Consider the following 70046-nt stretch of genomic DNA (forward strand, 5'->3'; position numbering starts at 1 on the left):
TGGATGTGTGAGGAAAGTTTATGGGAGTTTGTAAGTGATGTGATGGTTATGAGGGAATTTTAATTTTTTTTAAAGGTGTGAAATGTTACTTTACAGATTAACCCTTGCCTATTAAAAAAATTAATAATAAAATGAGTTGTTTTTGTTTAAAAATGAAAAACTTTCACACATTTCGTAGATTTAAAAATTATAATTAAAAAAATATATGTTAAATGTAAATATGTATAATATAAAAACTATAATTAGAAAAAAAATATGTATTCAACAAATTAAATAAAAACAGAACTTCAAGTAATAAAATTGAAAAATAAATCAAACATTATATAAATATAAAGATATTATTTTTTAATATTAAAAACCCTCTAGAAATGAAAAATAAAAAAATAGTAGAACAACAAAAATATAACGTAATTAACAATAGAACAAAATTTCATAAAAAATTATAATAAAATAAATTATAACTCATAAACATAATAACTATATATAGAAATATTTTAATATAAACATAACAAAAATAAAATTAAAAACAGAATTTCAAATAATTTCTTTAAATATTAAACATATACTATAAAATTAAAAAAATAAATCACATCTTATATAAATAAAAAATTACTATTTTTTAATATTAAAAAACCTCACAATAAAACAATCTAAAAAATACAACAGTAACAAAAATATAACTTAATTAACCATAGTAAAGGATTCCATAAAAAATTATAATAAAAAATAAGGATAAAAACGTATTAGTAGTATAATCCGATATAGTTCAATAATTAATTATTATTATTTTGTTTTATTAAATATTTGTGTTAGTTAAATTTATTTAATAACTACTAATAGGTCAAGAAAAGACATAAAAAACAATATTTTATCACCATGGGTATGCCTTTTCAAAGAATATGCTTTTGCATGCATGGGTCTTTTAAAAAGTACTGTTTCTAATGAATAATTTAAGTTAGAATAAAATTATTTCAAGTGATAAATTGTTTTTAGGGATTTTTTTGTATTAAATAAATTAAATATTTAGTATAAAATAAAATGAAAAATGTTTAGTATAACCTTTTGGTGATGACCATGATCCAACCGAGGTAATATTTTCAATTTTAATTAGATATAGTATATTATTTTCTTTTAAAAAAACTAAATCCAACCACATTTAATAAAATATCTAATTAGAACTTGAAAAATAGGTATCATTTGATTTACTCTAATAACTAATATATAAATGGAATATTTTATTTAACTATATTTTATTACACTGATTTATAATATTTTATAAAATAATAAACAAACTTAAAACTTCATTAAAATTTATTATGATTTGTTTCTTCATTTTAAATATTATATATATATATATATATATATATATATATTAAACATTGTACAATAATTTTTTTAAAATACTAATACATTCAAATGAAGCATTGTGATACATTCAAATGAGGGTAAATTTGGAAATAAGGGATGCTGACATGACTTTCCCTCTACATCTCGGGGGAAGATATTTACTGTTCTCAAGTATATCCTCTCATTCACTTCCCTGCCCATCCCTGGATCCAAACCTTGGATATCCACCCACATCCTTCCTCTTGAACAGTACATTCATGGAAGCAAACAGGGAGTTAATGTTCAAAGCTTGGAAGGTAAATAAATTTTAGAATTTTAACTATTATATTTTATATATTTCATTTAAAGAAAGAAGACAAATAATAATAAAAAATTATTATTAACTTATATTATAGAGTACTACATTTATATATATGACATATAAAAAGATAAAAGATAGAAATAATTATAACTATATAACAATTATAATGGATACAATAATTTATAACTGATAAAATAGTTGTAACTAATAACTGAAAATATAAAATATTATATGAGATTATATTTATCATCTAATAATTATTTTATATTTTACAATTTTTTTTGTGTGGTTTGTTTTTTATTTTTAAGAAAAAACAGTTTTGTGTATTTATTTGCCTATTAATCCAAGACATATTTGTTTCACGTGTTATATTTTTTTAATGTGTATGTGGTGCGTGCGTTAGTATTTATTTATTTTTTAATTTAAGAAAAGTTATATACATGGGAGTGCTATTTATTTTTAATCTTCAGAAATATTATTTTAAAATAATATATATATATATATATATATATATATATATATATATATATATCATAAAAGGCTAAACATCTCTCTCTTGAAATATTAAATAACCCTAGTCCTTACCTCTCTTCCATTCAAATAAAAAATCGTATATTATTCTTTTCAATATTTTATATTTACTGAAATGTTTCAATAATTTGTAAATTTAATAAAAAAGGAAAAGAAAAAACGGTGCATCTAGCATTTAGGAGAGCCATGTTTAAGAATTAATCTTGTGATTGGTAATGAGCCTATCTCTCGACTGAGCCCAACAGGATCCAAAAATTTTCCCTTTCATCCTTGTTATTCTCACCCCCAATTTATACTATTTCCACCGTCGCTTTTTAATTTGTGGAACACGTATCTACCCTCACATCCTAACTATATACACACACACGTTAAGATTAAGAAAAAAAGAGAGAATGATATATAAATAAATTATTATATATAAAGTGATATTTAAAAGCGAAAGAAAAAGGAGGTAGGAAAACCCTTGGAGTGGAAGGAATGGCGAAGAGGGACAAGAAGCAGAGAACAGATACCGAGGTGGAAGCAGAGCTCAACGGCAACAATGGCGAGAACGATGATTCTCGCAGTAAGAAAAAGCTTAGGAAGAAGAATAAGAGGAAGGAAATACCCACAGTTAGCATGGCCGTGCCTGCTTCCATCATTGATAACGTTCCAACACTCGAGCTCGCTACGCGGGTAGGATACCCTTCAATTCAAAACTCCGTTATTCCATTTTCTCATTCCATCTTCATTCTCAGTATTCCTTTTTTCTTTTAATATTATTTTCCCTTTTCAGTTGGCTGGTCAAATCGCTCGTGCCGCAACCATTTTCCGAATCAACGAGGTTCCTAAACCTTCGTTCCGTGCTTTCTACATTTTCCTATATTTCTTTTTCTTATGTGCTTTAATTAATCTTTTAACCCTTTACCTGCACCAACTTTCGTATGATACCTGAATCTCTACGTTTTAGTCATGTGCATTTTTTGTTCGTTTTAATCCTTCTGCTCCATTTAGTGCCATTTTTACTCTCATAAAACTAACAATAGGGACTAAAACGTTAAAAATTTGCTTGTTTAGGAACTAAATCATCGTTCTTTTAGGCATACAGACTAAAAAATGGTTGCCACAGACTAAATGATTTATTAATCTTTATTGTTGTTGTCATTGGTATTGGGGATTTTTTTGCTGATATAGATAATTTGCTATTTGTACACGTAGGTGATTGTGTTTGACAATAAAGGTAACCCAGATAATGGTTCCGTGCTGGATAATTTGGATGATGAAAGTGGTGCTGCTTTTCTGATGCGAATCCTGCAGTACCTTGAGACACCTCAGTATTTGAGGAAGGCTCTCTTTCCAATGCATAACAGCTTGAGATTTGTGGTTGGAACAATTCACTAACTTCCTTCTTTCCTTACATTTATGAAGTTTGTTAGTCTTTTTGACTGTTAGTCCATCCCTGACTTCAAATGTTTGTATTGCACTTTGTGTGCAGGGCTTGTTGCCACCCCTTGATGCTCCACACCATTTGCGCAAGCACGAGTGGGGTCCGTATCGAGAAGGTAGGTTTTCACATTCTAAAGTGTACTTCTATTTTTTCCATATATAAATATAGATTGTTACTCATCACCTGTGCATTGGTAACGTTTGGTCAGATGGGCAATGCTAATATAGAACCTTTATGGGGACAAAGTATTTCCATACGGTCCTGTTGTCACACTTTTTATATATTTTCATATACTGCTCCTATCTATTCCTGAAAATACGCTTTTCATGAGAGATATCAACTTAGCTGCAATAGCTAAAAAAACTAGGGGAATATTAAAAATTGATACTGGCTATCAAGGTAGAAGTAAAATCTAATTATAATTGGATAACAACACTGGCTGTACCTAATATATTGCAGTTAACTGTTGTCTTTTCATGAGAGTAATCAGTAAATATGTAAAAAGATTTGAAATAATGTTTTTTTCTGGGATTGGTTGAGCTTCTTTAATTTGAGGGACATGTAGCATTTAAGCTGGTTGTAATTTGTGATTGCAGATTTCTTATTAAACTTGTAGGGTATTTCTACCAATCAACTTTTAGACTAGAAATATTCTACAGCAGTGAATGTTGGGCAATGAATCACTAGGTAGCAAAAATAAGTGTGGTAGAGACAAGAATGCTGAGGTAAATTGAAGATTAAGAAAAAAGATAAAGTAGGAATGGAATTTATTTGGTAGATAGTTGTAGTAGCATGCCTGATAAGGGGAATACAAAAGGAGTTCATCTAAGGTGGTATGCTCATGTGAGAAGTGAGGCTTTGGTGAGAACGGGCCTATACAACAACCTGAGCAAGCAGACCTCTGCAGAGTCTTCAATTATTGATGACTTTCAGATTTTAAAAGCTCACAAATTTGCACTAGCCTTTTTTTTTTAAAAGTATACCTTTATTTTTAATTATTAGGGGCGAAGGGTCCTGATTTTCATGTCATGATTGGAATAATAGGGCCTCAAAATTTTTTAAGACACCCTCGGTAAGAAATTTCAGTTAGAAATGGTATATTACGAAGTGGACTTTAAGTCTAACTCAACCCCATAAAACCGGCTCATGAGGTTAGAAATGGTATATTACGAAGTGGACTTTAAGTCTAACTCAACCCCATAAAACCGGCTCATGAGGTGAGGTTTGCACCCACTTATATACAATGAATTGTCCTCATTTCTAGTCAATGTGAACACCCCCTTCATGTCGAGAGTGACAGCTTGTACGTGGAATAACATATTATGGGTGGTCCGATAACGGCCCGATAGCGGATGATCTGATAAGCCCAACAAACACTCGTTAGGATAGGTTCGAAATGGTTCTTATACCATATTACGAAGCAGACTTTAAGCCTAACTTAACCCCATAAAATCGGCTTGAAATGAGGTGAGGTTTGAGGAAAAGCTAAGGAAAATTTAGGAGAAACCATTAAAAAGGACTTACTCTTGGAGCAAATTTGGTCTGTGATGGAGTCCAATGGTATTAATTAATATATTATTCTATCTCACTTTCTTGGATGATACCTGGTGTAGCTGGTTGGTGATGTTTATTGTATTGGCGCCCTCTGAATACTTTAAATGGACATTTTATCCTCTTTATTTTTCTGTTCTTTTACTCACCGAAACCTGTTAAAGTAGAAACATTTTCAGCATTGGCATTGCTGTCACATGTTTGTTATTTTCTCCATGGTTACTATGGCCAGGTTTTGATATATTGCTATAATAATTTCATAGGTGTCACAGTAAAAGAAAGAGACTCAAACTCTGGGGCAACGCTGGTTGATGTTGGGCTAGTGAAGGTATGGGCATACATATTGTAGATTACTTCACCCGAACCTTAACACTTCTGTTATTAGTCAGGGGAGGGGAGGGAACATTATTCCCTTTTGATTCTTTTCTTTCTTATTTCCTTCATTTTTCATATGGCATTCTCTCTCAAGACATATTCTTTTATCTGCATTTTCATTCATGTTTGGCACGAAGTTTGGATTTTGGCATCTGACCACAAGTTCAACAATGATGTCTAGAAGTACCATCATGGAATTTCCTTTTTTCTCTCACTTTCATTTCCTTATCTTCCCTTTTAATTTGCAAGTTGTAACAATTGTGGATTGTTAATTTTATTTTGTAGATTAAATAACTTTGGTCAGTTTCTACTCTTTTATATGGCTATTAAGTAGGCTTCAGTTTATTTTGTATGATCTGATTCAGTACACATCATATGCAGAGTGTTATTGTAGACCAAATATTTGAACCAGGAAGAAGAGTGACTGTTGCCATGGGTACTGATCGCAATTTGGATTCTGGTAATGAATTAATCTTTGTTTTTTTACTTCTGCTTTAGATGTTTGATGATATTTTCTTGATGAAAGTCGTACCGTACAACATTAGCTATAATTGATAAAACAGTGCTATACTCTTCTGATTGTGCTAACTTGACTGTTTTCCTGGTTATCAGTGTCTTACTGTAGCTCCCGCAAAGCATTTTCCTCTCATCTTGCTCAAAATAAATATCATTTTCTTCTTCATTGAAAAAATGATTTTTATTTGAGTAACTTCATTCCTATTTTTTTTATTGCGGGATTGATTTTCCACCCATACATTTCTGCATATCCTCAACAATATTATCTTGAAGTTCTTTTGTGTCTCTTGTGCTGAAACCCATGGTCATTTAGGCTTTTTGTTTTAAAGATATTTTTTATATTAAAATCCATTACACAATTTCTCCATTTTTTTTTTATTTCAAGTTTGTCAAGCACATGTTATGCCCATATTTTTGCTAGAGGAATTACATATATCTGTGCGATATATTTCAATATGGAAAGTTACCATATTCATTCAGTCAAATATCTCATGTTCATGTCAAATCATTGCTTCTCATTGTTGATGCATAAGTTCTATAATTCTGGACCTAAAAGGAAACACTGCACCTTGATTACATATTAAACTATTAATCAAGAAATTAATTTACGAGTGCCAAATGTATTTAACATTTTCAGTATATGCTAAGCTGATATACAATGAACTTCATCTAGATTTACCACGCCAGGTTGTCTCATCATCTAAGCCCAGCGAAGAAGGGGCGTATTGGGGATATCAAGTACGATATGCACATAATCTTAGCTCAGTATTTAAGGATTGTGCGTACAAGGTATTCTCTTCTACACAGACAAATATGCTTGTAATAATATCCTTAGTCTAATATTTGTTGTTCCACCCTAACTCTACTCACAAGCCCTTCCATTGACTTGTTATTGTGGCAGGGTGGTTATGATTTTATAGTTGGTACCTCTGAGCACGGTGTTGTTATTAAATCATCTGATCTTGAATTACCTTCTTTCAGGTATTGTGTTATAGAATCTGCTGCGTAATAATTAATGTTAGATTGCTTAGATGTTGATTTTAGCTTTTCTTTATGTTGCTGTTTTAAGTGAAAAGGCTTATAATTCTAAGATATGGTGTTTTGCAAGCCCTTCCCTACAAATTTGTTTTCTTTTCGATAACATATATTTGTAAAATGAAAAATTTCCAAATGGGTGCGGATTGCAAATTATGTCTTGCTCCTAAGACACATGACAATGAAGTTATTCTAACTCAACGATTCAATAATAACCATCAAGCACTTTGTTTCTTTTATACATTTTATTGAAACAGGAATCTGGAGTCTGGATCGATATGATCAAGAATTGCTATTTGGGCTGTGTGGGGAATGGATTCTTTGATGTGTTGTGAAATTGATTTCTTGTTATAATAATATTGACTTTTGCAATTATAAATTTGGCTGATGAATGAAAAGGTTTCGTTATCTGTGTAACTTCCTACTTATAGCGAGGTTCTCTAAATTGACTAAATTTGAATATAAAGTTTAAAAGAATTATGTCTGTTGGTGCAAGTTTTTTTACCTGAATTGATTAGTAAGTTGCTTGTTTCTCTGAATTGCTAGACATTTGTTGATTGCCTTTGGTGGATTGTCTGGGTTGGAAGAAAGTATTGAAGAAGATGATAACTTGAAGGTATTACATAGTTTCTTTTAGTTATCTATACATGGTTGTAATTGTGAGACTGCTGCCAATCAGAGATTCCATAAATTGCCAGAATCGCTTAGTGCATCCCTTTTTCTGATGTTACACTTCTATTTGATTTACTAGAAGTGGAAAACCTTATAGGTCATAATTCTGAATATCATCAAGAGTTGAGAGTTTCCTTGCACTTTTTCAGGCTCCTCTTTCAATGAGATTCTTGTCTTTCTTAGGTTCTCATGCAATGATTTATGTGTTAATTTCATTATAAAGCAGTATGAAGAGTAACATTGGATGTTCTCATAATTTATGTACTCTTTATAGAGTTTACACATGAAAAAAGAACTACCATAAAATCTCATAATTTATGTACTCATTATAAATTCTCTTGCTGCTCTACTCCATAGAATATGCAGGCACATGATACAGAGCATATATTCAATTTATACTTAAATACATGTCCAAATCAGGGGAGCCGAACAATTCGAACAGAGGTACCGTCTGATTAATTGTTTTCCTACTCAAATTGTTAAACTTATTGGCTACCCAGTTTTAAGTCATTTTTCATCGTTTTGAACAGGAAGCTATTTTTATCTCTCTTCAGTACTTCCAAGAACCAATCAACCGAGTATTGCAGGGTTGAAGATTGTTGAAGTCTAAATTTCACATGGCTAAGGCATTGATTATCCATATTATGGCTGAAACTAAGACACAGGCAATAGTTGAAACCCTAAATTATAAATTGTCCGTCTGCCTTATCCCAAACTGGCCCTTATGTGGCTGGAATTTTCTTACCTAATATTTTGGAAGTTGTAACACTATCTGATGTTTACCAATGTTGTAAAACTTAAAAATACTGTGTTGCATCTATAAGTGTAACTGAGAAATAGGAGGTGTTATTGAATCTATTGGATAATTACAATACAAAGGAAGTTAACGATTGATTTGAAGAAATTCAATAAGCGTTGACATCATTGCCACAGTAGAGAAAAATGCAAGTTTTATAATCATAGATGGCATATCTGCTGTCAGTTTATTCATTAAAAAAATAATGTGTCTTTTAATTATGTTAGACTGTTTGAAAATGTATCTACAATAAAGTTATGTTTAATTTGGATCTCATAATGTAGATTTGATTTTCATTCTCTGAATTAAATCATTCTTGTTTTTTAAAATTTACAAGTACATTTTAAATATTTGTTTTACAAAATATATTTCCAATTTTTAAAATATTTTAAAATACTTTATATAGAATATAAACAAATATTTTTTTAAATATACTACCTCAGGTCCATATAAGAAACATTTTTTAAATATAATATATATAACCACAGTCAAATGCATAATTAATTCCTTATAAAGTATATTAATGAGACATTTTTATCCTACACTTAATGTCCATTAGCAATACAATTCATTCTTGGTTGAACAATAATCCTTTGAATTATGAGTCATGCCATTAAATACCACAAAAATACTTACAATATCTAATTCTATGCTATTTTTAAAATCAAAATACATATTTGTGCATTTATTAATTAAAACTAACCAATTTATCTATTTTTATTAGTTAAACATTTGTTTGTTATACACATAATATTATTGCAGAAAATGAATTGGGTATAATTATCATGAAAAAATTGTTAATCGATATATTATGATTTAGGAATATTCGGATTCCAGGTAAAAATATTAATCTGTGTTTTTTTCTTTACCTAGCGTCCTTGATATCTTTTCTACGGTGAATTAGATATACATGAAAATACCTTTGATAAATTATTTTCATTTTAAATAAATTTGAAAATAGCTATAAGTATAACAGAATTGTCGTGAGTGAAGTATACTTGGTTTTAAACAAACAAAAATTATAAGCACCTTTTAAAATAAAATTATCCTTTGCAATTATAACTAGACAGAAGTTAATTAGTACATACTGATAAAAATAAATAAAATTTTCATTTAATTAAATTTATTATCTAAATCAAACTTAAACGAGTGGCCAATATTGCAAGTTTTGATTTGTTTTAACAACAAAATATGTTTTAAAAGGGACTTTTATTAAACATAAGGAGAGGGCAAAAAAGTCTTTGCGGACAAATATAGAGGCGCGTTTGGAGTTAGAGAAAAAAGGAGTGCCGCGTTGGTAGCATACAACTTAATTCGTCCCCAAATTCGTTCATACCCAAAGAAGGCGAAGGGAGGGTTTTTTGTCTAGCGGAGTAAACACAAGACAAGGCGTGATAGAGTGCGTTTTTGTCTGTGTAGTGAGTGAGAGTCACAGAGTAATTGGGAATTTCAAATATTGGTTAACAAAAAAAAAGAATAAGGGACCGTTGTGTGACTCGACTCGCTCGCGCCATGGAGAAGCAGAATGAGCGACATCACGCCAAGACACTCATCTGTGCCCTCAACCTTCTCTCGCGCGACCTCCCTCTCCCTCCTCACATCCTCAATTCCGTCTCTTCCATCTACCGCAATCATGTAACCTTTTCTTTTTCTCTCTTTCTCTCTCCTTTAGTTTCTCGCCGATTTCGTTTAATCTCGCGTCTGGCTTCGCCGTTTCTTTTGTCCTTTGCGCTCGCTTGTTTTGTTCCTATGTGTGTATGCGATTTGAATTTCGTGCACTCGCTAGCTTCGTCGCAACTTTACTCCATGTGCAAAGTGTTGATTTCCTTTTCGGTTCCGTCGTGTGTTCAACGCCATTTTGTGTTGCAGTTTCCCTATCCGTGCACTTCTGGTGTTGTTTGCTTCTAGATTATTCTGTAACTCAGTTATGTTGTATTGTACCGCTACATTTTTTCTTTGCTTGTAATTTTGTAGTAATTATTGAAATTGTAGGATGATGGAGGCAATTCTGGAGAGGATTTGATGACGGATCTTGAAGATGCACTGTCGAAGCAGCGTCCAAACTGCGAGTCTGGTTTTAAACTGGAGAAAGCAAGGGAAAATCGGTATCGGAGTCAGATTCAGCATCGGTTAGATGAGCTTCAAGGTTAATGATTCTAGTGAAAATGTTTTTGCTTGTTTCCGTGTTGACTTGGTGCCAAATTTAGATTTAATTTGTACATAGTTTCTGGGTGCTTGTTTTGTCTACCCTTGGTGGGGCCAACACTCACACCATGTGCAAAGTCATTAATGATAGTATATGAGGATTTGGTCTTAAAACTGAACTAAGTGACATCATGTGATTCATGTAGCTAACCTCTCATACCAGGATAATGCTGATGTTGTCTAGCTCCTTCACTTTTGTTACCAGTGATTGATGTGATTGCATAATGTTGTTATACTACTAATTATCTTTAGTGGTATGGCTTTTGCAATCCCCATTTACTGAACTAACTATAATTATTACATATATTTCAAAGGTTTATGTGGTTAGGATGATTGCTTTGTCAGGAGGAGAAAAGCCCTCAAACCATTCAGTCTTATTACTTTGTGACCATTATACAACAATTCATTACAATCATAAAATATATTGAGAAATAATCATTCACTTCCTATCAATCATTACTTTCAATTGCCTGGTTGTATTTGGTACCAAAGATCTTACAAATTCTTATGCTTTAGTATGTTTCTCTTCTTGCTGTGAGTCTGCCATGAAGTTATAAATAAATTAAATCAGTGTGTATTAACTATAGTGTATAGTTTAAAAACATGTATATGACTTGAAATTCAAGTCTTATGTTGCTAAACCATATATAGCGTAGCAAACAATATTTGGTTCAGATACCTTTAGATTATAAACTTGTTGCCTATTTAGTGTTTTAAGAGAAGATAATTGAGTCAACTCACCAGATTTGGATGATGTAGTAGTGTCAGTTGCTTCATCATATCAGCTGCATCAAGGAGGATAATCTGTTTCACTTTTCCATCAAACACCTCACTACACCTCAGCACCTAGAAAGACACGTCAATCACCTCATAGAAACACTGACATTTCCCCATATATTTTGATAAGTTTGTTAGTGAGGGTGAATAAAGTATCCTTCTGTCTTTGAAACTTCATTGAAGTGTTTTGAAGTGGCAAGTTATCTCTGACAATGTCTCTTCTAGGACCATATCCATTAAGCAGTAGTTGTCTCTAAGTAAGAGCTCTGACAATTTTACTGAAGAACTGTGTTACTGTGTTGATCCAGAATTGCCTTCAAGCAGGGGAGAGGACCTGCAGACCAAATGCTTGCTTGAACTTTATGGACTAAAGGTAAAATTGATTCTGAAAATTTTCTACAATGCTTAGCTATTGTGAGTCATGTCTAATGATTTGCAAGTCTTACCAAACTTTCACAAATTGAATGCTAATTTTTTTTATAGTAGTTGTCCTGCTTTTTCTTTTAATGCACCTGAAGTGCGACCTAGTTTGACTGGTATAATAAGGCAAAAGTATATAACACCTTTGTAGCTTACTATTTAATGTAATGGAGGTTGAAAAGAATTTATAGTGAGGAAACTTAGTTGATTTTTTACATTTTTTATCAACTGCAACCGAGAAATGACAAAGAATTTTGTCCTTGTTGGCAAGGACTTCTTTTCTGACAGCTTGCAGAGCTTCAGATGAAGGTTCGAACTGATGTGAGTTCTGAATACTGGCTCAATACTAAGTGTGCATTTCCGGACAGGCAACTGTTTGATTGGGGCATGATGAGGCTGCGTCGTCCATTATATGGGGTTGGAGATCCATTTGCCATGGATGCTGATGATCAATTAAGGAAGAAACGGGAAGCTGAGGTAATTTTGTTTTTCAGTGATAAGTATTTTCCCCTCTTACCTTTTGTGTGTTTGAACCTGGTTTCCTACCATGGATATCATGGATTATAGCTGCATATGCAGTTTCTAAGGTTTCATTAATGCAATGAGTTTATATTCACTTATTATCTGACTGTAAATAAAAATATCACAAACATTTTTCACCTGGGATAGGCAAAGAAGGGACACAACTTTCTTTCTTTTATTAAAAACTTTGTAATTTGTAATATCAATTCTTTCTCCAAATGAACAATAACAGTATGATTGACAATTTGAGAAAACAGACTAACGCATCCACACATGCAAGCTTGTGGAGGGACTTGGAAATAAAAAATTATCTGGAATTTCAATTGTTATAGATCATCAGTCATACTTGTACTAGTTAAATACAGAAGACATAGTGTAGTGATTCAGTTTCTATTTCCTGATGTACGCATGGTTTTCCGGTGTCTGAATATGAAATGAAACTACTCTATACAGCTTATCTCATATATAGTTCCTCAAATGCAGAGACTGTCAAGATTAGAAGAAAAGGAGAAAAATCATATAGAGACTAGAACAAGGAAATTTTTTGCAGAAATACTCAACACTGTCCGTGAGTTCCAATTACAAATTCAAGCTTCTTTGAAGAGGAGAAAACAGAGGAATGATGGTGTCCAGGTACAGTTCTTCCCCTTATTTTTCATTTATTATATAAATCATGTATACATATGCGGAAATAGATTTCAAACTTTAGGTATAATGTAACTTTTGGTGTGTCAGAATCAGAAGTTCTTGAGTTATGTGATATTGTACATGGTCAGTTGTGAGAGTCAAAGTCTGCTATGATACATATAGGTTAGTCAAGGTGGCTTACTAGATAAGACTCACTGTTATATAAGTATTACACATTAATAGTTTTTTGATTACTCTCTTCTCTCTAATTCATTAAACATAAACCTGAAACACTTACCATCTTTAAATAATAAGTTATGGTCGAACTTCAATTAAACAAAATAATTAATCTTTAACAAATGATTTTTTTGGTGTGGGGGGTGGGTGTTGAGTTTCAATGCTTCACTCAACTTCTCACTCACTACTTTTGGAATCTCTTGTATTATTTGCCCTCACAACCATCATACCAAAAAGGTGTTGTTGAACATAAACATATAGTTTGAATGGGCTGTCTTTCCGCATATCAATAATCTAATTGATAGACTTACTCTAATTATCAGTGCCCTTCTACTCTGTTGCATACCCTTTATTTCTTTGCAAAACTCCTGTCTATATACTTTTGCGTGGAATATTCATTTGGTTGTCCCTGCTTTCCTTTTCGTCATCCATATAACACTAATAAACTTCAATACTGTTCTTCTGAATGTATTTTTCTCAGTTACTCTTTTTGCGACAAAAGGGTACGAACACGAACGTGTGACTTTCAATAGTGGAGTATTCATCTAATATGATGTTATATTCAATGAATTAATTTAAAATGCAGTTCTTAGTATTCCTATGAATAAAAAGACGACTTTTGCTTGGATATATCATGCTATACCAAGACAATGGAGCCAAGCAAACATCATCTTTTATTCAATGGGTATACTGCCCTGAGAACTACATTTTGAGGTAAAGATTAGTTGACAATAACAAATCTGTTTTGTAAAAAATTAATGATAGGACTTGATAATGTTATATGTGGGATGAAGTGATGGTGAATTTTACTTGTATAGGACAATAAAAAATTCTTCTATATGGTGTAAATCAACTTTGTTTTGGGTTTTGCATTCTGGTCTATATATTGGACTTGTTTCTAGATGGACATAGGTTAGTTGTTATATGCTATTTACAGGCAATGCTGTTAAATAGTAAATACCTGTCTTGTATCCTGATGTCTTTGCTTTTTTGTTTGTATCCTTTATACCAACATCAGGATATATCTCTTGCTGATAAAAAAATCTCCTTTTCCTCCTAAAAATGTGCATCCTATTCAAACTTAGCAGTGGAGTAATAGTGGACAGATCATGGAAGATGTTAGTTATGCTTTGGTACCAAGTTGGAATTAAGGGCTCAAACTGTGTTTGGGAACAAAGGAGAATAGTGCCCAACTAATCAGTGAAAAGACAAGCTAGAATAGAGTAATTGTTAAAATCCAATTCCAAGGTATGGGACTTGAATCCCATGGGATCCGAGTGGAGGTATATAAGGCCTTGGACTCTTAAACTAAAACAACTAGCTTTTGTGGATTGGTCCTCCCAAGCAATGTTGTTAAAATCGCGAGTTTACTCGCAAACACGTATGATTCAACGAGTTTGGAGGAGAAGGCGAGGAGACACGGGCATTGGATTGTGACCTGTGTGGTCGGAGCCAATAGGTGTGCTGCTCAGTGAATTGGAGGATTGTTGGAGTGTCTCGATCCTCCTACTTGTCTCCTTTTTTGCTAGGGTTAGTAAGCAAATTAGAAAGAACCCAAAAAACCAACTCCCAAAACGAACCCGTGACCACGCTTGCCACCGCCCGCTTCGCCGCCATCGCACTCGCCACCGTCGTACTTGACATTGTTCACATTTGCAATTGCTTGTGTTCATTGCTGCTTGTTGCCGCTTGCACTCATCGCTTGCTGCGGCTCACTCTCATTGCTGCTATTCCTCTATGTTCTTCTCTGTTTTTCTCTGTTTGGTGCCTTGTATTATAGTAACATGAAGCTGCCTTGTTTTATAATGGCATGAATCCGTGAAGGTTTAATAATAGGAAGGATTACCTCGAATAGTATAGTAGTTGTTTAATGCATTTTTATGAATTTTCAACCTATGTGTAAGTATTGAATATTATTTTTAATATACCAATAACTCTTATGAGTAGAGTTACGAGTTTTTATCTTCTTTTTTATCCTCTTTTGATCCTTGAGTTTAACAGCATTGCTCCCAAGGTTCTTATGAATAATAAGGAAATATGAATGACAATTCTAGGAGATAATTAAAATATTAAGGGACATAGAACTTGTTAAGAAAAGACTAGTTGTATATGCTCTCAGTGAAATATTATTATTGAGAGAAGATTAGTTGTACCTGTTGTCAGAAAAAAGTACTAAAGCTTAATAAAATTTGTTTTTATGTAGTCTGAAAAGTGGATATATAGGTACAGGTTCTTCTTGATTAAAATTGTGCTATCATCCTTCTAATGTACTCTTTTTGTTAATATACACACACATACATATTGTTGCTGAGTGAAATTACCCCCTCAAGCATTTTCAAAAACTAAAGATCTTCAAGTTGGTATCAGAGTAGGTTTGATCCCGCTTTGTCACTCCAGTCATGTTTCGTCCTTGTTTTCCATTGACAACCATCATTCATTCTCGTCCACGGCTAGTAGTCATTGCCCTCCATCGCCCACGATTGTCGATGACTTTTTGGCAATTTTCTAGTGACTGTTTCGGTGACTATCCAATGAATTCTCTGACGACTTTTCCAATAGCACAATCTGGCAACTATCTTGATGAATATTAAATCTGGTTCAACTTTTCAAGTCTCACCTTGATCTTTACCTCCTATTTGGGTAGCTAGTGTAAGAGTTGTCTCTCTTCTTGAAGACTATCCTCTGCTTTCTACAAATGGCTTTTATAGGTCCAATTTTTCAATTTTTGGAAAACCCATCATCACTACAACAAAACAAAATGGGAAGAATTAGTTGTCATGGTCTGCCTCTATAGGAATGTGGTTCCTAGGTCAAAGATATTATGAATATCTTGAAGTTGAATTTAATGAAGTATCAAACATGATTTCCAACAATGTGCAATGTTGTAGGAGTCAACGGAAGCAAATATGTTGGAGACTCTCAGAACATTCAAAACATGATTCTTATTTTAGAAGAAAACTCAAAGCTAGTTTACTAATGACATTCAACACTTGTATGATCAATTTGAAAGTATCTCAAACAAATTGATCATTATATGATATTATATTTTTCCCTGTTGAGGAGTTCAAGATGTTTATGGGAATTAACTCGTTAGAAGACTTACATGGTGTTGGTTCTTTAGGGTTTTGGATCTAGGTTTTTGAACATGCTTATGATTAGATTCTTACTAGTAAGAGCTTCACTCAATGGGAAATTTAGTAACAAAGACTTCTTCGCATTGCTACTCTTAAGAAGATTGGAGGTACTCCTGATTCTACTTAATCATCTACTATGGTCACCATTCATGCAAATCGTGGAGGGCACAATGGTATAGGTGGTAGTCTTTCTCAATGTTCTTATCGTAAGAGAGAATGGGCCTTGTTTAGGAAACTTGCTACTCCTTGCACGATTTTCCTGAAAAAGCAGTGAATGTTTCGAAGATGGAACATTTGGGGAAAAAGTTCTCTAAAAAGGAATATCAAGAGTATCTTTGCTTAAAGTCCAACAACCTAGCCCGAATTTCTTCAACACCTATGGTTTCAACAACCTATGTTTCTTAATCTATGGATAGTCAAGTTCCATGGATAATTGACTCAAGCGCTTTTGTTTTGATCACTTGTATTGATTCTCTATTTTCTTCCTTGTCTTCTCCTAAACTTTTGTATCTTATTACCTTAGCAAATAGATCTAAGGTTGCTTCCAAAGGAATTGGTCAGGTCTCTCTTTCTTCTCTAAATTTGAATTTTGTTATCTTTTTCCTAAATTTTGACCTTTTGATCTTGTTTCTCTAAGTCAATTGACCAAATTCTTTAACGTTTTGTAGCATTTGATGCTTATTCTTGTTATATACTTGCTATATAGGAATGTAATTGGCGTAGAACATGAATCTCAAGGCATCTACTATCTAGAAACAACTCCTTATGTGTCTTTTTTTGTTGCTCTATCTCTAAAACTTGTTCATGACTGAATAGGACATCCAAACTTATCAAAGTTGAAAATGGCTCGTAGTCTCAACAAATTATGTGTATTAGATTGTGAATCATATCAATTAGGCGAACAGATTTGGTCTTCTTTACCTAAACTATATGAAACAAGATGTAAATATGCTTTTTCCACCATTTATTTAGACATTTCCCTTGTGTTTGGATAAGGAATTTCATAATTTCTAAAATGTTTAAATATATTGAATTTGAATTGATCTCATTTCAAATTGTTTCATTTTTTTTGGATAAGGCAATTCAAATTTATTAAATTTGAATTTTGTTTGTTTGGATAAAATAGAGGAAATAATCGGTTTAGTAATACAACAAGTATTGACATATTTAGTTCTTAATATAATAAGGAAAAAAAGAATAGTTTAAATACAAAAACTTTAATTCAATTAATTTTGTTTGAACTCCATTAATGGTTGAGGTAATTGAGTAAGTGTTTTGTTTTTGGTAATTTTCACATTTTTGTTTATTAAAGAAAAAAATTAACATTAGTATGCAATTAATCTCAAAGGAGACACTAAGGTTTTTAAAGATTTTAAATTTACAAAGCAAAAAAGGAAAGAAGGTAAAGACCTCCTTCAAGGTTAATTGTACATTAACGTTAATTTTCTCTTTATTAAATACAATTGTCAATTATTAAAGACTAAATATGTGTTCAATTACCTTAATCATTAAAGGAGTTCAAATAATTACTTTGTTGTATTGAACCAATTATTACCCGATAAGATATTTCAATTACTACCAAATGCAAAAAATTATTTAAATATCAAGCCATTTTTAGTAATTCAAGAATATCAATATTGATGATTTTTTTTTGGTTGATGTTATTTTTCGATTAAAGTTCATCAAGATGTTTTTAATTGGTATTTATAAAGCTTTTTCTCGATTACTATTATTTAGATTGACATCAATAAGTGTTAATTTTCGTTGGAGCTTTTTATTGACTTTTCAATTGATGTCAACTAAATAATCCCCCCAATTGACATTGGTAAAAAACGATCATTGTTAATGTTTGCTTTCCAGTTAGCATTTGAAAAACAAATCCTATCAAACTATTGGCAAAGAAAAGCATTGATGTTGATAATAAAAATATAATCATTGCATATATCTATGAAAGAATAACTACTCAATGTATTAACAGAAAAAATCTAGTTCACATCGGCTAAAAGTAGTCTTCCCAACATCCAAAAAAAATCTTGACTAATATCGAGCAAGAAATAACAATTATCTACAACAACCAGTACAACAAAAATATTCAACAATTTAAATAAAAAAATAACTTTTATCAACATGAATAAAAAAAAAATCCTAGTCGGCATCAACAAAAATGTGGTCATCCTAACAATGTCTCAATTTTAGTCTAAGTTGACCACCTTTTAACCAAAATTGAGTTAATGAGAGAATACTAAGAAAAAACACATGAATTTAAAATTATCTAATATTAAGTAATCCAATTACTAATAAAATTTTAATTTCTTGTAAAAAAAATTATCCAAACAACATATTTTTGTTATAAAACATTTCAAAGTCTCTATAAAATGAATTACCCTTGTAAAGTTATCTATTTAAAGACACTAGTATTAGGGTATAAGTCGTGTCACGTCTTTTGGGTTTAGATATTTTTTTACTTTTAGAGATGAATATTCTTGATGTACTTTAGGTATATTTAATGAAAGATTGATCTCAACTTTTGTCTATTTTTGTGTCCTTTAATGAGATAAAAAATGAATTGAAAAAATTTAAGTGAATGAATTGAAAAATAATTAAAAAAATTTAAGTGACAATGCTAAAGAATACATTTCTTATACACTCTCTCTTTATCCTTACAAGGAATCTTTCATTAGTTCACACGACCACACACACCACAAAAAAAATGGAACAAGAAGAAAAAATAGGCATCTAGTTGAAATTGCATGAACCTTGTTAGTCAATGCTAATATCCCTATTCATCATTCGAATGATGCAATTCTCACTACCTTCTTCCTAATAAATAGGATGCCTTCTTCGTCTCTTCAAAATAAAATCCCTCATTCAATCATTTTTTGTGATGAGTCATTTTTTATTATACTTGCATTGTTCATGATTTGTTTTGAGGCACATACAACCTTTCTGCAAGGACCATCAAAAGTATTTTTCTTGGATACTCACGTCTTCTAAAGATGGTTATTGATACTGCATTTCAGTTGTGTCACATTCTTTGAAGAAACCCCATTATTTTCTTCTTCCTTGGAAGATTCCAATTCTCTTCAACAAATCTTACCCATTCCGTCCTTCAACCCACCTATGTTTGTCTTGAGTCTTCTAATCAAGAAATCCAAAATAATTCTCCAATTGACAATTTAATAGGACCATCTCCTCTAAATACTTACGAATATAGGACACAAGATTGATTCTCAATTTTATGTTCTTCTCAATTAGTCACCATACAATGGATCCCAAGGATTCAAATTTTGGTTGGCCAATAGATCTACTTGGAATCACCATCCTATTTCTAACTTTCTTATTTATCATCGCTTGGCTTCTTATCTCTCCTTTATATTGTTTGACCAATATATTCTATTTGTCTCCATTACCATTCCCTAAAATATTTGTGAAGCACTTCATATTTCTGGATGTCAACAAGTTATGTAGAGAATTGAATGCAATGGTACTTTGGAGTTGTTGTAAAGCTAGATCAGTGCCAAAAGATTATCCTCAAATCTATGACCTTGATTGCTGTGACATTTTTTCTCCTCTGGCCAAAATCATCACAACTCGTCTCATTCTTGCTATGGTTGCTTTCAAACACTAGCATCTTCATCATCTTGATATTAAAAATGCATTTCTTCATAGTGAACCTTAAGAAGAAATTTATATGGAGCAATCTTATGGTTTTGTTGCTTAAGAGGAGTCTGGTTTGGTTTGCAAGCTTTGTCAATCTCGCTATGGTTTGAAGCTATTCTCACAGGCATGTTTTGGGAAATTGATTCAGATATTGCAAAGTGTTGTTCTTCATAGTGAAGCAAATTATTCAATTTGGTAGGTGAAGCTATTTATGTAGTAGTTTATGTTGGTATTATCATCGAAAATTATCTTGCTAATATTTCTTTTTTGTAACATCTTTTATTCAATCACTTTCTACTAAAGATCTTGGTAATCTAGAATACTACATTGGAATTACTCCAATCTAGAGAAGTATTGGAGGTTAGGTGGTAAACTCTGTTGGATTGAGCGTTTGCTGCTAGTCCAAAAGTTATAACTAGTAGTCAAAGCGTAGAGCATAGCAATTCAAGCGTCATGATTTGATTGTGAGTTGGCCCACATGATTTCCACCGTGTCACCTGCAACAATCTTTTCCTTAACAATTGTCATACTGGGAATCGAACTTGTGACTTTGGCTCTGATACTAGTTGTTGGATTGAGTGTTTACCACTTGGCCAGAAGCTATAGCTAATAGTCAGTGCACAACTCCTACTTAAAAGCGTAACTGTCAAGCGCTATGATTCAAATGTGACTTGGTCCACCTAACCTCCACCATAGGACAATTGATGTCACTTGCAACAACCTTACTATAACTAGACCCAATTTTTCTTTGCAGTTTTGAAAATTAGTCAGTTTAAGCAAGCTCCTCATATTGATGATTGAAATGCAATGGGTCTTTAGTTAGGGGTTCTTGTATGAAGATAAAGGAGATACTTAGGTAAATGGGTATTGTGATGCAAATTGGGTAAGATCCATTGGGAGGAAGTGTTGTTTCTTGAAGAAGAGAGAAACAAGGTGTAATTGCTCAATCTAGTTCTAAAGCAAAATATTGGGTTATGGCCTTGGCTACTATTGCACTTGTCTAGATTAAGCAACTTCTTCAAGAGTTAAAGTTTTGTGAAGTCTGGCAAATTAGGCTATATTCTAATGATCGAGTAGTTCTTCACGTTGTCCCTTACCCAATGTTTCAAGAGAGGACTAAACATATGGAAATTGATAGTCATTTTGTTCATAATAAAGTGTTGTCCAAGGAGATTGTTACTTAATTAGTTAGTTTGAATGATCAACATTCAGACATCCTAACAAAATCTTTAAGAGGTCCAATAATTCAATTTATTTGTTCCAAGCTTGGTGCATTCAATTTGTGTGTTCCAACTTAAGGGGGAGTATTAAGAAAATAATAGTTGTATCTGCTGTCAAAAAATAGTCTTGTAAAGCTTTATAAAAGCTGTTTTTTTATGTAGTCTGAAAAGTCAACATATATAGGTACAGGTTCTCCTGGTCTGAACTTGTCCTATCATCCTTCTCATGTGCTCTTTTTTGTTAATATATACACATATACCTACAACACACACATATAAACCACTCAACCATTTTCAGCAACTCTAAATCTTCAAGTGAACTTATCTTAAGATATAATCAAGATGAGATTGGATATTTTTCATTTATTCTAACATTATACATGAATTTTGTGAACTTCGTATTAACTTTCTTTCACCTAGTGAAATTTGATTTTGCAAGTGCCAATTGCTTATATAATTTCTCTCTCTCTTCCTGAATTTCTCCTAAACTGTCTTGTTTCCTTGTTGGACTTAAATAGAAATTGAATTTTTTCTGAATTTTGATTTAGTTGGATCTTTCCTGTCAAAATTCATTGAGCTAGTGCCATGGTAATGTAGATAAATGATAACAAACTATGCTCTTCTTGGTAATTAATTTATAGAATTTAATTGATAGTAATTTGAAACACATCTATGATCTATCTTGTTGAGAGATGTAAACATGTGATGAGAGGCAAGTTGTAGAGAAATCTCAAACATGATACAAGGTGTCTAGAGAGCATTCAAAGGAAAGTAATGATTCTGACATAATGACCCCAGTTGAAATTCCAAAACATTGGAAGAGTTTTGAGGGGAATAGGTTAGGAAATGGATATAGAAAGAGATAAACGAGGTTGCAAAAGTAAATTTAGAGAATAGCAATTTAGTGTAGTCATAGGATTTTCAGCACTGCAGAGGACCAAGTATTTCGTACACTTACAGTGTTGTGTTGTGTTATTAGTTATGCAATAACACTTTCTGTGTCTATCTCTGTCCATATATCATTTATCACATACATCTCATACTAGTTATACAATTTGTTGTATAAGTTGTACAGATAATTGTTCTGAAATGCTCACATATATAACTGGTTATATTGCAAATTTCTTACTCCTTAGAACATTGTTTATTTCAGAAATATGATGAATATTATTTATAGTTGCTGTGTCTTTTTCAGTTCCTGGCAAGTTCATTTTAGATTAATTTTTTGCTCTTCATTGTGGGTTAAGATATAACTTATCAAGAGTTTTTATTCTCATAAATATTTTTGCAGGCATGGCATGGAAGGCAAAGACAAAGGGCAACTCGGGCAGAGAAATTGAGGTTCCAAGCCTTGAAGGCTGATGATCAAGAAGCCTACATGAGAATGGTGAAAGAGAGTAAGAATGAGAGATTAACTTTGCTTCTTGAAGAAACAAATAAACTACTTGTAAATTTAGGAGCAGCTGTTCAACGTCAAAAGGACAAAAAATATTCAGATTTTGAGCCATTGGAAGATTCTGAAGCTGATTTACCAGAGTCAGATGCTTTAAAGAATGGAATTTCTAAGGATTCACCTGTTGATGAAGATATGGATATGATGGATTCTGATCATAATGGGGATTCCAGTGATTTACTTGAAGGTCAGCGGCAATACAATTCTGCCATACATTCAATTCAAGAAAAGGTAAGTACTGATGGATCCCTTAATCTTGGAGAAAAAATGCATAGTTTTTCTACACAATTTTCATGCTTTGTTAAACTTATTTCTTACTGGACATTTACCATAATAGCTTATATGGGAAAATAGGTGCCTGGTTTCTATTTGGGGTAATGCCTTGTCTTTTAAAGGGGTTTCCTTTAGACATAATTGAGGAAATGTCAACTGTGCCTCATTGATATCTTATTTTCTCTGTTTTTTTTATAGTGTCTTTAGGAGGATTTCTTCTTCTCCAAATGTATTGAATAATTTCCCGTTTTTATGAGTTTCTTCTTTTTGAGGAAAAGAAAATAAAAAGTTACTCCTTATTAGTTGTTTCTAAGTAAAAGTTTAGCAGCACAATGGAAAATATAACCCACTTAGTTGTTTACAGGTGACTGAGCAACCGTCTATACTTCAAGGTGGAGAGTTAAGACCATACCAGATAGAGGGGCTCCAATGGATGCTTTCTTTGTTCAATAACAACTTAAATGGAATTTTGGCTGATGAAATGGGGCTTGGGAAGACGATACAAACAATTTCGCTTATAGCATATCTTATCGAAAACAAGGGTGTTACCGGTCCCCACTTGATTGTTGCTCCAAAGGCTGTTCTGCCAAATTGGGTCAATGAATTCACAACATGGGTTCCTAGGTATGCCCAGAGCAGACATTGTAAATTATTTCTTTCCCTCTTCGGAGGGGGAGAGGAGATATATTATATCTGTTTGTGAACTTTGCACATCATATTCACTTTTAATTTCCAAAACTCAAATCACGTGTGCCTTTTCTTTCTGATTTAGCATCACAGCTATTCTTTATGATGGTCGGCTGGATGAGAGGAAAGCAATGAAGGAAGAGTTGTCAGGGGAGGGGAAATTCAATGTTTTATTAACACACTATGATCTTATAATGAGAGATAAAGCATTTCTCAAGAAAATTCAATGGAAGTACTTGATTGTGGATGAAGGTCATCGGTTGAAAAACCACGAGTCTGCTCTGGCAAGAACCTTGGACAATGGGTATGATTCTAGACAACATATATTTATGACATGGATTAATATGTATACTTCCCTAAAATTCTTGGTTATGATATCCATCTATTTTATTTAAAACAACTCTGAACAGTCCTGACAACTGTACTGAACTAGAAAAAAGATATAGTGAATAAAAATTGATATATTTCATAACATGTAGATGGTCAAAGTATTCAATGGTTAACTCAATTCATTACATGATAGTGTTGTGCTACTCAGGTGGTTTAGATCCTCTCTTCTCTAATTCTTAAATTTTTGGGTGCAGCTATCACATCCAACGAAGACTTCTGTTGACTGGTACCCCAATTCAGAACAGTTTGCAGGAGTTGTGGTCTTTGCTTAATTTTCTCCTTCCAAACATTTTTAACTCAGTTCAAAATTTCGAGGACTGGTTTAATGCCCCCTTTGCAGACCGAGTTGATGTCTCCCTCACTGATGAGGAACAACTATTGATCATCCGCCGTCTGCATCAAGTGTGTTTCTCTCTTTTCTAGTTTCCTATACTCATGCTCTTTTCCCCTCTTCTCTGATGTGTTTCATTCCATCTTCAGGTAATAAGGCCTTTCATATTAAGAAGGAAAAAAGATGAGGTGGAAAAATTTCTTCCTGGGAAATCTCAGGTCATACTCAAATGTGATATGTCGGCTTGGCAGAAAGTATATTATCAACAAGTTACTGATGTAGGCAGAGTTGGGTTGGATAATGGTTCGTGTCTATTTCTTGTCTTCCCTAATTCACTTCTCCTTTTAGCCACATAAAAATGTACATTTCTTCTCATACTTTCTTTGGTTTTGGATATTCATATGCTAAAGGTAGTCATCTTATTCCCCTCTCGCACTTGTTGCCTCCATTGCTGGTTCTCAAACTATGAATTTAGTTTTATTTTCAACATGCTTGTGAAATAAGTTGAACACATCCTTTTGGAAGTAAATCAAGAGCCTATTCCCCTCAGTTCCATATATATATATATATATATATATATATCCCTTATTAATATGTTTTGCCAGTTGCAACTTTGTTATGAATTGGTGAAATATGACCATTTGCTACTTCAACGTAAATGTGGCTTTCAATCACCACCTATTATTCTTGTCTTCCTTTTTACTAAAAAATATTACCCAGCCTTGTAACTTGTTTCACATCCCTATATGACTGTGTGGTTTCTTAGAACTTCCTAACAATTTTCCCCCAAAATGTATATTTTACAGGTTCTGGAAAATCAAAAAGTCTACAAAACTTAACAATGCAACTCAGAAAGTGTTGTAACCATCCCTACCTATTCGTGGGAGATTATGATATGTATAATCGAAAGGAGGAGATTGTTAGAGCATCAGGTAAGTTTGAACTTCTTGACCGTTTGCTCCCAAAACTTCGCAGAGCTGGTCACAGAGTCCTCCTTTTCTCACAAATGACTCGACTTATGGACATTCTTGAAATTTATTTGCGACTTCATGATTTTAAGTATCTTAGACTTGATGGCTCAACAAAAACTGAGGAAAGAGGCAATCTTCTAAGGAAATTTAATGCTCCGGAGTCCCCATTCTTTATGTTTCTCTTGAGCACCCGTGCTGGAGGTCTTGGTTTGAACTTGCAAACAGCAGATACTGTTATAATCTTTGATAGCGATTGGAACCCGCAAATGGATCAACAAGCCGAGGACAGAGCACATCGCATTGGACAGAAAAAGGAAGTTAGGGTTTTTGTGTTGGTTAGTGTAGGATCAATTGAGGAGGTGATTCTAGAGCGTGCAAAACAAAAGATGGGCATTGATGCCAAAGTCATCCAAGCAGGACTTTTCAACACAACTTCGACAGGTTTGTAGTTTGTAGTACTTGTGCCGTGTCCTGTAAATATCTATCAATTGTTATTTTGCCTAAATGGGGATGGGGAGGCGAGATTTTTTCTTTCACTGCTTCATAACAAGGAGTACATTTATACCAGCAAATTGCTGCCTAATCTTTGTAACCTTCATCTAGCAATCCGCTTATAGTATGCATTTATGTGTTTAACCGTCACTAGAGCTATGAACTGATTACCTGGATAAGTAGTCCTTAATCTTGGACTCTTATTTGTTTGAAAATCGATTTTATTACATGTCAATAGTTTGAAGATTTAAAATTTCAATTGGAATCAGTTAATTATTCCATGCAACTGTGTTTACCATGTCCTTGCTCCTTAGGTCGTATTGCTAAATGGTGAAGATTATTTGAACCAGTTATATTTTGGTTTGTGCAGCCCAGGACAGAAGAGAAATGTTAGAAGAGATTATGCGCAGAGGTACAAGCTCACTTGGGACAGATGTGCCGAGTGAGAGAGAAATTAACCGCCTTGCTGCTCGATCTGATGAGGAATTTTGGCTGTTTGAGAAAATGGATGAAGAGAGAAGACAAAAGGAAAATTACAGATCCCGTCTCATGGAAGAGCACGAATTGCCAGATTGGGTATATTCTCCAATTAACAAGGATGATAAGTCCAAAGATTTCAACAGTGCTGTCACTGGAAAGCGGAAAAGAAAAGAAGTGGTATATGCAGATACATTGAGTGATCTGCAATGGATGAAGGCTGTGGAGAACGGGGAAGACATGTCAAAGTATTCTGGAAAAGGAAAAAGAAGAGACCACCTCTCATCTGACAGCATTGCACAAGCCAGTGATAGCACAGTAGTAGCAGAAGAAAGTTTAGAGTTGAGGACTGAAAGTGTTCCTATGGCAAACGATCGCACGAGTGAAGATAGTTTCCATGTGACCCCTTCAAAGAGATTCAAATCTGAAGGAACAAATTTCCTGAAAAATGCATACGAAGATGTTGGAACTGGTTTGAACCACCACATGTTATCATGGAATACCCACAAAAAGAAGAGGTCAAGTTTTCTTGGCCAGGGTTCATTATCTGATGCCAGAGGGCATTCTTCAAACGGAAGAGCAAACTGGAACTGATTTGAGGTTAATTAGTCCTGGCCTATGGGTGCCAGAATTTTGCACAACTATTGAATGTGATTCTGCATGAAGATCTTGCAAAAATGACAAGGAACTTTAGTGTATTATGCGTAGATTTTTCTATTATGTATGCAACATCCATATTTAGCTAAAGAAGTTAATGAAAGAAAGTATTCAAGGTTAAGTTATACTCTATTTTGTTGCTGTATGCTTTAATTGCACTATTTTTCCTTGAGAAAATAGTCTAACCAGATGTTACGTAATTACAAATTGATAACTGAAGGTATGTTTAGTTTTGCCTCACGTTTAGATTTTTTATTCAAATTTTCACGTTTACAGCGAAACAACAAAATATAGCTTTGTTGGTTTCAATGCAAAACCAAAAAAGTTCATTAAATTTTTTACTTACTAACTTGAAAAGCTATAATGATTGATTGATTTACAATATAAACATTGTATATAAATTAATTTACAATGGCAAATTTTATTATTTTGCAAGTTATGGATAAACACTTCATTAAAAAAAGATTGATTCCTCTCTTCCATCCCCCAAAATTACAAGCTTTATTATTTTCATTATCCGTAAACAGGGTCTAAAATTAACCGTTTCAATATAATATTCAACTTCAACAAATTTGACACTTGGACATCATATTTTTTCATTGATGATTTTACTGTATTTCTTATGATTGATTTTTTTTATACTATGCATTAAGTCATAGGCTTAAGCCGACAATTTTGTTAAAAAAAGAATTTTATGTTAGAATTATATAATGATTTACCCTTTATTCAGTTGCAAAGAAGAAAAATTAAAAAGTGAGAAAAGAACAAAAAATGTAGTGTAAAAATTATATTTCTTCCATGTTCAGAGAAAGTGAATAAAAATAAACGAAAATTGTCATTTTTTAAAATAAGAGATGAAAGACGAGGATGAATTTTAAAAATATGAACCTTGTGAATATGATCGGTTGAATAACCAATAGATATTTAAATAACCAAATAGTGAAAACCTTTAGAGGACAATAATAGTTGACATCTGTTCATTCTCTTTACATCTAATAAGTTCTACCGTTAAGAAAATGAAACCATCAAAATTAGACCACAAATTAACCCTGTATATTCATAATAGGATTAATTATTTGTGTTCAAGAAGGAAAGGTGCATTAGCTCCCGTAAACAGCTCCTAGTACAACATATCATCTCATCATAAGCGGAATCATATGTAAAACAAAATAACACAGCATCGATTACAAGATGTCATTACACTAATGACTGCTAGGATGCAACTGAAAATAATAAAATCTACCTTAATGAAATCAAACTATGAAAAGAAACACTAAAAACAAGGTTTTCGATACATACTGCAGACATTTTATGTCCCGTCGATGATTTCTGCTGTCAATTGATAGAACTGTAAGTTACACAAGAGTTGCTTGAGCAGCAGAACATGAAAGTACTTTAACTGCTTCAGTTCAATCAACTACAAGGTTCTTCATTTTAGATTCCAGTTCATCCGCACTACCTTCTTCAGATTCTTCATCCATGTCTCCTCCATCCGGGTCATTTTCGTCTAATGGACCAAGCTTGTCAGGAGAACTTTTAAAGATATCCGTCAACTCCTCAATGCCTTCATTGGAAATGAAATTCCCATCAATATTGAGAAGTTTGAAATCAGCCTTTTGCACCACAGTCACAGCCAATTGTTGAGCCCCGTCCCTGGTTATTTGGTTGGCACTTATATCAACTTCCTTTAACTGGGCATGACCTTCTATGGCTTTACTTATCAGGTTGGCACCTTCATCCTTGAGTTCATTCTCAGAGAGGTTCAACTTAGACAGAAACTGCTTTGCTGCTATGCAGGCTGCAATTGCAGGAGCAGCATCAGCTGTAATGTCATTCCCACTCAACTCTAAAACTTCAAGTTGAGGTGCTGACTCCTTAAGAGCATCAACTATAGCAATTGCACCATCATCTTCCAAGTTCAGGTAGCTCAGGTATACCTCTCTTAGCTCTGTGTGCTTGGAAAGAGCTTTACTAAGAGAAATCCCACCTTCAGTGCCTAACATGTTGTCTCGTAGATCAAGCTTCTTCAGATGGGTACAATTCCCTAAAGCATCAGACAAGGCAACTCCACCCTCAGTGCCTATCCTTGTGGAGGAACAACGAAAATCCTCCAATGAAGGAGAACGCTTCACAACCTCAGCTATAGCTAGTGCCCCTTCATCTCCAGTCATATTATTATGAAAATGAAGAACTTTGAGTTTCTCTGTGAAAGGAATCAACTCACAAACTGCTTGAGCAGCTTCCTTTGAGATGCCATCATTCATCAGATAAAGCTCCTCCAAGCATTTCTGCGATTTCAAAAGTGCTCCAAATGCTCTGACACCTTTTTCACCTAATGCATTGTCCGAGAGGTTCAAGGACCTCAAGACACTGCCTTCAAGGGCAGTAGAGAATATTTTCATGACATCAAGAGCTTCTGCTTCTGGTCTTCCAGCAATGAAATCTGATAGATCTACTTCCCTAAACTGGTCCTTGAGGGAAGTGAGAATGGGCGCAGCAACTTGTGCTGCTCCTAACCCAAAGCTTCTGTTGCTAAAGCATATCTTGGTGAAAGAATTCCCTGGATCCTTCAATGGACTTAAAAGTTCCTGTGCCTCGTCTCCTTCAATGAATGCCCGTTTGCCTTTAGATATATCAAAAACAGATTCATGAGGCGTAGTGGTATGAACTGATGTCACCACTTCATCCTCCTTTTTACCAGGTCCTCTTTTGAGAACATCAAGGAGGAGCTTACTACATTCTTTGGCATAAAGCTGGACCGCAGAACCTCCATCACCATCTGGCTCTTTCTCATAGTTTAGGTCCGCTGTTGCAAAAGCCACATCCTCAATCCTCTTTGCATTCTTCTCAGCCTCTTCCTTGTCCAAAGTTCCATACTTCTGTGTGAAAAGAGATTTAGTAGTCAGATTGTTGGTCATCCTCTCCACAAGGGTCTGTCTAGTGTTCTGACTAGGAGGCCATAATTTGATTGAAAATGATCTCTGCTGCGAATTCAGCTCCATGGCAATGATACCTACAAGAACAAGTAGTGGTGTAAGTATATATATGGAACATTTGAGGATACGTAACAAGAACAGAAATTAGTTCATCAAAACTTGTAAGAGAAAACATTTTTTAAACAATGTTATTCACAGATGCATATCCCCAATATGGTATCGGCCCTTCAGACAGAATAAAACACTGTAGATGTCAAACCGAAAATACAATTGAAGAGATATACCAGTTAAGTCACTAGTTTTAATATTGTCGTCTTTATTGAAGGTCCCACGCTCTAATTGTTGAGGACAACTTAACACAAATTAAAGTTTTGAATGAATAAGAAAAATATTTCGCTGAACAGGTCAGTAAATAGGAACAGAAACATAAGAAATTCCCTCCCTAAAATAATTGCCGTGACAAATATCATAAAAACGCAACATTGACTGCAAAACCAAAGTAGGACACTTTCTTTCCATTTCAATAATAAACTCTTGATGAAACTAATCAAACATTCAAAGCATGATGAAACATGAAAAGGGTTAGAGAGTTTATAAAGGAAACATAGCAAAACATGTAATGAATGCGTGTACGGGGATGTTTTCTCGGAAGAGAAGAGAACACCCATAAAACCGTCGACAGCAATAAATAACCGACAAACAGTATGGTTTGGTTCATTTCACCCACAAATCAAATCCACCCTAATAAAAATCTCAGCTTTAAGCTAGAAATGCAACAGATCTGGCACTATGCAAAGCTACAGATTTTAAACGCAACTTTGAAAGCCATTGGAGAAAGCGCAGGGAACTGGGAACAGGATAAACAAAAATAGAGAGACAAGTTTAACAAACCGCACAAAGTCGGGAACAAAAACCTTATACATGAGAAAAGGGTACCTCTTTTTCCGTTGATCTGAGGATTAGTCCTCTACTGCAGTTCACTCTGCAGTTTCGCACAATCCTTTAATTTGAATGGTAGAAGCGTAGAGTGAGAGAGGAGAGAGGAGAAAGGAGGAGGAGGGAAAAGTTAATGATGCTAAAGAAAAGGATCAAAGAGAGTACTTTTGTTGGCACCAAAAACAAAAGTGTTGTTTTTGAAAGTGGCATGCCATTGGTTGTCATTATAATCCCCAACCCTAAAGAAACCTGACAACAAAATTTGAATTTGTGGATACTCCTCTAACAACCACCTAATTTTAACAACAGAATCTTGTTTCCATTCATATATTTTTTTTTTTATCAGCAACATCACTATTAGGTAAGGTGTGAAAATTTGTAAATTCAGTTTTTAAAATTTTATTTAATTTTTGAATTTATAAAAGAAGTTCAATAACTACTTTCTGCTAAGTTTTATTAAATCACTTTTTAATTACATTGTAATTTTAATAATCAATTTTATATTAAATTGGAGTTCTTTTTGTTATTAAGTTATAATATTTAAATCAATTTATAGCTTTTACATATTTAAAAAATAAATCAGATTTTTTTCATTTATTAAATAATTAATTTAACAATGTTTCACACATTTAAACAGTGATTTACTCTTTTTAATCTATCAAAATGAATTTAGTTATGTTACTCCTTATAATTTAATTAATTGGTTATGAGTGAACTTCGTTTATCATATATATATATATATATATATATATATATATATATATATATATATATATATTATCTTCATGATTCAAATATACTTCTAATATTTTTTACCTAAACATTCGTATGATATGTCATCTTATATTTTTAATATCAATTGAACGTATTAACTTAACTTCTAGGTTTTTCCATCTATCATTACCAATATTTTTTATTATGACTTCATTTTAACATTTTTTAAGAAATTTATTAATAATTAAAAAGAACAATAGACAATATTAGCTTATTAAGTTTAGTTTAATACATTATAACAATTTTTCTTGTTGTGTATTGACATATATTGATTTTTAAAAGAAAAGAAAAAAAGATTTATAATAGTAATTAAAATTTAATATAATAATTTAAAAAATGGTAACCATTAAGTAGCTTTTATAAAAAAAAATTCTTCACCTTTAAATATATTATATATAAGAAATTATCTATTAAAATTTAACATAACAATATTTAATAATAAAATTGAACATATTAATAATTAGATGATATATATATATATATATAATAGTACAACTAGTCTTCTGGCTTTTCAAATTAAACAATTTTAATTTAACATTAATATATATATATATATATATATATATAAATTACGTATTTACTTAATTATAAAATAAAATAAAATGGATTTAAGCAAAAAAGTTATACTATAAGAAGTATTCAAAACTTAAAATTAGACTTTTTTATATTAATTTCCACTTTGTTGTCTATCATGATTTTTCTTTTTACAAGACAATTAATAATAAAAAATATTTTTTTTTTTAAAGTGTACAACAAAAAGTGGAATGGATTTTATATGTTATAATGTTAACAAAAATACTTGTGTTCTACCACATGTATGTCTTCATCTCTGTTACGCAAAAAAACATTTTAAAAAACTTGAATGATAGATAATTTTATAAAATAGTTTTGAAAAAATTGTAGAGAGAAATAAATAATTTTAATAGTATGAGAAGATGATATTCACTTTTAAATCATTATACGGGATTATACAAAGATTATGTAGTTATTCTTATCAAATAATAAAATTACTTTTATTTAGGAAAATTAAAATGGTCTAATTAAAAAATATCACTAAGATCAGATATAAACACTTCCCTTTATATAATAAATACTATTATAATGTTAAAATAAAACTGTTAAGTGAATATTTATTTAATAGAGTAAAGGGGTGTTGAAATGTTGGAAAGTGATTAGAGATGAAAAAGTTAATATATATATATATATATATATATATATATAATCATTCATTCATTAAAAGTTGATACCATCATTTTTTATATTAACTAACTTTTTTTATATAATTTAACTCATTATTTATTAATGTCAATTTTTCTAATAAATTCTCTTTGAACGAATACGGTAAAATATGGTTTTTGAAATATACATTTGAAGTTGAGGCTTTTGAAGTCACTATTTATTTATTTCCGTTAGGACTAACTAAAATGATGATAATTTAAAAATGGATTATTTGTCCTGATCATTTACTTTCTGAATGCTACGTAAATCACTGACCAAATAATTTTTAAAAATTATTTATTTATTAGTACTATCTGTACTTTTATTGTTTAATAGGTTATTAACTAATGTTTAGCTAAAGTATGACATAATCAGTAAACAAAAATATACAGCAAAATAAAATATTAACAAACTACAAAAATTTTCTTTTGGTCTTTACAAATTTTGTGCTTTATTTCTTTTAAAATTTGGAAAGTTTTTGCTTTTATTTTAATTTTTGAACGTGTAGAGCAATTTATTATCCTACAAGTTAAGTGGAGTGAACAAGTACCAAACAAAAAAACATTTGTTTATATTTTATTTAAATTCAAATTAATCTTGGTTTAGTATAGATGTATGGTTTGAATTAAGAGTTGTATTTCTTAGCATTTAACTTATTCAACCTGAAAATAAATATACATTCTATGTATATTATCGTCTTCAACCACTTTTATTAGTAATTTCATTTATTTTTTAATAAACAACTTAATTTAATATTTTATTAATATATAGTTATCAATAAATATTCACTTAACAATTTTATATATAATAATAACTCTATTTTATTTTAATATTATAATAGTATTTAATAATATTGTTAATTCAATATAATAACAATTTTTTTCTTAACTAGTAAGAAATTTTAACCTAAGAGAATTCTTAATTTATCAAAGGAAAAAACTATTTTCACAATTTATACTTTTTCTTACTTCCATTTAACAAGAGAAATTAGTGTGTGATTGGTTAAGAAAAGAGGAAGAGTAAAATTAACACAAAACACAAACGAGAGATTATAATTTGTTTTTAACAACTCCCTTTCTCACTCACAAAGAAAGTATCATCTCTCTCTCTGCAACAAAACACCCTTTCTCCAATTTATTCCACAAATTGTATTCAAACAAGGAAAGAACACCAATTGTATTCAAACAAGGAAAGAAGCCACGCGAGTGATGAAGGTCTTAGAATTAGGAGTTTGAGGATGGTAAATCTGAAAGCAATGTTCCTCTCCCTCCACTTCAACCAGTTCTACATCACCCTCCCACCCACTTTCCATAACAGCATCACAGTACCAAACCCCTCGCTCCCTAAGATCATCCTTCCCCGCCACAAAAATCAACATCTTCGAGCACCCTAGGGAGGCCAAGCTAGGAGCCCCACCACCCAAAGGATTGATCAAAGGGTTGTCAATGCCATGTGGCGCATCAGGGTACACAAACCTCCACACCTGCATGGCCGAACTCTCCTCAAACCCCTCAACTGGTTCGGACAAAACCGGCTCAGAGCTCCAAAACAACGGAAAAGCAAGAACCACACCCGTTATTTTCACACCCCCAAGTAAACCCCCACTCTCAATACCCACACGAAGAGCTGCATTGTGTGCAATATTGGCACCTGCAGTGTCACCACCTATGTAAAACCTGCTAAAATCACCGTGGTTTATCAACCACGGTTCAACATTGGTGTTGTTGGAATGACTGGTTACCCATTTGAGAGCTTCCCAGCTATCTTCATACGCTGCGGGAAGAGGGTTCTCTGGGGCGAGCCTGTACTCCACGGAAACGACCACAACTTTGGCTTCAGAAGCTACGATGTTGATGTAGCGGTGGTGGAGGAAGGAGAATGCGGATTCAAGGCAGAACGCGCCGCCGTGGAAGTACACCAGGATTGGGATCTTTTCGGCGGTGTGGGAGTTGAGTTTCGGGAGGTAGAGGCGCGCCGAGATGGAGGGGTTTTCGGAGATTACTATGTCTTTCGATGAAACCAATGTTTGGGGGTCTTGGAGGGAGGGTGGCACCTGCGGAGAGCCTAGGAGGCGTTCCACAGTTCCATCGCTGTAGACGCGGATGAGAGGTGGAAGCTCTCTCACTATCTCTTTGGGGGTTGCAGAAGCCATAAGGAAGATGATAGAAATAAAAACACAGAAATGGTGCAATAATACTACACACTGTGTTTGGGAATTTAACAATGAATGAATGGGAGTCAAGATCAAATACTTACTTTTGTTTGATACTTACTTGGAGGGATGTGACTGTGGGTTGATTCAGATAAACATATTTTATTTTGATAACTTGTTTCATATATGTTCATAGCATAAGCCATACATACAAACAAAGCATTATTTTACCATAGCAATCCGCACACTAAAACAGAACAAATAAGAGAAGACACTTCATTGCAGAAACAAACGCAGGCGTTGGGTCAACTTCATTGCATTCTCAGATTCTGGATGGAAGATATGATAAACATGATCCTCACCTTTCTCCTCAAACAGTTCCAATTCCCCATGCCACCCACTCTTCCTCACACCCTCGCAGTACCAAACTCCTCTATCCCTAAGCTTATCATCGCTAGCAACACACACCAAAATCTTGGAACACCCCAGTCCATCCAAGCTTGGTGCCGCAGGAGCCAAGGGGTTGACCATGGGGTTATCAATGCCACCTGGCGCAGAGGGGTAAACAAAGCCCCAAACTAAATAGGCTAAACTCTGTTCGTGCCCTCCTTTAACAACTTCCGATCCAATTGGGTTCGAACTGCAGAAGTAGGGATGGGAGAAAATAGCTCCTACTATTTTAACATCACAAGGTAAGGGTTCAGTCCCGGCACGCATGGCAACGTTGTGGACTATGTTCCCACCCGCACTGTCACCCCCAATGAAAACTCTTTGTAAATTGCCGTGGGAAATCAGCCATGGATCTTCATTGGTGGCGTTGTTTTGAGTGGAATGGGATGCAACCCATTTGAGAGCGTCCCAGCAGTCGTGGTAACATGCAGGGAGAGGATGCTCCGGGGCGCGCCTGTACTCCACGGAAACCACTATGACGTTTGTCTGGGAGACGAAGGTGTTGAAGTAGCGGTGGTAGAGTTGCGAGAAAGCGGATTCGAAGAAGAATCCACCACCATGAAAGTAGACCAAGATGGGAAAATTCTGAGGATGGTCTTGGTCATTGGTTGGGATTAGTTTCGGAAGGTAAATTCGAGCTGAAACAGAGGGGGTTTGTGAGATGACAATGTCTTTGGATGAGACTCCTGTTAGAGGGTCATTGATTGAAGGTGGCACAAAGGGTGATTCTCTTGGCCTTTCCACGGTGCCGTCACTGAAGACTCTGATATAGGTAGGTAACTCTGCAACGATCTCTTTTGGGTTTGTGGAAGCCATGTGGACAGAGTAATTAGAAACAGAGGAGTTTGAGTTTTTTGTTGAGAGAGAAGAACAGTGATTGGGTTCTTATGAATTATTGGAATTGGAACAGAGGTGAATAATTGCCAGACAATTATTAGGGATATGCTTCCAAATCAATATTATTTTATTAAATTATTGTTTTAACAAAAGAAGTTAAAGTAGATTCGGTAAAACACTTTTAGTATTTTCCATTTTAAACCTATTTTTTATTAATCTTCGATAACCCCTTTGGCTTGTAGATAAGCTTGGGGCCTCTACCAGCACATTCAATCTTCAAATAAAATTGTCGTATTTACTTATATTTGTCTTGCAGAAATCGAAGGTGACACTACGTCGTGTATTTGAATCTTCTTCCTTCTTCATATTCTGTGTACATCAAGAAAATCATATTCCTATTCCATTATCATTCTTGTTTTGGGAGCTTCTAACTTTTAGGGTTATCGAAATTCTTTTAGGGCTATTGAAATTGTTGCGAGAGTTTTTATTTTTGTTATTTGTTTGTTCTATTAGTTCTAGGGTTTTTTATTTGATCCTTTAATTGAAAGGACGTGGTGGGAACATGGTGTTTTGTTTAAACCCCTTTTTTGGTTTTCGAACTAAATAATGTAAGATTTCCGATTATACTTTATTATTCAATTTTCAAGATGTGGGTGAGATTTGACCTTGGAGTGATGGTTTCCAACTCTTACATGTTTGTATTTTGAGCAATGAATGATTGTCTTTTATGTTTTTTATTATATTGTAATAAGCAAGGATATTTAAAATAATTCCACTTGTGATATTTTAAAAGATAATGTGTCCAAAATCACTTAAGGCAAATTCTAATTTTGAATGCATGGTCTTTTATATGTATTTTGTGAAACATTATCCTTTATAATTGTCAATATTATGCCAATGGTGTTACCTTGAAAATTATACTTCAACATATTTTGAAGTAAATATTTAAATTCTACATATCTTATATTTTACTTGTCAAATGAATTTATGAAACAAGTCTCATTACATAACATCAATTTTTTTTAAAAAGCATTTATTTTGTGTGACCTACGACTCGAAATACAACTAATACAATAAAAAATAACATTACAAATGTTACATCTTGAACACTTTGACTCATTCACTAAATTATATATCAAAATCAAAAATTCAATTCTCCATGTATCTTCTCCAATTTCTCAGCTCACTTTTGCTTTGCTTCGATTTCATGATATTTCCTTGAATTGTCATTATTTTTCATATTTACCCAAATAAAAAATGACAAAGAATGGGATTGATCTACGTTTTCAAAGGTTCAACGTAACTAAATCTCAACATATTGTCCACTGTGTAAAATCTATACAACAACAATCTATGAGAGAGGAAAATATCTACACAAAAACTCCAAGACAAGATAATATACTTTTCATGGATCCAAACGCATATTTTTCTTTTCTTTTTAAAACCTTAATAAAATGGGAGAATTGAAATTATACAAGTAAGAAAATTCAGAAACCTATTACCTTAAGGATTGAATTTGGAATTAATCTTTTATGTGAATAAAGCGTATCCCCTGAAAAGGCTCCAGCAGATCCACCAGTCTTTTATTGGGTTGGTGGAATATTGACTCTATTTTGAATTGGAGTGAAAGATAAGAAACTCGTCAATTTTGGAAACCCAATTGCACCCGCACATGAGTATTAAAATGGAAAGATAATATAAACAGATAAAGTATGAGAGAGAAGGAAGAATTAGGTTAAACAATTGCTTATTCAACGTCTTAAAATACTTTTATTAGACAGAAAATGGAGAAAATAAGAGTGAGTGGTGAGTTATTCACCATCTAATTGACCAGAAAAGAAGCCATGAGGTTGATCAATTTGTTAGCGTTACGAGTGTCTTGATTGAGGGAAGGTTTGAGGAGATGGTAAATATGGTCTTCATCTTTCTGGTGAAAGAGTTGGATTTGGCCTTGCCACCCACTCTTCTTCACAGCCTCATAGTACCAAACCCCTCTCTCGCACAACCCGTCCTTTTCAGCAACACAGACGAAGATTCTAGAACAAGCAAGCTGAGCCAGGTCGGGAGCCTGAGGAGCCAGAGGGTTAATGAAGGGATGATCGAGCCCACCGGGTACAGATGGGTAGGCCAAGTTCCAAACCTGATTGTACAAGTTCTGGTCAAGTACGGTAACGGGCTCAGACCCAACGGGCTCTGAGGAATAAAAGTAGGGATGGGCCAAAACAGCGCCCAGTATTTTAACGTCTCCGGGCAAGGGCTGAGGCCCAAAACGAAAGGCAAGAATGTTGTGGACGATATTGGCACCAGCACTGTCTCCTCCTATGAATAGTCTGTTGAAGTCAGCGTGGTGAATGAGCCATGGCTCAGTGTTGTGAGTGGGGTATTTGGCGGAGTCTGAATGTGATGCAACCCATTTGAGAGCCTCCCAACAATCATCGTAACCTGCAGGGAGAGGGTGCGCCGGGGCAAGTCTGTATTCCACGGAAACTACCAGAACTTTTGCGTCGGAAGCCAACTTCCGCAAATGGTCGTCGTAAAGTTTGGAGAAGGTGGATTCGAAGAAGAAGGCACCCCCGTGAAAATAGACGTAGATGGGAAGCTTCTGAGTCTGGGAATCGGTGATGTTTGGGAGGTAAATGCGTGCCGAAATTGGTTCTGGAGGGTTGTTGGAGATTGCAATGTCTTTGGAGCAAACTCCTGTGTTAGAGTCCCGGAGCGTGGGTGGCACGATCGGAAAATCGCGCGGACGCTCCACGGTGCCGTCACTGAAGACGCGGATCCACCCGGGTATCTCTGTAACGACTTGTTTGGCACTGGCATTGGAAGCCATTTTTAACTGAAATTGAAGAAAGGTTAGTGTGAATGGTTGGATTGGAACCCTTGGCATTTACTTATGGAAAATGATTATTTGACCCATTGGTCCACCTACACCCACTAAATATTTTATTCATTTTTTTATTTTTTAAATTATTTTTATTATAAATATTAATATTTTTTTTGTGAGAAATCATAATAACCATCCTTCAACAATAAGTCGTATTCAAAACGAAAAAGGACTTCCACCATTAAATAAGACCATTGACTCCTGCTATAGGCTGCTCGGTGGATTATAACTCTATTATTATTAATTTCAATTTTTTTAAATGTAATCAAATTTATCAGCCTAATTTTTTATTTAATAAATTTTACGCACAATTTTAATTAGCAGTAGAATATCTTTACTCATTAAACTTGTTCAAAAAACATACAGTCAAAGGTCTAGCCTCTTTCCACCTCTTTATTTCTTTTCTCTTTCTAAATATTCCAGCAAACATTCTTTTATACGTATATAAAACAGGTAGAAATAAATACTATCAATGCCTTGTTTTTATTTTATCATCATTTGAATAAAAAACTATTAATTTGTTAAAATAGTATTATTTTTTTATTTGAACATTATAAATACATACCATTAAAATATCATTTTTATCCATGACTTTGGAAAGGAAAATAAATGTTTCAACTACTTATATTTTAAGTTAATATTTATTTATTTGAACTTAATAAATGCACTGCCTTAAACAGTAAATTTATCATTCATTCAAAAGGTTTAAAAATAGAAAATTACTAATTTCAAGAGTTATTCATTATAACCAAAGATGAAATACACCTATCAGCGGCAACAGATGGATGGCCCATTCATCCTTTTGTTAAATTAAATGTAGATGGTGATTTTATATCAAGATGGAAATTCCTTGCATGCTTGGAGAGTATAATTTGTGAAACAGTCTTCGAAGTTGTTTTTCTGTATTTGAGTTGGAATCCTGAGTTGGAATTCTTCGAGAGGTGGATGTACGACTATGAGGTGAGGTGACATATTTATGAAAGAGGCGTGGAAACTTTAATGATGAAGACAAAGTGGTAATTTACCTGTCAAAGATTTTTTCATCCTTTTAAGTTAGTAAAAATTTAAAAATATATAATCATATTTAAGTGAGTGAATAACATTAAATTAATATTCTATGTAGTAATTTTTGTTATATCATATGTAAATTTTCAAGTTATTTAGATATGTAGATGATTTGGTTCAAACTATTTCAAGTAAATATTATATTATTATTTTTTGGTATTAAGTAGTATGAGTAATTGGTTTTTATTTTGAATTTTTAAGCTCTGGACAATTTTTTGGTTGAGCTTTGAGAAAATGGATTGTATTTTCAAGATTGCTTTAGGTCAGACTTTGTGAGCTTAGTATAATTAAATTATAATTAAAACAGTTACTATCTATTTAGTTTTTATAGTCTTAAGGTGTTACGTCCCTTAGACGATGCGACACTTCAAAATTGTGTTTCGTGTCTTTAGGGTGTGTTTGGATTAGAGGGTGTGAGGGAGTGGAAAGTTGAGGGTGAGTGAGAGTGGAAGTGTGAAGAAAGTTGAGATTGTTTGAATTGAGTATGTTAGAGTGGATGTGTGAGGAAATTTTATTGAAAATTGTGAGTGATGTGATAGTTGTAAGAATATTATAAATTATTTTGAATAGTAAAATTTGTGATATTACAATTTTACCCTTGAATATAAAAAAAGAATAAATAATAATTAATCCTATTTCATATTTTAGTTAATTATAATTTAAAATTAAAGTATAATTATATTATTTAACATTTTATTAATTAAGAATTATTTTTTATTTAAGTTAATTTATTTACATAATTTTATTATTATAAATGATGTTATAAATGATGTTATGTTATATATATACAAATATATATAAAATTAATTTTAATACCAATTTTTATTATTATGAATAGAAAAATGAATTTATTTTAAAAAGAAAATAAAAATTTAGAATATAACATGAATATTAAGTAAGTGTCAAAATATATAATATAAAGTCATTACATGAAGAACATAATAATGTTAATTAGAAAAAGAAAAGACATTCCCAGTAATAACATTTGAATCCTTCTTGTGGAGACCTTCAAACGGTTTTCTAGAAGACATATCTTATTCCGTTGTATGATAATAATTTCATCTTTTTCATCGGCAACGTCTACAATGCACCATTTGAAAAAATTACAGCCTAGAACCATGCCACTTTTAATCTGTTTTGAAGAAAATAATAAAATTGAACAATGAATAAGTTTAAAATAACATTTTTAAGTTTGTTTCAAACCTAATTGAATAAATTTTACCTTGTAGTTGGGACAACCCCAAAAGAATTTTCCAGCATTTTTTTGTGTTGTCGCTATTCTCAAAGCAGCAAATTGTCCACAATCACAAATAGGATCAACGAAGGCACTTGTGCTCCCAGTAGCATGGGTAAAAGTACCACATTTTTGCACACTACAACCAGTACAACTAGATGACGACGTGTTGTGATACGCAGACATTAATGACACTTAACTAATGCTGTCGAAGTAATAAGATGGTAAAAAAGTTGCATTAAAAACAATATGATTATGTAAATAAGTAGCATGAAAAGTAGCATAAAATCTTAACAATAACAATGTCAACGTCAAACATAACAAACACAATTCATTAATGTTCAACATGAAAATTAGAAATAAAAATAACAATGACAATAACATAATAATAACACACTCAATGGCCTTAATGACGTCGAATGTCAGCCAGAGTAACCTCCATTCTGTCCATTCGGGTATTCATGTTTTGTATGCCGGACAAAATTTGATTTAACAATTCCCTTTGAGTGGGGTTTGCCTCCTCAGGTTGACCACCTTCAACATCTTGTGCTGGCAATTCATCCTCTTCATCATCTTCTTCGTTTGCATGGTGGAGTCTACCAAGTTGTCATATGCCATTGACCTGGAATATATTTAATTTTGTCATACTTTTTTTGCCACAAAGTAATTATTCCAGCCTAGCATTATTGTTTGTTCATTCGACAAGTCAAAGCCATACACCTACAAGATTCTCGTTATCAAATTTGCATATGGGAGAGACATCTTGTTATCCCGGCATTTGATGATGTTGCATGATGTAATGAGGCCAATTAATGCATACATTATTCTTGATTAACCACATCATGAAAATATCTTCATTCAGTAGTTGTGCATAGTTGCTTCCTCGAGGGCACAAGATATGCACCCATGTGTAATGCAACAGTCGGTCATTCATTTTCAGACTACCGACATTTTTCAGATTTTCACCTTCAACATCTTCACGAATCATGGACGATAATGCTAGACCTCGATCAAAATTCAGTTCCTCAGATATCGTCCCAGGGGTTAACTTAAGACCGTCATATACTGTAGATGAGCAATGGTCATCCAATCTATTTCTTTAATGTGTATCATTTTTCTGCAAATCTCAATGGCAAGGTGACCAGCAGGTGTGAATTTTGCATTTGTATAAAATACTCTTACCAAATCCTCATAATACGGAAGATTAATTCCAAGGAAAGGTTGTAAACCTTGCCAATTCAGAAAATTTTGGAATTCAAATCCTGGATCAGCAAAAAATGGAGTATGCATCACTTTTGGTGGTAATACTGTTCTTGCGTGAAAGTTCTTTTCAAAAACCACCATTTGACGCCTGGTACTGAAGTATCTTGAATAATCAAGAACTTCTGGAATCCTCGTTGGTGGAGGAGGAACATCAACATCTTCTGCTGGAGATTTACCCTTACGGGTTTTGTTACGTTTGTGGGATGATGATGCCATCTATAATGCAATTACTACAATAAATAACTAAACAGAAGTTAACATAATATCATAAAGCAATAATGCAAGTTCAAAAAGCAAAATATTACATTGCTAATGAAAGTAGAAGTTCACAAAGCAAAATATTACATGTCCAATAACTAACAAAGACAATCAAATATTACATGTCCAATAACTAACAAAGACAGTCAAATATTAGATTAATAATAAATAAGCACTCAAGAACAGCAATGGGGATGGCTTATAGGAAGAACAACACACCTGAAAACAACATAAAACAAATTAAGAAACATTTCTATTTCACAAATTTTACAACATAATCGATTATCGCATCACTTATACACACAGGATAATCGATTATCAACGCATAATCGATTATGTTAGTAGGCAAAAAACAAGCATAATCGATTATCACAACAAATAATCGATTAAGACCCCTTTTACACACTTCAGATAATCGATTATGGGTCGAAAATTTTACAGATAATCGGTTACTCGCTTAACTTAATCGATTATCTACACCATAATCGATTATTTTGCCTGTGTTATTTAAGCCATAATCGATTAACCAACAATCAAACACATAAACTCACCTCAGATGAACCCAGATATGAACCCAGATGAAGGCAGAGATGAACCCAGAGATGAACACAACACTTTCAGATGAACAACCTATTCGTTACTGAAGCCCCTACCACACACTATGACTTACGAATCTCTCCAACTACACACTCTATGCTTCGCTCTCTTTGCTTATGCTTCGCTCTCTTTGCTTATCTGTGAATGGAGGAAGCAACTACATCGTTTTATAAAGAAACCAGGTTCCACACCTACCTCTCACCCACTTCATTGATGACCTTTCAAACTTTCACATGGTCAAACGATTCCTGAGCCAAGTCAGGAATCTCATGCTTTCATGTGGCATGCATAGAGGGCCACTGTTCTTCTTGATTCCAGCACAAAAGTAAGGGCAACATTGAAACTTCGTGTGGATGACTTGGCACTCGCACTGCACAGTGCAACTTTCTCTTCATCTTTCAGAAGAAGCACAATTCACTCACCTTTCTCTTTCCTTGCACCCTCACCCGCAACAATGCATGGATCCAAACAGGGTGGTGTTGTGACTTCCGTCGTCGACAACAGTACCACCCCTAGATCCAAACGGGGCCTTAGGCGTGCTCTTGTCGTCTCCACCTTTGTATATAAGTCAGAGCCTTCTCATTTCTTACTTCTTCTTGACTTTGTTGGTACTTGCTCAAGCATTTCGTTCGTCTTTCTCATTTACCTCCATTTGCTTTCGTTCATTCTAGGTATATATTTTTAATGGCTTCTTTATTTTCTTCACATTTTGGTTCCTCCAACGAGAATAATCCTCTAGTAAGCAGAGAGGTTGCTCCCATTAGAGGCAACTTTTTGACGATTTGTACATACTCATTTTCGATTGGAGGGGATTCCTTGAAGGAGGTTACTCCTCCTAAAGCAATTGTCGTGGTAGTTTCCTTTGTGCCCGTTGCAACTGCCACTGTAGTAGGTTTCACCACGCCGGGGAGGAACAAGGCTTCTTTGGGAAAATTAAAAGCCTCATCTCACAATAATATGCAGGCCTCTTGGACCGAGTTTGGCCAAGAGGAAAAGTAAAGATAATTTTCCTTCAAGCATTGATCCCAAGTACTCTTGGGTGCTAGTAAGATTGCTCCTACCACTCGAGTTTACCTCGAGGGAGATGGTCGAGGTTTTTGTGTCATCGATAGCGTTTGTTCAAACTCCCTGGTCGAGTTTATCTTGGCAAGTCCTGTAGTAAGTCTAACCGAGTTTTCATAAAGCCTTCACCAAACAATGATTCTATCTTTGTATGAGTTTTTCTTTAAAGAACCCAAAATGTTATTTCCATTGTCACGTGCCAAATAATCACCATGGCACTGAGCCAACCACACCGAAATAGATGAACTTTTCTAAAAGCTTTTCAAATATTTTGCAATTATCTTCATATTAGACACATTGAACCTCATTGCTATGATATTTATAGTACCACGAACCTATTGGAGATTTGTTGTGGTTGTTCCCTTTGCTCTTGTTCAGGTTTAGGAGGGGGCTACTCAACCCTGACCTTGATAGCCATCTTTGAAACCATGACCTATACATCATCCACATCCTCCTCCACGTCCTTAGCCACGATCAGAACGACCATTTTGAACAAAGCATCTCAATGCCCCAGACCGTATGTGCTCTTCAATTAGATCCTGAACTTTGTAGCATTCTTCGTAGTGTGTCCCTGATATTTACATTGCTTAGTGGGATCGACGAATGAAGGGGAAGACGTGAGTTGGGACGCTCGGACTAGCTCAAAATTGAAATTTTTGTATATCTAAAAGCTTGGACGTTGGAGGGTGCAACGGTGGGTTGTGTTTTGCCTCTCTTTCTGGCCTCCAAGTTCTTTTTTATACTGATATATCTAGCTACTCAAGCTCGAAGTGCGTGTATGTTAACAGGTGGATCAAATATAAAAAAGTCTAGAAAAATACCTGGACGAAGTTCTACCTTCATCGAATGCAATTGCTATGGTAGAGTGCAAATCAAGGATGCTCATAGAGGCTTTGGCAAACCAATTCATATATTGTCGTAATGACTTGATATCTCCCTGAATGACATGTTGGAAAAAAGGTAAATTTGTAAATACAAGCTTGCATAGAAAGTGTTAATGAATCGATTAAATGTTGAGGTAGAGTAATACCATTTGAAAGTTGTTCCCTCCAAGGTGGTTGGGAACAATTGAAAATATATTCGCAAGTCTTTGGAAAAAAGGTTTATCAGGGTAAGATAGGCCTTAATGTGTGCCTTTAGGTTTGAGGAACCATCGTAATTACCAAAACTCGACCACTTGCATGTATCTAGTAGTCGAGCTTGGATATCTTCAGGGGGATGAAAAGATTAAAGACAACTAGCGTTGGATATCTTTATCTACCTAAGGAGGTGGCAATGCTTTAAACATTATTTGTTGTTCGCATACTCGTGATTTTTGGGGTTTAGGGTTATAGAGATAAACCAACAAAAAATTCTCTAACACTGAATTTTGTAAAAACTTAAAGAAATATTATAATATTTAAATGAATAAATAAGATTAAGTAATACTCGGTGAAAAATATTTATAAACTTTTGGACCTAGTAAATTATTCAATAACATTATTAACAAATATTGGAGTGATAAGTCTATATTGAATATTGAGTAATTTCTGTTATAACATATATAAGTTTTCGATTGATGCCAAGTTATTCAAATTTACACAAATTTAGAGGTAATTTGAGTCCAACTATCTCAAATAAAAGTATTATATTATTAATATTTTTCGATATTTGGTTAAGAGTGAAGTATTTAACATCTTCCATAAAAAAGAAATTCACTTTCAGAAATATAGCAACATTCTTTGGAAAATATTTCCAAAGACTTTTCTTCTCGAACATTAATCAAGAACAATATTAAGAAGAACAATATTAAGAGTTGCTGACTTGATTCATAAGAGGAATATTAACGTAAGAATATTGAAATCAAGTATTTGCAACAATAATTTACAACAAATTCCATGTCAAATGACAGGATTTAACAGTCTGGCAGAAGTTACCCCAGCAGCACAATTTCCTTGCAGAAAACTATAATTTTGTCCATATATACATTGGGAACAAATATTTACACCTACAATCATAAAGTTAACAATGGTAATTTCCTGAACGTAGGCATCTGAGAGAAGAACTGGTAAGTCATATAACCATCACATTGCATGAGAGAAAAAAAATGTTCGTGAAGGTCATATTTGCTATATCTATGATAATGAAGTTACAGACCAAAAGGGGCTTACACCTCGTTTAAAAAGAAAAGAAGAAGCACGACTCAGTCGTTAGGTATTTCTTTTAGCCGAGTTGTATATCACAAACAGGAGACCCCTTCCTGGTACAACAAAAGGAATAACATCTACTACATTCTGTACAACACAATCGGTTAGAGGTCAAGAGTATAGAATGGGTGCATACTACAGTCGGTTGTTATGGGAGTTGGCCTTTGTAAGTGCTTTAACAAAGTAATTGCGGATCTCTGGTATTACACGCTGAATCAGAAGAGAATGCCTGCAAACAATTAGAGTAAACAGAAATATAAGATGAAGAATCAGTCAGTCACAAAAAATGCCTTGATGCTGATTATCCAGTTTATTTCAAACTACTTATAGAACACAACTGTGTATAAACAGAAAATGACCATGTATAAAAATATCAAATCCCTCGTATCTGATCTGAATACGGTACAAAACAACCATACAAATAAACCTTCTACCTGCTGCTTAATCTTTGAAGAAAATGGTACTTCACATATAAGAAAGGAATGTGGAATACATAATCATATCCAAGATATTATTGGAACCTCCCCCAACCACAACATTGTACCACAGTATGCATGGAATATTTATGTTTCCAAAGGACTATTCCTTACTGATTTTTGGATACAATAGGCTTTTTGAATATTTGCTATTTTCACTAGTGACATTATTCACGCACTGAGGGATATGGCTGTTTAATTAAAACAAAACATGGTCATGAAAAAATAGATTAGTGACATTTTCAAGCCTCAAGATCCAAATTTCCTTTTAAGTCAACAACATTCTTCTCGAAACAGCACGCACAACACTACTAAACCAGATGACCAATTAAGACATCATAGAGGTAATAAAACGCCCACAAGAAGTAAACACGGAAACGAGGAAATCGGATCAATACCCTGGCCTCGCACTCAATTTGTCAAATTGCTCCAAGATAAAAAGGATGCATGCATGCCTCAGTGGTACTGCATTGAAGGCTTCTGAAAGTTCGTACATACTTGAAACATTTTCTAGTGATATATCCTGTCACAAAAACATGGGGTAATGAGGAAGCCCACTTTCAAGTATAATATTTAGCACATGGATACATAAATAAAAACTGGTTTTCCTAGATCACCTGTGCAATTGTGTACTCACAGAGCCTCTTAAGTCCTTCCAAAAGATATTGATCGGCTGCTCGAAGAAGATCTTGAGCAATATCCAGTGTGACATCAACTGATCCACAATACACAAATCTGAATAGAGATCAGACAAACAATGAGATATAAGATGCCCAGAAATTATTAGAAGCATTCACAGACCAACTTTAATAAAATGCAAGACAGCAGAATTTAGTGACCTCATCATCAACTCGAAAACCTCCCATCTAATATTTGGAATCTCTATGTCCCTTGCCTCCTTCTCCTGACATGCAATAAAATACATGATTCACAGATATGAACCATAACTTAATGCTTCAAATTAAAACATAATTTTTGGTAATTACTTAATATTAGATCCACCGTTCAAATCAACAGTAAAACCATAAGTGAAAAATAAATACCTCATGAAAGTCAACAAATGAGTTCCTTTTATGACCAACACACTTACTTTGTAACAATGTAAAGGACTTACAAGAATTGCTTCTAGTGATATCTTTATTAATTGGAGTGGCTTTAGTGGTAGGGTGAAGGATAAAGATGATTCATGGGTGAAGCTAAATATAATAAACTCACCCTGTAGCCACCGTCAAACATTGCACGAAATGCATCTGAAGATGCAAGTAGACAAATTCTATGTGCATAAAATTGTTTGCCTGCAACGAAGAACAAAGATCACCAAGTTTACTACTACACATGTCAACTGAAGCTACAACACATTTCAGGGAAGGTAGTTCTCAAGCTACAATTTTAATGATGAAACAAGGTGGACAAAAAGCATCAAACCTTCAACCAAAAATGTAACGTCGGACAATGTAGCATTGTTTACATACTGCTCTCCTAAATATACCTGCAAGATAAATAGTGTTTGATCATAAACATACCAGCTTTTAGAAAATCTTATTCCAGAATTATTTAGACAAGGCAGTCTGAAGAGAGAACTTGGCATCGGGATTCTTATGCAAATGGCAAGCATGTAAAACAGCAAAAAGCATTGATCAAGATGACTGCTGGCTGTTAGATCATTAGATGCTCGTTATATTAAATGTACCACAGTATTTATATATAGTCATGTCATTAGTCATCTTAAAATATCATATAAATCTGTTAAAAAGTCATTGTTATTGGCTACTAACTACTAAATATGAAACCAGGGTTTAAAGAAATTTTAAATAACAAAGTATTTCCAAACACGTGTTACATTCATATAAGCAAATTACACTTATACCTACTTGAGTGCCTATAAAGATCTTACCTATGAAGAAAGTTTAAGCCTAAAACTGTGGATGTAACAATTTCATCTACCCTTAAATGAAAGTTGAAGGAAAAATAAAACTTATGAAAACATTCTTTTATAATTAAATTCTATGCAGTGAAATTGTGAAAACTGATGTCAAGTCAACTGGATTTACCTGTGGCGTTGGAGAAAGAGGAGGAGCATCAATAGGAGACAAGGTTGATGCTTTATTGGCCAACTTGCATAAAGCCACAGCACCATCAAGTTGCTGCTTAGAGCTAGATGAGCCAAGAAGCCCGATAAGCAACTCAAGACCTGCATGGACAGATGCTCAGCTTCAAAACAAGAATAAAAAGGAGTTTATAAAACAAAAACCCAACTGAACCTAAAACCCATGAAAAATATTTTACTAAGATACATACCGTAGTGATCAATAAAAACTTTTCTCTGATCATCTGCAGAACAAAGATGCGCAAGAGCCAAAGCAACTCGCCTTTGACAACCCTTTTCTGAAACTCGCATAAGATATAACAGATGGTTCAGCACCTATAAAAAGGAAAAAACATCACATTACAAATTTGAATACTATAAAACTGACAATCAATATAGTAGTCAGTAGAACTCCCATCATTTTAAAGATATTAAGTATTAATAACCAAAAGCAGAAAGTATCATGAATATGACATCTTACACGGCCCTGAATCTTCTCCTCTAATCTTTTCAACGTCTTGGCAACACAATCTTTAGTTGCCTGCAACAAAAATCAATTCCGTAAATGTCAATATTGGTCCAAGATGAATTTTTTAGTAAAGGCATCAAAGGGCAAAAGCGGAAACTGCAAGTCAAGGTATGTAGTAAAGAGAAAGCTTACTTGAACAATAAATTCTCCATCTTGCAGCCTCTGAACTCCACCTACCCTAATGAAATCGGACACATTATCCTATTGGACAAAATAAAATAAATAACCCAAAACCAGAGAATAGTTAGTTAACTCAAAGTCTCAAAGTAACAAGCTTTTTAAGCAATTAAGACAGAAAATCTTCAGTCCAATCAAATTCAGTTATATCATACCTCATTGTCTGCAAGGCCATAAAGAGCAAAAGCAGCATTATGTTGCAAAGACCCATTTTTTGAGTCAAGAAGCTTGAGTAATGGCACTAAGCCACCATTGTGAGCAATACCAGCTTGGTTATGTGTGTCCTGAAATCAGCAAAAACGTATAAATTTATATTCAGCCAAAAGAAAGAACCACCAATTCAACCTATAAATGGACACAGGTGCATAGTAGCTTTATATAAAAAGGTGTGATATATCGCTAAGATGATTTCCATTCTCAGAGATAAGCCACACATAACTATATGAGGACTAATGAGAACATGGAAAGGCATTGAATGTGTTAAAGATCCAAATGCTATCCAGCAGAGAAAGATACAACTAACTTATTTCCAAAGATATAATGGCAACTTTATATTCCAAACTAATGCAAGTAAATTATAAAGGGGAAAAAAAAAGAAAAGTAATAACCTGGGCTAATCTTCCCAAAGCGAAAGCGGACATTTCCCTGAGTTGTACATCAGATGACTGAAGCATTTCTATCAAAGGTTGGACAGCACCTCTCTGTACAATGTGAACCTAAAATCAAGCAGCACAAACAGTAAAAACTAAGGTCAACAGAATATGATATATGATACATCATAAGAGTAGCAACTATACTGCTCAGTACTCTACTATCATTGAATCTTATTTAACAAGAAATAAATAATACAAAACAATCAAATTGGAAATGGGGATGTCACCAGACAATTGCTTCAACTAAAGTTCAGTTATGAATTGGTTCTTATCTCCCCCTCCTCACTATTCAGGCATACAAGCATAAAAGGGAACTATTTATATGTGTTTGTGTGTAATATTAAACAATTTAAACTTGAAAACTGGAGTTATCCACCCAATTAAAGTTTTGCTTTTGTCCTTTACATCCTGAAGCTTACGCTTACCTTGCAGTCTGAATCAGTTGCTGCAAACTGTCCAAGTAACAAGGCTGCTTCTCTCTGGCTTTCAGAGCAGCAGGAACTGTTAAATAAAGTAAAACATTATATATGTTAATTGGAAGATATCTTTCAGTGAGCACATTTGCTAGAATGTTATTGCCATAAAAAAAATAGGCATATAATAATCACAAAACATGTTCAGGGTAGGGAGGGAAAGGGCATTGCAGTTTATCAGGGTCCAGAATTGAGGATAAACCTGAGTAATCCAATAACTGGCTGTAAAGCTCCAGCGAGAAGAACTTCTTTCTTTATATTAGGTGAAGAGTGCACTAGATTTCCAATCACACCAACCTGATATACAATCCATTTCATAGGCATGTGCCACATAAGACATGTGCGAACAAAGAGCTGAAAATTATTGCAAAATCTTGCATTTATTATTAAAGGTTTCGTTACCCTCACCGCTTCATAATGAACAGCAGCGTCTTCAGAACGTAGCATTAAAATCAAAGTTGGAAGAGCATTGCATTCAACAATCTGGAAAATCATCATGTTGTGTGACTTGTTTGTAAAATATCCAAAGCTCAACTTTCAGCAACAACTTACCTGATTTTTATTTTCATCATTTTTAAAAGCCAGAGTTCGTAGAGCACCAGCAGCTGCTCTTTGAACCTTTGCATCAGCAAAATCAAGCAAATGAACAAGTGGTGGAATTCCACCTTCCATCCTACAGATCAAGTCAAGATAATAATATTAAGAACAAATCCAAACTAAATTTTAAATATGCTAACCTTAGAAGAAGGCAAAACCTGACACGGGTTTTAATGCTGCTGTTTTCATGAGCAAGATTAGTAATTGCATCCGCAGCCCTACGAATAAGACTATTAATAGCACGGGACGTTAAGCCGTCCTTGTGCCTCTTTAAAAGATCAACAAGATGTATTAAGGCACCACTGTCAACAATGAGCTGTTGATGTTCTGGCTGTAGAAAGCATTTCAAATAAAATAGTAGTTTAGAAATAATATTCTTTTTAACAGATAAAAGAAATATGTCAGACGAGAAAAGTACAAGTAAATCTAAAAATTGCATCCAATTATATGAAATTGTCATACACACACACACACAATTCAAACTCCACTCAAACATGACACAGTCATCAGTCCTAGTTATTTGGGCTTCACCATAGTTACAAAAAAAGGAGATGGGCAGTGCTTCTATATTCACATCCGACAACCAACACTAAATTAATCTTGTAATTGACAAACAGGATACATAAATTTCCGTTTAGAAATCAAATCAGTAGTATCTCACACACTCCCACGGTTACAAACAAAAACTACGGACCTAGTAGGCTAGACTGGCTTTCAAGGGTGGATCTTCATCAGGACCAAAGGGAACAATCCCCCCATCTCCCGTTCCCGAATTTATTTGTTTGTGAATCTATGTGGGACATTTGCTCTAATGAAGAATTTCACAAGAATTCAACCCACCACGAATTGACTTTCTATTAAATCTAATGGTTTTTGCACCAAGTACAATGCTCAAGAACATCCCTTCCTTACTTCTAACTTCATCCAATATATTGAATTTGATTCAATTGGTGATCATTTAAATTTTTTAAACAAGTTTCCATCCAATACTTCATCTAAAGTATCCAAAGCCCAGACGTAATATCATAAAATTAGCAGATCCCACAGTTTTCAAGAATTGGCACATCATCTTCCCCCACTAACTAACTTATGCACATAAACCCTATAATTTTTGTCCTATCAAAATCTTCAGCCAAGTTCCACCACTGCTGACTACCATCAAAGCAGTGTATGGAAAGGGCAATTCAACAAGCTTTGAGAGAACCAGATTGCATTCAGACAAGCTCAATCTTTTATAAATAAATAATTCCTACCAACCAGCAGGTGCTTAATTTAATATGGATTATGGAATTGATGCACGAGGACAAACCATAAGCATTATTACAAATAACAGTATGGTTATATTAAATCAATGCTAAACCCTTTGGCCTCACATCCTCAGTTCTTCTATTCTCTTTGTTTTAATTGAACCCCATCTTTAGAATGGGATACCATGAAGAAACAGTACTTGCAAAATGAAACAGAACAGAACTGAAAGTGGATGATAGTATAAACCACCAACATTTCTGTTCTCCACCTTAACAGACACACACACAAATTACTGTATATTCAGAAATAACTCCATTCAATTCAAGAAGATTATGGCGTCCAAAATTCCACATGATACACATCAAATGGTACTACCTCTGGACTCCATAGTAGTTGAATCGAGAAACAAAATGTGAATAAGATCATCTAATTTTCGAATCACGAATCAAATTGTACCGTGAATAATAAGATTCATGATCAATAATAAAACATGATATTTTTATGCTAAAAGACATAAAAGCACAAGTTCATGATCGATAACTAAGCTTTTTTATTTAGTTTCTGAAATGTCTTATTTGAAAAATATATCTATTTAAATTTAATCAAAATATACAACTTTATTATAGTGCTAAACTTACGTTTTTAATTTTATTTTTACAAGTGCTGACTAAAAGAGATAAAAAAAAAAGTCTTACATGAATAAAGGTCCAATAATTAAAAAATTAACAGTTCAAACAACAATGTTAAAACTGACATCCCAAGGCCAAACACAGTTTGTCTTGTGCTAGAACATAAAAACAAAAGTTACTTAAAGTAAAAAGGAAACCTAGGACACTGTCATTTAGAACTAGGGCTGTAAATGGGCCATCTCTCTTCTCTGACCCACTAAAAAGATGCACAGCCATGAGAGCAGGACAGTGAACTGAAGCAATGAAGTTGTAGGTTTGGAGTGTGGGGGCCAAGGGCAACAAGATGACCCTTGGAGGGGCAGCAACATCCGATTTTGTGATTAACTACTAAGAGTGCTGCGGGATTTGCTGGCTCTGAGGTGTGATTGAACAGCAAATCACGATTCTTAAGATTCTAGACAGAGTCATGTGTCATGCACAAAAACAACCCATTGTATCACATCGTAATAAATCCTGCAAAAATAAATAAACACTCCATCCAATCCTCATTATAAGGTTCATTTTAGAAGGTACACTGGTAACATGTTTTAAAAAATTTAGCTGAACTAATTACTTTCATTGGTCTGTGATAGTGCTAATTAAAGACCAGAAAGTACTATGCTAGACTCAAACACTAATTAAGAATCTTAGTTAAGTTCATTTAACGTTCTTAATTTCATAAAATAAATACATCTTTCAAACTACCACCAGTCATAATTATTGGAAATTGGTGCCCCAGTTTAAATATAAGGATATTTTTTAAATAATAACATTAAATAAAATTGAGATGATTGGAATTTGATTATATTTAAGTCCTTTAAACATGATTAAAGGGAGTACTTATTTAGCAAACCCAACCTACAAATTACAGCATCAGGCATGATGTCTGACACTGGCTCTACTATTACTCCCTTAGTTCCTTTTTAGACCTTTTCTGGATAACCCAAGAAATGCAATGTTATTTAACTTGAATAAAATATTTATTTTCATTTCTATATAACTATAACTGCATATATGTAAACAAATTAAATATTAAGCGATAGATAAGAGTATAAATGAAAAAAAAAAATATTGCGTTGAACTTTGAAATGTCAGTTAAATACAAACCAAAAAACTTTCAAAAGTGCAAACACTTGAAGTATTATATCACTCGCACACCATTAAACAAAAAATAATGAAACAGCATTACAGATTAAAATGCATAAATAAATAATCAACACTCAAAAGCGAATTGAACATTACAAAACTTGGAATCAAACTACAGCCGAAATCACACTCATACTTCCAAATTCGCAAAACACGAAGGAACATCTATCCAAATTATGAAGTACCAAACTAAAACAAGCTAAGACCTACGATGTATAGACGATTAAGTATGGAATAGAATCGAAAATAACAGTTAGAGGGAAATGAAATCACCTTGACGGCAAGAAGTCCTAGTGCGAAAGCGCTCCCCTTCTCAACCTCGTGCTCGAACGGCAATGGCTTCTCGACACGGTCAACCAGAGGCGGCGCCTGAAGATGCTTCACCAACGCCGGAATCGCGCCTCCTTCAACAATCACGTTCACCACTTCCTCTGCAAACACAACCGGCAAGCACGAATTGATTCATACACACGGACATGCAACCGACACGAGGAAACACATAAGAAGAAACAGCACACCGCAACCGCAATCCAAACGAACACAGCGACACACGGCGAGATCGGAGGCATCGATTTACCATTCTTCGCGAGATCGGCGAGCGCGTGAGTGGCGCGTTTGGCCGCGGATCGATCCACTTCGTTCCACGTGAAAGTCGACTCGAGGACGCTCACCTGTTCGGCAACGTCGTAGAGGAGCGCCGCTCGCTCGTCGGCGGTGGGCGGCGCCGCCGAGATCTGCCCCTCGTCGTGATGTTCATCGTCGAGCTTCCGCTTCTGCCCCTTCCGCTGGGAGAGACTCTGATCCTGGCGCCTCTGGAGCTCCATGAACGAGAGAAAAAGCAAAGGAAGGTTCTGAGAACAGAGTGTTTGCTCTGTCTGGTGCGAGAAAGAAAAGAGAGGGTGAGAAATGCAATTGGAGATTTGAACGGGTGACATGTAGAAGGGGCATTTTGGGAAAGGAAAAGTAGCAGTGAAGAAAAAAGGGAAAATAAAAAAGAGCACGCACTCTAACTTTGAGAACAGAGGTGTCTGGCTTTGAACCGGCCACATCATTTAGGGGTCTGGATTGGGCCAAAGCCAAACACTCAACAATACACTTTTGTTTTTTAAACTAAATAAAATCACCACACATTTTTATAATCAATATTCTTGAATTCACTAATTAAATATTTAAATTACTAGTTCTAACAGGTGTGAATTGATATATAAATATACAAAATACACAAACATAAAATATTTAAATTAAAATACGTATAACTGTACTTGTATACATAAAGAGGAGTCTAGATAGTACCGAAAACTTGTTGTACAATTGTTGAGGTGTCAGTTGTCCTTCAGTTCCTAGCTTCCTTCCTTTGTTGTAGATGTTCTGTATGATAGAATATAAAAAACGTACCTTACACTTTCGTAGAGGGTTTTATTTATAGTGTAAGTTATGTATTAACTTACATGTATCGAAGTCCCTATAAAAATATGACTCATTAAGTGTTATTGTAACTGTGATTATTATTATTCATTGCGTGTCTTGAGGTATCCTTTGACTGAGCGTCGGTCACCTTGGTCAAAACTGATTAGTTCGGTACCATAAACACTATTAAAAAATAAAAAAACTGACATAAAAGTTTTAAAAAAACAGTTTATATATGAATAAATTTAAATTATGTAAAAGCGTATTTTGTGTTGTTTTTTCATTTTATTCTTTTATGAAAAACTTCGTTCAAACATACCCATATTACATTTGTTTCATCTTTAATAAATCAATGTGGTGGAATGGTCTAAGTAAATTTTACCTAAATTACTGAGCAGAAAATTTGGTCCTTGTGAACTTTAATTTTATTTTATTTATCACGAGTGAGGAGCATGTACAAATAAATTTTAAAACACTATGAGATAATCATTATTGGACATGAAAATCAATTTAATTTAAAATTTGAGTCTATTCCTACTAATTGGATTTAGTTTGTAGCAAGAGTTTTGACTGCTAAGGGCATCAATTTTCAACTTTACAATTATTTGTTGATTCTCTATCGTCATATGATTGCATACACCTCCTTTGAGGTTAGTAGTAATCTTTGCTTCTTTCAAACATTGCACTTTTTTCTTGCACAACTCCCTTACTTTGTTGTTTTTAATGATTGTGTTTGGTTCATACATAAAAATAAATAAGGACAAAGAGTGGGTAACTTTATTAAAAAACAAATAAAAGAATAGTTAATAAAACATGTGAAGTGTGTAAAATTTTCAAATTACGTAGGAGCTATGTGTAATAACTTCATATAAGGTGAGTTTTGTACAATTCTTCCTAATTTGATTTCTGTACACTTCTTTTTATATTCTTCTAGATTTTTTATTTATTTTTATTTTGAAGATGTCTTTTAAGAAAAAAAAAACATGTTTCAGATTATATGATAGACTAATTGCAATATATTTTTAGAATAAGTTATACTAATATTTTCCAAAATTTTATAAATTAACATAAAAAAATTCTAAAGTTATATTAATATTTTTAATTTTTAATTATTTTACATAAATCTTCCGTTTATTGTAAAAAAAATTATATTATTAATCTTTTTACATTACACTCTTTAAGTTTAAAAAACATTACACAATTTCTTGAAGGTTTGAACACATATACTTCTTTTCATATTAAATATGTATCTCCTTAAAAATTGTAGGACTTTGGGTATAATTTACTATTTTTTTTATCTTTTTTGTAATTTGACTTTGAAAAAGGTTCTTAATATTTTTAGTCTCAGATATAATCCATTCTTTGTAAAAGTTAATGTTTATAACAGAAAAAAATGGAAAATATTAGTAAAAATGTGTTAGTGAAAACTGAATCATTCAAAATGGCAAACGTGATATCGATGGGGAAAGGAAGGAAATAGTAAAAAGGATAAAGAAAAAAACTCGTAAAATCACGAGCATGACGTGTTTGTGTGATTCTTTCGGCAAAAGAGTAAAGAATGGGAAAAAAACCCGTTCAAGATGTTTTCTTTTTGCACCCTCGTAGTTAATACTCGTGCCTTCGTATTAAGAGCAAAACGACTAAAATATCTTTCTTTCATTGTATCATGTCACCATCACTATTAAAGCCATTCTCGTGATAGTGTTTTCTTCTTCCCTAATGATACTTTGAGAACAACAACTACTCCATTATATAAATTGAGATTGATGATATGAAAAAAAATTATTTTCGTCATTTTATAAATTAATAGAAGTTTTAGAAAAGAAATGAAGTTGTAAATTGGTGTAATTTTCAATATATCACTTTTTTTTTTCTTGCAACTCGCTTCACGTACACTATTTTTATTATGTTTTTTTTTCTTAATTACTTGAATGGAATGTACCTTTTTAATCGATCCACTAAAGAGATTCCTTGTCTCTGCGACTTAATTGCATTGCGAAGATCATTTTTGACATCTTCTGACTTATATTAAAAATAATATGAAAAGAAACTAAAAATATATTTTGGGAGAGTGAAAGAGAAAGAGTCAAAGGAAGAAAACGGCATTGTACCAATGTTTTTGTCTCTATCTAATCTAATCTACTCCAACAAAACAACTAGTATAGTGGTGTCTGACCGGTAAACTTTGTTTCCCGCGTTATCATTACCCGTTCCAACCAATAACTAATAACTAATAACCAATAACCAATAACCATTCCATATTCATATTCTTTTCTTCTCCAACCTTCTCTGTTTTCTTTCCTACCACTCCAACTCCAAGACCCTTTCAAACTCCATCACCACATCATTTATTCATTCATTTTTCTCATTCCAACCACTTCCACCACCATGTCCCTCTTTCTCTTTCTCTTTCTCTTTCTCTTTCTCTTCCTCCTCTTCTTCTCCATCACCCTCTCCCAAACGCCCCCCAGAGGGCTACTCATAAACTGCGGGGCCCAATCGCCGGCCCAATTCGATGACCTCACATGGTTCCCCGATTCGGACTTCGTCTCTTCGGGCTCGCCCATAACCCTCAACTCCCCCGTTCTCGTCCCCACTCTGCAAACCCTTCGCTCCTTCCCTCGCCAAGTCAAGAAGCACTGCTACTATGTTCCCGTGTACCGCGGCGCAAAGTACTTGGTGCGTACCACCTACTTCTACGGCGGAGTCAACGGCGTCGATCACCCTTTGCCCCCCGTCTTTGACCAGATCCTCGACGGGACCCTCTGGAGCGTGGTCAACACCACTCGAGATTACGCCAACGGAAACTCCACCTTCTACGAAGGGGTTTTCTTGGCCCAGGGGAAGATCATGAACTTCTGCATCGGTTCCAATCCTTACACCGATTCTGACCCGTTTATCTCTGCTTTGGAATTCTTGATTCTCGAGGATTCTCTCTACAATACCACGGACTTCACCAGCTTTGGTCTTGCATTGTTTGCGCGGAACAGTTTTGGCTACTCCGGACCACCCATTCGGTTTGTTTGTCCTTTTCATGCCCTCACTGTTCGAACTCAATGCCCCTTTTGAAGTTTTGTTCATTTAGTAGTTTCTTTTTCCTTTTCTCTTTTCTCTGTCGTGAGAAAAGAAAGTAACCTTTAAGAGAGGGTTGCAGCTTACAAGGCAGCTAAGGAAGCTTATGGATTAAATTCCGAACAGAAATTGGTTTTTTTCTTATGAATTTAATTAGAACTAGAATGTAAGGAAAGTGAAACTGTTTATTATAATGTTATCCAGTTACAAAAGAAGATGATAATTAAGAGAATTTTTTTATACCCTGAAAAATCGACCCGTTTTTTAACTTGATAATTGAAAGAAATTTATGATATCTGATAAATTTAGGAATTTTGTTACAGTTAGTTCATGATGACGACTCTTTCATCCAAGACTAATTGTACCAAAACCTTTAAATTTATCAGATATCATATCGACTCATATTGGACTTTACGAGTTTGCTTTTTACTGTGAAACCATTACCTTCGTGTTCTTTTTATTTGTTGTTTCCCTGGTCTCTGATGCAGAATTGTTTGTTTTTTGTTGTTGTTCAGGTATCCTGATGATCAGTTTGACCGTATATGGGGGCCTTTTGGGCAGAGTAGTTCTGCCGAAGCAAACACTGACAATGTTTCTGTTTTTGGTTTTTGGAATCTTCCACCTAAAAAAATATTTGAGACGCACATAGGATCCGAACAATTGGAGTCCTTGGAACTGAGATGGCCTACAGAGCCACTTCCAAGCTCTAAATACTACATCGCTCTATACTTTGCTGACAACACTGTTGGATCAAGAATTTTTAACATAAGCGTAAATGGTATTACTTATTACCATAATTTGATTGTGATCCCATCAGGCATTGCTGTATTTGCCAGCCAGTGGCCTCTTTCTGGTCCTACTACAATAACTTTGACCCCTGTTGCAAGTTCAACCCGGGGCCCCTTAATCAACGCTGGTGAAGTTTTTTATCTGCTGCCACTTACAGGAAGAACTTCAACTCGAGATGGTATAGTTTTTAATCTTACGCTTGACATTATATCTTCGCCAACAAGAAAATATAAGTTTCTAAGCACAGGATAGAAAATGTATTCCTCCAGAGCCACTGTCTAGCAATATATCCTAAGGTCTTTTATGTCACTAATCAAAATTGCAAATTTTAAAATGACTTTATATGAGAAACGGCCTCATATCTAGATACAGTTGACTAAAGTTCTAGAGCAAAACGATTAGAGGAGTGGTGTTTTGCACTTTTTTTAAGAGAGAAGGGGGAGAGAAATTTTTTGAAGAGATGAGTTAAAGAATGATAGAGCTACGAATTTTTTATGAATGATTGGAATAATTGAAGATAAGCATCGTATAGGTCAGTATACTGTCACTGTAATAGTATTTTTTATTGTCATGCTTGCCCCAGCTTGGTAAGAAAAATAATTGAAGATAAGCATCGTTAGGTCAGTATACAGTTACTGTGATAGTATTTTTTATTGCCATGCTTGCCCCAGCTTGGTAAGAAAGAGTTTGAAATTGGACAAATTTGTTTATAGTGAGAAGTGTAATGAATGCCCATTACTACTCGACAATTACCACTACTTTAACCCGAGTTTTGTTTTCCTTCTCACATATCAAAGAAAAATTCTCAAACTTTTTTCTGGGGTTGGGGATTGAGGGTAGCATGCCATTGGCAGCCCAAGAAAACAACAGGACCTGCTCCTGGTTGACTGGTTATTGTTTATTTTAAATCAACATTTCCACATAGCTGTAGTGCGCTTGAACATTAATTGTAGACATGCAAGGTTTTTAAAAGGGTAACTTTCTTTTGACAGTTATTGCGTTGGAAAAAGTAAAAGAGAGCCTTCGAAATCCACCACTGGATTGGAATGGTGATCCTTGTATGCCTCAGCAGTACTCATGGACTGGCATCACATGTTCTGAAGGACCACGTATCCGTGTAGTGACATTGTAAGACCAGACTTGAGTTGTTATAGCTAGCACATGGCATCCTGTCCTTTCAGTTTTGTTGTGCTGTGTGGATGAATAGCTTACTTATGATTTCCTTTTTCGTTCAGAAACTTGACAAGTATGGATCTTTCCGGATCTTTAACACCCTCTATTGCCAATATGACAGCCCTGACCAACATGTAGGTTCTTAAGTTTACGTATATCACTTTATGAAATTTAGTATTTCAAATTTTCTGATCAGTAAATCATTACCTTTCTTGCAGCTGGCTTGGGAATAACAGTTTAACGGGGCAGATTCCTGACCTCAGTTCACTAAAGCTGTTAAAGACACTGTAAGTTTTTACTTGGCGTGTGTGTATTTTTAACTGTGACATGATCGTTTATCTTTTAGCATATGGTTTACCTCATCACTGGCTGTAGCTAGTCTATCATTTTTCATTCAATGCTAACAAACATATTTTTGCAAGTTATTTTTATCCTAAAGCAAATCATGTACATATCGAAGTGTTTGAAATCTAAGAAAACTTCAATGTATTCATGGACTCAGTATTTGCATATTGTTATTTTATTTTAAGGCACTTGGAAGACAATCAATTCAGTGGAGAGGTTCCCTCATCCTTAGGGAACATCAGCAGCTTGCAAGAAGTGTAAGTTGTATCCTATTCTAGATATACTAGAGGTTACAAGCAAATTGTGTTCTTTGCTATTTGAATACGTGAAAATTTTCCCTACAAGCCTCCTCTTTTTTTCCGATTACGTTTTGATACCTTCATTATATCTAGAAAATTAGTCAACCTATAAAACTATATTGATTATGATCATTATGAATTTAGTTATATGAGTAATCTCCACTCATTATTTTGTTATGCTTGATTATTAGATTAGTAAGAATCAGAACAGACATTTGTTCAAAGCTAAATAAGTTCTTTGGCCTGATAAATGAGTGTGCCGAGGAAAAAACAAAGTGAATTTGACATCTGTTGAAGAAATAAGAGACTTGATTGTTCAATCCTTGAATGTTTTGATTTCGATCAATCTAAGAAATCTATCCATATGAAATTTCACTTATTTGTAGAATAGAGAATTTGAGTTTGTTGATCTTTATTACTTGGTATAACTGCAATTATGCCTGAATACGTCTTTCATGTAGCTTTATCATTGCCATTAAAAATTATATTTACAACTCATGTCCTGGAGAATTTAACAGATTTGTTTCACTACAATTATTTTCTGTGTACATTGTGTCACTCCAATTTTACCATCCCTGACTCATGCACCTCATCAAATTACAACGTTTTGCTTTTTTCTTGTTGGAAACTTTTTATTTCTCATGATCGACTACTGAAATGAGTTACTCTTGAATTCCATTACATGTCCATGTACTTGTCTTCCTTTCCATATTTGTTTTATGTTACCTGATGATTGTCCCCCCTCCCCCATCTGTTTGTTGCAGATTTTTACAAAACAACAATTTGACTGGTCGAATTCCTGAAAGTCTCATTGGAAAACCAGGACTGGATATCAGGTAAATAGAGACCTATCTCTTCTTATTGTCAGCATCAATCACAGATGCTGTTTTACTGACTTGAGCTTATTTATTATCAACAGAACTTCTGGAAATAATTTCTTATCCCCTCCGCCATCTTGAGCGATTTTATTTCCTTCCACTTGTAAAGATGAAGACTATCCCTTTTTCAAGAAATTTTTATTCTTTTACTGCTTGAGTATTTTGATTCTGTGGTGAAAATTCTTCTTTTACAACTCATCAACCCAAGATGAAACTTCATCTCAGCCTTTCCTTGCTGGAGGACATACGGATTTCTTGTATTGACTTGGAGTGTACTTTCAGATTGGTTGATCGTTTGACTCTCGCTTCCTTTCAAAATGGAATGTTATTTCAAATTGTATTATACAAATCCTTGTATAGTAATTATTCATTAGTTTATTGAAAATTTTGGGTTTTTTTTTCTTGTTTTTCCATAACTTGTCTATTTTCATACTTTTGTAACTTGTATCATGTTCTTATATCAGAGTAATCACCGTGTTTTGTATTTTTACCTGAAGCAATTGTTCATTTATGGATTCACTCGGCAAGTGGGCCAAGTTAAATGTAATATAGTTGAAAGGAGGTTCTCATCCTTAAGGATTAGTAACTATATTAGCAGTTATGATTTCCTTTATATAGAATTGCATAAACATAAAATTCTTAAACTGCATAATGGACTGAAAATAAAATAAAAAAGTTCACAAAGCTAGAGTTGAAAAGATGATTGAATAAATAATTATAATTCTCAAGTATGATAAAGTATTCATATTGAATGAGACTTGAAAACTAATATGCAATTTTTTGTTCATACATGCAATATACAAGTTCTCTTGTTCTACTAGGCTAAACAAAATTAATTCCTTAATCCAATCTCAATAAATCAATTCTTTGATTAAAGTAATTTTCACTCCTGCATTAAGATTGGACCAATATTAATAGTCAAATACAACAACTCACCATGTTCCAACAAATGAAATCTTTGTTTGATTTAGTTTGTTTCAGAAAAAAAAAACAATAACATTTAATCTCTAAAATCAAGTACAGTGATTCCTCTACTCCAAACACTAAGCACAAAATCAAATCAATTAAAAACAAAATATACTTGGATATGTAGATGAGTAGAGTGATACAATGATAAACAACAGCAGAATATTACATTTCTAAACTAGCTTAAGTTCTCCTCCCTTTGCCATTAATCTTTTTCTTCTATTTATAGTATTAGTTACTTTGTCTTTAGTTGATTTTCCACACTCAAACCCTTGGATCTTCTGCTTTGTGGATTGCATTTCTTCATTTGAAAGTATCTTCTGTGTTGAGCTTTTATGTAGCTTACTCAACAGATTGTTTTTCTTCACTTTGAGGACTTCCCATGTGTTGAGTGTGTCTATGACTTGTTTACCATATTCTAAGCTCAAAATGCACATTTCTCTACATTATGTTTGTTCAACGCTTTGAAATGAAATTTTGGAATGCTCTCTGTCATGCCAATTTTCTGCACTTAGCGAATTTTTTGCCCTAACTCAAATCTGCTCAAAAACTTCTGACTTCTTCTGTATCAAAATCATATAGATATGTTAAAAATTGTACACATTCTAAATTTTTAAGTTGGTGAGAATTTTGTTTTGCAAAAATAATACCAATTTTGCAAATTAAATGCCTAAATCAAGAATAATGATGAATAAGTTTTACACTTACATCAGTCAATCATATATATATATATATATATATGTATATTGTGCTTTTTTTTATTTCTTTTGTATTTGGTAGGAGGATAAGTTTTTGTTTTAACCATTCAACCTCTATTCTTTATACATGACCTGGTGGGGGGACTTTATAAGTTATGTTCGGCTTTCATTTGATATCTTACAAATTCAGTAGCACTTAATTTAATTTCAATTGGTGATTTTTTTTAAAGCAATATGTTTATTACATACAGTCATTTAAAATTAAGTATTTAATTAACACGTGTGTTGTATTAAACAAATGTTTATTTTTAAAACTAAGCGTTATAACCAATAATTTTTAATATATATATATATATATATACATACATATTATAATAAGTAAATTTCCATAATATATAAATTGAATTTATGATAAACAACTTAAATCGTGATGTGAGATTATTCTGTAACTATTGAGAATTAAGAGTAGTTAACTATTCAATCACTTAAAAATGTTTCAGACTTGCATATTGAAAAGATAATTGTTTAATCTTTGTATGAAATAGAATTTGTGACACTTTTCACTCTATGAATTCAAATATTGGTGATTTTTTTAGAAGCGTAGACTGATATTTCTCTCCCTCTTATTTTGTTTTATAATTTATTTAAGAAAATGTATTATTTTACCACAGCATAATAATTGCTTGGGTTGATCGATCGATGAGATGTATGTGGCTGACAGGTGCCCATGTGGGACTTGCAAGTTGAGGAACCCTGCATCTCACTGTCTCATTGCTCTTCATCAATCAAAACTACCCATACAAAACAACCAAAAAATAACTACTCACCTCTACCATGCCATTGCAACCAAAGCCAAAATAATGCACAATCCAATGATTATACAAGTCAGAATTTACATTGTAATTTCTCAGATCCACCCAAATTAACACCTAATCTACCATGGCAACATGATTTGTTGGAACAAATATAAGAAATAACCAAAACCATAACCAAAAACAAAAACAAACTTATTCCAAAGGATCAAACTAAATAAATAAACATAGGCGTGGTGGCATGCAACATCTTTACTTTACCTCTCTAATTTTCCTTTCTTAAGTGGGAAAAGAGGAGGCAAGGCACTGCTCTTCACCTGTGTGCAAATTGGCACGTTAATCATTGGTCTAATTCTAATAGTAGCTGACCTTGTTCTCTCCAAACCTTTCTTTACCCTCTTCACTTGCTGCTCTTTATTGTTGTTATTCCTTGACCCTTCTTTCCCTTCTTTTGCAGCTACATCACCCAGTGAGCTTGCAGAAGAGGAGGAAGACGAGGAAGAAGAAGAGGGTGACAAAGAAGAAGCACGTTGCTTCTTCAACCTCAGCAACTCTTTCCATAGAACAGTGCACTTTGGTGGCCTTGGAGATGGGTCATCGTCTACAAACCAATTTACTCTACTGCTATTACTACTACTCTCTTCTTTGTTGTTGCTCACCACTGCCTCCTCTTCTAATTCCTCTTCCTCTTCTTCCTCTCCCTCTTTGGGTTTCAGACTGATCTTGCTGAGCTTCTCTAGGTGCTGCATCTGCCAAAAGGGTAGGAGTTTCCCTTCAAAGAAAAGCTCATCAGCAGTTACCACTGTGTTGTTGTTGCTCATGTTGTTTGAAAGGAACTCAAACTCAGCAGCATTCCTTGTTCTCTCACGTTCCTTCTCTTGATCTTTCTCATACACAGCGTTTGGACTGATGGAGATGAAGTTGTTCTCATCTAAGAACTCTGCTGAGAAAGATATTCTAGGACTTGAAGGTGCATCACTAGATCTGGGGTTGCCCTCAATAGGTTCAAGGGAAACCATAGTTTTTTTTTTTTGAGGGTACGGAGAGATGAGAGATTGTGTGTGGACTTGTTGGCAACTGAGGTGTGTGTGCTTAGGCTCTACTCTAGCATATGCATGAGAATTGTGATTTTTAAAGGGGGAGAAGAGTGCTTTAATGTTGCTTTTTATTTTTAATCCCTCTTCTTTTAACTGTCAGGACGGTGAGATTATAATAATCAAATGGTCTGGTAAACCCGAAACAAGTGATTTAAGGTTCTGTTTAGAATATAGGGACAGCACATGGACGCCTTGGGAAGTAAAAGACAAAAGCTTTTCATCAGCAATTCTTTGCATGCAAGCCTAACCCCCGTGTCTGCATGCTTTAATATTTTTTTGAATGTGTCTCTGTGACTGGTTTAATAATTACTTTTTACCATTTTACTTTCCCATTCCATTGGTAGAGAGGGAAAGGAGTAGATATTTTCAAATTTATGGAGGGTGTTATGTTATGTCATGTTGTCAAGTATCACAATTTTTTTGGCATGAAATTACTGCTGCTGTTTTCTTTAATCTGCTTAAATAAAATAATGCACGACTTGCACACTCCTAAATAGATTTGGTGTGGTCAGTGTCACTTGAAAGTTCAAATATAGATCAAGCAAGAAGATATTGGTGGGGTTAGAACTTAGAAGTTGGAACAAGAAGTCTATTATTCAAATGCTTGAAATTTCACAAGAAGCTAGTTTGGCATAAAAGATGTTTCAAACATTGGATTCCCTTAACTGCTAAAATGGAAGGAAAAAAAAACAGTTCAGACTAAAATTCAAAATTTATCTGAAGATTGGAGGCTGAAAGAAATAACAATAAAGTCGATTGTGAAAAAAAAGCTGATTATCTCAAAAAGTAAAATGACAACTCCATGTGATTACATGAATGAATGGTAAACATTTTGAAGCCAACATATGCAGGCCTTTTTCTTTCAGATTATTTAGTAATGGTTTGGGCAGTGCAGTACAGAAGATGATACAGAAAAGACAGAAGGGGATGAAATTATTTGAAGTTATATTAAGGCTTGACAAATAAGCTTAAGGATCCTTATGACATATATATTACAATTAAAGTGCTTGGTCAAAGAAAGATAGGATTGTTATTTTGACTCCACCTGCATGCAGGGACTTAACATGGAGGAGTCCCAAGCATGTGGGCACATGAGAGTAGTTTCTGAGCATGTGACAACTGGGGTTAAAGATTGAAGAGATATTAATGAAATGACCAAGTTACCCTAGAAATAAGTTGGTCACAGCTGGTTGAGATTGTTATTTTTTGTATGAGCAAATGAGTTGATTGTCCTAAGAAGAGGAAATCAAGAGTTGGGGTCTTGAAAAAGCTTCCATTAAGATTTGGGCAGGCTCTAATTAATTCCTGACAGCTAATAAACATTGGGGTAAATCTTTCAATTATTACACATTGGCTGCTTTTGTTTATAAGTACATTATCCTTGGGCATTCTGTGGTCCTGCCGTGGACTATTATTGAAGTCGATCCACAATAATGTTAAGTGACAGCAGTGTGAAAAAATACAAAAAACTTAAACATGTGATTTCTCATTAATTTAAGCTGCTAATTATGCAGATCCTTACCCAAACCAGACACTTCTATCAAATTCAAGGACAATTAATAATACTTCATCTTTTCTAACACGTCCACATCCTGAGATTTCACATTTCACCAATTAGTCAGTTGCTTTAGATTGTTCTAACATTTAATGTTCAACGGATTTTATCCATAAATTGAGAATAACATGCCATGTTTTTAAGCCCCTCTAGTGATTATCCTCAACAACAACTCCTACTACTACACATATCTGCTTTACAGTTCAAGTTTTTTTGTAGTGCCAGCAATTTCTTTATCTCGTTCTACAGTTCTGCAGAAAGACCAAGAAGGGAAGGAAGAGTCTAGCCATCAACTGTAAAGATCAGTGCTTCTCGGCACATTGACCTGTACCATTCAAGTGGGGCCCTTTGGAATTGATGCATGTACTATCCAACTTAGTCAGTAACAGACAAGAGTAAAGAGTTATGTAACAAGAACTTAGTAGTAGTAGTACCTTCCAATTCAGCATATATGGGAGAGCCAGGCATGTGTTGCTTTGAGAGAAAGAGGGGCCACATATTTGTCTTGTTGGTGTGGAATTAACATGAAGAGCCTGAAAGTGAAACTAAAACTCGTTGCATCGTGCACGTTTCAAGAGGAAAAAACATCTAGAGTTTGTGGAGATTGACCCCAAACATGGACACATACAGATTCCAACAAATCCTACACAAGAAGGAGACTGACTCAAAACACAAACACGTAATCATTCTAAACTAAATTATAATTTTTAGAGACTAAGACATTAACCAGAAACATGGACAACTCAATGATTCTAAACTATATACTAATTTCTGCACACACAAAAAGCCTTTGATACAAGCCAATGTGATTATACTGTTCTGGGAGAAAAGGACCTTAGACCAATAAGACCATATTCTATTAAAAATTAAAGAGGATTCGTGTTCATAATAGCTGTTCAGGACAAAAGAGAAAGAAACAAAGTGATCTTTTTTATTTGAGTAAGAAGTTTTTGAGCTCATAATAAACTGAGCTGGATGTTGTCAAGGAGTGGCACTAGGTGGGTTTAATAATGTTCTTTACTTTAATTAAAACCCAAAATATAGCCAAACTTTCCCACCCAGCACAGCCTTTGTCTTGATTAGTTATTTCCGTTTAATAACTTCAAATTAAGTGCTTCTCTCATGTATCTCTTTGATTAATCATTTATTGTCATAGCTTATGAATAATCTGCATAACTGTCCTTTTTGCCCTTCGGAAACACAAAGTAGAAAATGATTGGTCTGTACTGTTGTTGTCATGGCTCAAACAAGTGGAACAACGAAGGGAAAAATAGATAAAAATCAGCATTAAAAAATATTTAGTTGAACACACTTCTTCCTCGTAAATTCCAGGAGAAAAAATAATGAAAAGAAAAATTATATAATTTTCTTCACTAAGAAAAATCACTTTATTTAAAAACTCTTTCATACTCTAAAATTTTATTTTTTAACTTGGATACAAGTTGATTTTAATTTATAAAAAAATTATTGTATAAACTTTAGTTTTTTTTTGTGAGATTTGCACTCACTTATACATTATGAAATACATTTTTTCGAGACTATTTAACTCTACATGAGGATTATATATTTATGGTGATGCGACTGTGTTTCAATAAAACTAACAAACTTTCATTAAGATAGATTCTAAATAATGAATTCTAAATAACTCTGATATTATATTGATAAGTAAATTTCAAGTCTAATTTAACTTTAAAAATCGTAAGTTGAGTTTGCACTCACTTATATAATATAAATGTCTTTATATCTTGAGATCTCCAACTGTGTATATAGTTGTAACTCTCATTTATTTTGTTTGTCAAAATTACATGATTGAGAGTGAAAGAAAAAGTAACAAATTCCGTATATATATAGGAAAATATGGTGATATTTAAAAAAAATAGTTATTTAATTATATTAAATACACATAGTTTAGCCAAAAATAAATAAGCATATGGATTTAAGAATAAGAGGTTTGAGGGTGAGTGTAG

At 33.7% G+C, this 70046-nt stretch overlaps 9 protein-coding genes across 17 annotated transcripts; 3 read left to right on the forward strand and 6 right to left on the reverse strand.

Annotated features, from left to right (window-relative positions):
• The first annotated feature begins 2555 nt into the window (after positions 1 to 2555).
• Positions 2556 to 8645, forward strand: LOC137828264 (methyltransferase C9orf114 protein). Of its 4 annotated transcripts, none has more exons than XM_068634753.2 (11): positions 2556 to 2854; positions 2955 to 3002; positions 3377 to 3541; positions 3654 to 3720; positions 5420 to 5484; positions 5913 to 5991; positions 6721 to 6836; positions 6949 to 7028; positions 7629 to 7698; positions 8112 to 8198; positions 8285 to 8645. In XM_068634753.2, the coding sequence occupies exons 1-11, from the start codon at positions 2657 to 2659 to the stop codon at positions 8345 to 8347; spliced, it is 1038 nt and encodes a 345-aa protein (XP_068490854.1). In that variant the 5' UTR covers positions 2556 to 2656; the 3' UTR covers positions 8348 to 8645. The 4 variants fall into 4 exon arrangements, 2 of the variants coding, with proteins under 2 accessions (XP_068490854.1, XP_068490855.1); XM_068634754.2 differs by having other exon boundaries at positions 2559 to 2854; positions 8121 to 8198; XR_016523229.1 differs by having other exon boundaries at positions 2607 to 2854; positions 6735 to 6836.
• Positions 8646 to 9777: 1132 nt separating this feature from the next.
• LOC137827758 (putative ATP-dependent DNA helicase CHR12) lies at positions 9778 to 27208 on the forward strand. Of its 3 annotated transcripts, none has more exons than XM_068634064.2 (12): positions 9778 to 10185; positions 10543 to 10696; positions 11841 to 11905; positions 12241 to 12429; positions 12958 to 13107; positions 22644 to 23036; positions 23443 to 23702; positions 23851 to 24069; positions 24350 to 24557; positions 24636 to 24789; positions 25293 to 25898; positions 26320 to 27208. In XM_068634064.2, the coding sequence occupies exons 1-12, from the start codon at positions 10063 to 10065 to the stop codon at positions 27018 to 27020; spliced, it is 3222 nt and encodes a 1073-aa protein (XP_068490165.2). In that variant the 5' UTR covers positions 9778 to 10062; the 3' UTR covers positions 27021 to 27208. The 3 variants fall into 3 exon arrangements, with proteins under 3 accessions (XP_068490165.2, XP_090161008.1, XP_090161009.1); XM_090304882.1 differs by having other exon boundaries at positions 9853 to 10185; positions 12224 to 12429; XM_090304883.1 differs by having other exon boundaries at positions 9855 to 10185; positions 23859 to 24069.
• A 906-nt stretch (positions 27209 to 28114) lies between these two features.
• RANGAP2 (RAN GTPase activating protein 2) lies at positions 28115 to 31259 on the reverse strand. Of its 3 annotated transcripts, none has more exons than XM_068635433.2 (2): positions 30956 to 31259; positions 28115 to 30096 (listed from the first exon to the last, which is right to left on the reverse strand). In XM_068635433.2, the coding sequence occupies exon 2, from the start codon at positions 30083 to 30085 to the stop codon at positions 28493 to 28495; it is 1593 nt and encodes a 530-aa protein (XP_068491534.2). In that variant the 5' UTR covers positions 30086 to 30096; positions 30956 to 31259; the 3' UTR covers positions 28115 to 28492. The 3 variants fall into 3 exon arrangements, with proteins under 3 accessions (XP_068491534.2, XP_090160511.1, XP_090160512.1); XM_090304385.1 differs by having other exon boundaries at positions 30934 to 31096; XM_090304386.1 differs by lacking the exon at positions 30956 to 31259 and adding an exon at positions 30837 to 30860.
• A 2686-nt stretch (positions 31260 to 33945) lies between these two features.
• LOC137828747 (2-hydroxyisoflavanone dehydratase) lies at positions 33946 to 35099 on the reverse strand. Its single transcript, XM_068635436.2, has one exon. The coding sequence runs from the start codon at positions 35097 to 35099 to the stop codon at positions 34128 to 34130; it is 972 nt and encodes a 323-aa protein (XP_068491537.1). The 3' UTR covers positions 33946 to 34127.
• Positions 35100 to 35241: 142 nt separating this feature from the next.
• Positions 35242 to 36365, reverse strand: LOC137828746 (2-hydroxyisoflavanone dehydratase). The gene has a single exon (XM_068635435.1). It carries the CDS (start codon positions 36363 to 36365, stop codon positions 35376 to 35378), a length of 990 nt encoding a protein of 329 aa, XP_068491536.1. The 3' UTR covers positions 35242 to 35375.
• Positions 35242 to 39563, reverse strand: LOC137828745 (2-hydroxyisoflavanone dehydratase). The gene is made up of 2 exons (XM_068635434.2): positions 38206 to 39563; positions 35242 to 37994 (listed from the first exon to the last, which is right to left on the reverse strand). The coding sequence occupies exon 1, from the start codon at positions 39271 to 39273 to the stop codon at positions 38209 to 38211; it is 1065 nt and encodes a 354-aa protein (XP_068491535.1). The 5' UTR covers positions 39274 to 39563; the 3' UTR covers positions 35242 to 37994; positions 38206 to 38208.
• Positions 39564 to 46782: 7219 nt separating this feature from the next.
• Positions 46783 to 56003, reverse strand: LOC137827626 (ARM REPEAT PROTEIN INTERACTING WITH ABF2). Of its 2 annotated transcripts, none has more exons than XM_068633839.2 (19): positions 55566 to 56003; positions 55262 to 55419; positions 52085 to 52257; positions 51882 to 52002; positions 51738 to 51812; positions 51532 to 51626; positions 51282 to 51357; positions 50812 to 50919; positions 50359 to 50487; positions 50159 to 50227; positions 49979 to 50038; positions 49710 to 49833; positions 49463 to 49602; positions 48837 to 48900; positions 48627 to 48706; positions 48251 to 48315; positions 48029 to 48146; positions 47810 to 47934; positions 46783 to 47164 (listed from the first exon to the last, which is right to left on the reverse strand). In XM_068633839.2, the coding sequence occupies exons 1-19, from the start codon at positions 55921 to 55923 to the stop codon at positions 47071 to 47073; spliced, it is 2232 nt and encodes a 743-aa protein (XP_068489940.1). In that variant the 5' UTR covers positions 55924 to 56003; the 3' UTR covers positions 46783 to 47070. The 2 variants fall into 2 exon arrangements, with proteins under 2 accessions (XP_068489940.1, XP_068489941.1); XM_068633840.2 differs by having other exon boundaries at positions 55507 to 55889.
• A 2613-nt stretch (positions 56004 to 58616) lies between these two features.
• On the forward strand, positions 58617 to 63439 carry LOC137828393 (Leucine-rich repeat (LRR) family protein). Its single transcript, XM_068634950.2, has 8 exons — positions 58617 to 59412; positions 59983 to 60434; positions 61249 to 61384; positions 61492 to 61563; positions 61648 to 61716; positions 61960 to 62031; positions 62838 to 62909; positions 62993 to 63439. Exons 1-8 carry the CDS (start codon positions 58784 to 58786, stop codon positions 63030 to 63032), a joined length of 1542 nt encoding a protein of 513 aa, XP_068491051.2. The 5' UTR covers positions 58617 to 58783; the 3' UTR covers positions 63033 to 63439.
• A 2034-nt stretch (positions 63440 to 65473) lies between these two features.
• On the reverse strand, positions 65474 to 66746 carry LOC137828658 (uncharacterized). The gene has a single exon (XM_068635322.1). The coding sequence runs from the start codon at positions 66444 to 66446 to the stop codon at positions 65685 to 65687; it is 762 nt and encodes a 253-aa protein (XP_068491423.1). The 5' UTR covers positions 66447 to 66746; the 3' UTR covers positions 65474 to 65684.
• Between the last annotated feature and the right edge of the window lie 3300 nt (positions 66747 to 70046).

This window comes from Phaseolus vulgaris, chromosome 7 (genome assembly GCF_051622355.1).
Source record: "Phaseolus vulgaris cultivar YP4 chromosome 7, ASM5162235v1, whole genome shotgun sequence".
Classification (NCBI taxonomy): domain Eukaryota; kingdom Viridiplantae; phylum Streptophyta; class Magnoliopsida; order Fabales; family Fabaceae; genus Phaseolus; species Phaseolus vulgaris.

What these genes read in the sequence shown, in the direction of transcription:
- LOC137828264 (XM_068634753.2), top strand. Translation starts at nt 2,657, where the DNA reads ATGGCGAAGAGGGACAAGAAGCAGAGAACAGATACCGAGGTGGAAGCA. An exon ending in CCATTTTCCGAATCAACGAG is followed by an intron (nt 3,003 to 3,376) that starts GTTCCTAAACCT and finishes TTGTACACGTAG; the next exon opens with GTGATTGTGTTTGACAATAA. An exon ending in TTGATGTTGGGCTAGTGAAG is followed by an intron (nt 5,485 to 5,912) that starts GTATGGGCATAC and finishes CATCATATGCAG; the next exon opens with AGTGTTATTGTAGACCAAAT.
- LOC137827758 (XM_068634064.2), top strand. Translation starts at nt 10,063, where the DNA reads ATGGAGAAGCAGAATGAGCGACATCACGCCAAGACACTCATCTGTGCC. An exon ending in TCGGTTAGATGAGCTTCAAG is followed by an intron (nt 10,697 to 11,840) that starts GTTAATGATTCT and finishes GTGTTGATCCAG; the next exon opens with AATTGCCTTCAAGCAGGGGA. An exon ending in TTTCAACACAACTTCGACAG is followed by an intron (nt 25,899 to 26,319) that starts GTTTGTAGTTTG and finishes TGGTTTGTGCAG; the next exon opens with CCCAGGACAGAAGAGAAATG.
- RANGAP2 (XM_068635433.2), bottom strand. Translation starts at nt 30,085, where the DNA reads ATGGAGCTGAATTCGCAGCAGAGATCATTTTCAATCAAATTATGGCCT.
- LOC137828747 (XM_068635436.2), bottom strand. Translation starts at nt 35,099, where the DNA reads ATGGCTTCTGCAACCCCCAAAGAGATAGTGAGAGAGCTTCCACCTCTC.
- LOC137828746 (XM_068635435.1), bottom strand. Translation starts at nt 36,365, where the DNA reads ATGGCTTCCACAAACCCAAAAGAGATCGTTGCAGAGTTACCTACCTAT.
- LOC137828745 (XM_068635434.2), bottom strand. Translation starts at nt 39,273, where the DNA reads ATGCCAAGGGTTCCAATCCAACCATTCACACTAACCTTTCTTCAATTT.
- LOC137827626 (XM_068633839.2), bottom strand. Translation starts at nt 55,923, where the DNA reads ATGTCACCCGTTCAAATCTCCAATTGCATTTCTCACCCTCTCTTTTCT. An exon ending in CCAGTTATTGGATTACTCAG is followed by an intron (nt 51,358 to 51,531) that starts GTTTATCCTCAA and finishes TTTATTTAACAG; the next exon opens with TTCCTGCTGCTCTGAAAGCC. An exon ending in GTTTTCGAGTTGATGATGAG is followed by an intron (nt 48,147 to 48,250) that starts GTCACTAAATTC and finishes ATCTCTATTCAG; the next exon opens with ATTTGTGTATTGTGGATCAG.
- LOC137828393 (XM_068634950.2), top strand. Translation starts at nt 58,784, where the DNA reads ATGTCCCTCTTTCTCTTTCTCTTTCTCTTTCTCTTTCTCTTCCTCCTC. An exon ending in ATGACAGCCCTGACCAACAT is followed by an intron (nt 61,564 to 61,647) that starts GTAGGTTCTTAA and finishes CCTTTCTTGCAG; the next exon opens with CTGGCTTGGGAATAACAGTT. An exon ending in CTAAAGCTGTTAAAGACACT is followed by an intron (nt 61,717 to 61,959) that starts GTAAGTTTTTAC and finishes TTTTATTTTAAG; the next exon opens with GCACTTGGAAGACAATCAAT.
- LOC137828658 (XM_068635322.1), bottom strand. Translation starts at nt 66,446, where the DNA reads ATGGTTTCCCTTGAACCTATTGAGGGCAACCCCAGATCTAGTGATGCA.